We start from the raw sequence: 72,089 nt of genomic DNA, 5'->3' as shown, positions 1-72,089 counted from the left end.
AACACCGTGCTCACGACATATTCCGTTGTGGAAATATAGACCCATAACCTCTCTCAGGGCTCGGGTTGAACCAGAGTGGGCAGATTTTCCAGATGCTCCTTCAACTCCTGGAAAGCTAGTTCACAATCTTCACTCCGTCCGAACCTTTGAGCCCTCCTCAACACCTGAAAGAAGGGATGACTTCGATGGGCAGACCGAGCAATGAAACAAGACAAGGCGGTGATTCTACCGGTCAACCGCTGCACCTCCCTGACGGATGAGGGTGATGAAATCTCTCTTAAGATCTTTACTTTCTCCGGCTTCACCTCTATTCCTCTCTCGGTTACTACAAATCCCAAAAACATCCCACTCTACCCCGAACACACATTTAGCTGGGTTAAGCTTCACCCCATACCTTCGCAAGGTACCAAAAGTTTCTTCCAAGTCAAAGATAAAATTGTCCCGGGTCTGGGACTTACCAAAATATCGTCCACGTATACCTCTACATTCTTGCCCAATTGGCTTTGGAAAACTTTTTCCATCATCCTTTGATATGTGGCTCCTGCATTTTTTAACCCAAAGGCATAACCACATAACAAAACGTCCCTCCAGATGTAACAAAACTGACCTTATCTTGATCCTCCCGAGCTAAAGGGATCTGATGACATCCCTGATAAGAATCCATAAACCAGAGCAGTTCGAACCCAGAAGTAAAATCCACCAATTGATCAATCCGGGGCAGAAGATAGCAGTCCTTGGGGCAGGCCTTGTTCAAGTCTCGGAAGTCAATACACATTCTCCACTTTCCTGTACTTTTGGGTACCAACACCACATTAGATAACCAAGTAGAAAATTGTACCTCTTTGACGTGCCCTGCTTCTAGCAGCTCCCGGACTTGATCGGCAATGACCTTATCCTTCTCTGTCCCGAAGTGTCTTTTCTTTTGCTTAATAGGTCGAGATCTCGGGAGGATATTTAGCTTATGCTCAGCCAAGTGAACCGGGATTCCGGCCAGCTCTTTGGTAGACCAGGAAAACACATCCATGTTCTGGGCTAGACAAGCTTTTAACTGCTCAGCCAAAGCAGACTCCAAGCCCCGAGCAATCCTGGCAATCATCCCCGGCTGTCCGGGAATTAACTCCACCTCCTCATACTCCTCTTTTATCTCTCCCACTGCGCATACCTCCTCCCGCCTAGAGCCGTTTCTTCCCTCCTTTCCCCGGGTCTTCTTATTATCCACTCGGACGGTATCCGCATAACATCGCTGGGAAGAATGCTGATCTCATTTTACTTTGCCAAATTGATTGCCCATTGGGAATTTGATCTTCTGGTGATATGTAGAGGCAACAACCATAAAGGCATTTAGGGGCGGTCTCCCTAAGATAATATTGTAGGAAGATGGGGCTTCCAACACGGTGAAGAGAGCCATGACGGTCTTCTTTATGTCACCCGATCCTAAGGTGATTGGTAACCACACTTCCCCTCTAGGCCGAACGGTATGTCCTGCGAACCCATACAAAGATGTTTTTACAGGATTGATCTCACACCCCTGCAAGTCCATCTGCTCGAATGCCTCCTAGAAGATGACATTCACAGAACTCCCAGAATCTACAAACACCCTTCTTACATCATAGTTAGCGACTCAAGCCCGAATGAGTAAAGCGTCGTTGTGAGGAAAACATACTCCTTATAAATCCCCAGGCCCAAATGTAATGATAGGACAGGGATCTAGCCTCCGGGTCTCTACCCCCAGAATTTCTCTTTTACTCCAAGATTTTCGAGCTCTGTTAGAATCCCCATTCGTGGATCCCCCGAAATCATGTTAATCACCCCTTTGGAAGATCCTTCTCGGGGTTCTTTGTCTGGTCTTCGAGGCGTCACTTCCCGGGCCTTTGGGGGGTCGGGCTTATGGAGCCGTGAGGTGATAGGCCTTGGTACCCAGGGGGCCCCGATTCTTTTTCTCCACATGCCTCGTTTCCTCTGGTACAGGCCGCTCTGGTTCTATTATGAGCCTCCGGCACTCACTGGTGTCGTGGGTGTTTACTCGATGTACCGAGCAATATTTCCCCGATCTTTTCGGAGGTACTGGTTGGGCATTTTCCTCACACAGATGAACCCCTTGATACCGGGTTATCCTGTGAGGAGCGTAAGTGGCAAGCCTCCCCGGTTGATCCTGCATTCTTCTCCCTTGACTACTTTGGCTTCCCTTCTCCCTGTGTCCCTCCTTCCTGTCTTTCCCCCTCTTATGTCGTTGGGCTTCCTCCATATTGATATACTTCTCGGCTCGATCCAAGAGGTCCTCAAAGTATCGGGGAGCCCTCTTGACTAAAGACCAGAATAATTCTCCTTCTCTGAGTCCTTGTATGAAAGCAGTGATTTTGGTTTCCGGAGCACACGCAGGTACTTCCAGGGCTATCTTGTTGAATTTTTTAATATAAGCTCTCGAAGATTCCTTGCCCAGCTGCTTTACCTCAAAAAGGCTGAGAATAGTTTTTTTATACCGCTTGCTACTGCTGAAGTGTTGTAAGAAGACTTCCCGAATTCTTTGAAAGTTTTAACATTACCCTCTTCCAAGTTCTCGAACCACCTTTGAGCGGAGTCCACCAAAGTGGTCAAAAAATACCTTGCACTTGATTTGATCACCATAACAATGTAACATGGCCACATTTTCAAATCGGGTCACATGCTCCTCTGGATCGGTGCTGCCATCGTACTCCTTGATTTTGGCAGATTTGAAATGGACCGGTAATGGCTCCTTGACGATTTCCAGGGAGAAAGGGCAGCCCAAACTTTTGACCTGCGAAGATTCTCGCGGGTCCGTGTTTTCCAGCTTTTGTATCTTTTGTTTCAACATCTCCACTTCTCCTGCCATAGTGATATTTGCAGACCTAGCATGTGAGTTCCCCTCCTCTTCTAGATGTATGCTTTCTTTGTTCTTCTCTCTTTTGGGCCTTGGATCCTATTCTCTTTCTCCTTCTAGCACTTTTTCGTTCTCTTTTCCTTGGCCATCCTTTCCCTCTTCCTGTTATATGGCCAAGATTCTTTGTACGACAGCGTCTACCATAGCGTTCATTTGCTCCTAGATTGTGGTAATTGCCCGATGAGAGCCTTCTGGATCATCAATGATGGTCATATCTACGCTTTGAACTCACTTTCCCACAGACGGCGCCAATGATGTGTTTATCATAAAAAGTGTTCCCAGGGGTGGGTAAAGTCCCGGGCAAGATAGCAGGCGAGTTCCTCATCTTCCTGGAGATAAAGCCTACACGCCAAAAAACAAGGAAACTCCTAAGTGGGTAGCCGGAGGGATTTTCGACCTCGCCACTCCGATGCTTAAGTCATGTTAAGATGTGTGGAGTGGGCTTAGAAAATTAAGAAAGTGAGTATATGCGAAAATAATAGTGATAAATGATAAATTAGATACCTTGGTCAGGCATAGGAGCCTGGTATTTATACTAGTCAACCCGGGTCACTAATGATTATTGGGTATGGAATAACTGACAGCATTTAATGTGATGGGATGGTTACCACATGTGATTTAGACACCCCGTAATCTCAGGAAAAAACTCATACCGCTTGAAACATGATTAGTAATGATTTGGTCTGTGATAAGAGTCTGAGATAATCCAATAGACGTGGTCGCTTCCTGGCCCTGAAAATAGAAAGCTCGGGTCCCACCAGCTTTTCTTCTTTTCCTTACCTTTCGAAAGCTTGTTCTTAGATGTTTGGCTCTCATACTTTTACCCGGGCTCCTCTTGATTTCCCGGGATCCCTAAGCCTCCCTGGGTCCTTGAGATTCGGGTATCCTCCCGGGCTACTTTACCACCCGAGTATCTTTCCGTGCTTCCTTACCACCCGGGTTATCTCACCAGGATATCAAATATATAGCCAAGACACTTTATCCACTAATAAAAAGAGTAATAATTTTTTTTGAGTTAATACTCGGTACTATAAATTCAGATTTCAGGGTCACGAGGACACCATGAGTCCATGACAAAAAGAAAAAAGATGATAATAATAATAATAATAATAATAATAATAATAATAATAATGGATTTATTATAATTATAAATGGGCAGCATGTATGCTTCCTTAAATCTCAATGATATGCTTACCAATTAACAGTTGGGCTGGGTTTAAGTCAACTATAGCAAAAAGAAAATCACGGGCTGGGCTACGGCCCAATATGGCCGAAAGTGAATCCGTCTATTGGCGGCGGCACAAATTAGAAATAAGAAATATTTTGAATATTCATAGTTAATAACCTTAGGTCAAAACAACTACACAAGGATGTGGTTTCATTTTTTTATAGTTACGGACATACGGTTATTTTTTTAATAAAAATAGTGTAGTGTGGTTTGATATGGTTCGTTCGGGTGGGAATTTTGAATCCGCTCTAGTGAAAACACATATAAATTTAATAAATGGGACTATGGGAGGGAGGGATGAACTATGGAGCGTTTAATGTGGCTGATTGAGATTGAAATTTAGATTTAAAAAATAATATATATATATATATATATATATATATATATATATATTATATGAATGACACTTTCAAACATTAGCCATTATGAAAACATTATTATACTTTTAGGATTGGACTTTAACTTTGTGAGGTATTCCTTTATTCTTAGGTCAAAGAAAAGAAATATATTTGTATTGGGTAGGGGTGGCGAAAATTCCCGAAATCCCGACCCTTCTTGAATCTCATCCTATTTTTGTCCCGAAAAAATCTCTACCCGACATTTTCTCAACCCGAACTTTCGAGATTTTTTCCGTCCAGATTAATATCGGGAGAGGGATCAGGAAAAAAATCTTATCCCGACCCGTCCCGAAATAATATAATAATACATTTTATTAAATTTTTTATTAATATATGGAGCTAAATATTATTATGTTTCAACCCATATAACAATTAATTGTGGATATAATTTACATAATTTTTATTGTTGGAACGATCAAATCGTGAAATCACGAAATGACATTTTATTAATTATTGTATATTTTTTTAAAAAAAATAAATTAATAATTTAATTAATTCATACTTATAATTATCTAATTAGAATAAATGCAGAACAAGAGATCAATTTGACTATATATTTAACAAAATTTATTTACTAATTGTATCCGAATATTTTATTAATAATTATCTGATGCACTTCTTTTTCTTACCAAAAACTTGAAGCATTATCCGAAATATATCCGTAATATTTTAATATTATATATTTTAAGTTGAATATTTATTTTTATTTAGAAACAAATAGCATTTTTCTTATAAAATAATCACATTTTTTTGTTTTTGGAACGAAATCTTGAATTTGAAAAAAAAAATTGGATTTTCTCTCCCTACCCGACGGAATCCCGAATATTCGGGTCACGACATGTGTCGGGTATGGGATCGGGAGATAAAAATTTTCTCGATTCTTTTCGAAACGGAGGTTGGATAGGAGAGTTATAGGACAGGTCTCGACCCTATTCTACCTCTAGTATATTGGGAGGTCCATCTTTTTTTAAAAAAATTCAACATGTTATATATATTCAATCATATAAAAAAAAAATAAATATTATTTTAAAATGCACCATAAACTCAATCGTGACAGTTCAATCTTGAGCCACTTTGAAAGCCTAACACAGAAATGTTGAAAGAAATGTAACCGCTGCAATCTATTTTTTATATAACATTTATAAAGTTTATATTAAATTACACAATACAAGTGAGTCTCTGTTAATAAAAATTGTATTGTATTTTTTTCGATTAAAATAATAATTTTATCAAACTTTAATTTACAATATGATTTTAATTTACCGGGAAGAAGAGTTGAAAATGTCATCAATATTGATCAATCAAAGCATCAACATCACTAAATGAGGAACCCCTTCCTCCACCGCCCTCCTACCCTCCGCCGCCATATCCTTAGCTCGCCGCCTCATTTCTTCCACCTCTCTGTCTGAAACGACTACTACTATTACTACTGAATTTTTATTTTTTTATTATTTTTTTACCTGTAACGTGTAAAAAGAATAATTATACATAAATATGTTTATACTCCAGAATAATTTTTCATTAAAATATTCTACTTAAAAATTTTCATAATATTGCATGCCATTAAATATTTTTAAAATAAAAATAAATTCATGCATAAAACATTCAAATCAAAACCCCTTAAAATCCTCCACATAAAATTCATAAATTCATAAATAAATATTAAAAATTGTGCGAAAAATGTATTAATATTCAAATCCACTCAAAACATAAACTTGAGCATAGGTCACGGGCTAGCCGGCTGCAGGGAGGCTCATACGTCTTCACCACCAGTCGGGCAATATACTCTAGATCAATTGTAGGTTCACCTGCATTATTCAAGTCTAGTCACTAGTAGAAAAGTCGCAAAAGACTTCGGTTATTAACTGAAGTCGTAGGTAGATAATTACCGAAGTAGTGTCACGTGAAGTAATTAGGGTACTGTTTTAATTTGCGTTTTAACCGAAGTCGTAGCCCTGAAATTACCGAAATCTTTGGTCGGTTTATGGAGCCAAAACCGGTTCAGGATTGAGCCGATGCCGAAGTAAAAATATATCTTTTACTTCGATAATTTCATTAATTAACGAAGTAAAAGAAAGTCTTTTACTTCGTTAATTTTATAAATTATCGAAGTAAAAGATATGTTTGTACTTCGTCAATTAATGAAATTACCGAAGTAAAAGAAATGTTTGTACTTCGGCAATGACACTATTTGACGAAGTAGAAGAAAGTCTTTTACTTTGATAATTTTACTAATTGACGAAGTAATAGAAGACATGTGACTGCATCCTTTACATTGAATGATGAAGTAGATACTTCGAACGACTTCGTTCCTACGGATTTATGGTGAAGTAAATTATTTATTTAACTTCACCATTTAATTTTAGTGAAGTCAAAACATATGTTTCATTTAAGATAATGCAAAAATATAAATATATTTTTTAAACTTATAATAGACTAATAATATAAATAAATTATTCATCCCAAGACGACAAACATCCATAAATCCACAAGAATATCCACTAAAATAACCCAAAAATATGCAAGTATCCACAAGTATTTCCACAAAACTAAAAAAGTATCAACAGAGACAAAACAAAGTATTATTCCAACGTGCATGGCACATTAAGGCACCTACATAGGAGTAGACGAATTTACTTCATTCACTTCTAACTTCATGAAATTGATCTTGGCTTCAATATTGGTTCTTGATGTATCCTGCAAACTGAAATGTAAAAAAAAGATAGTTCAATGTCAATAGTGAGCCAAATCTTACAAACTAGATTGGATTTGTGAGCATGTGATAGCTCAATTAATCCTTGAAGCATTTTGACAAATATACAAAATTCCTGAATATGTTAATCATGACATAGTGAGGTGCCTTTGTAAAAAAGTGGGGAATGCAATTCACGATATTTTCAATGGAACGAGAGGAAATAAATCACAAAATAGTTTCCTCCTATTTCTAACATGTGCTGCTGCAGGTTTAAGTGTTACACTCTACAAAGGCTTGACACGGTCAAAGAAACAAAGGAACAATTCTTGTAAGGTGTTTAGAAGTGAATAATGAAAGCTGCAATCCAACTCTAAACATACAAGGTACGAATTGACCAAGAGTGAAGTTAAAAAGTAAATTAAATATTCCACAAATATCATGTCCACTGCAATCAACTTCAGAAACCAGCGGAAAGTATGCCAAACCCATAATAAAAGTAGGAAAAATGAACATACCGATTGATTTGTAGCACACCTTTCATAGTACTAGTAGACGTGGCACACGCGTTGCGTGTGTCACACAAAACATGAATATTATATATTTTATGTGCAGTACACATTTTTTTTAAGATATTTGATTTTATTGAAAAAATAAAATCAAATTATTGTTAGTAGTTTATTTTCAAAATTGAAAATTTATAGAAACATACTTCGTACAACATGAAGAAAAATATTGGTGTTTTTTTCCAAAAAACAACATGAAGAAAAATATCGAAAAAACTAAATCTTATTATGTATGGTATGTGAGTAATACTGATACATTTATATTTTAAAACTACACATCAGTACCTTTCTTTATTTTCATTGGATATGTTGTAACAATGAGTAGTATATGATGCCCTTAGCAATAGACTTCTAGCATGATCAAGCTGAAATGGTTAGAAAGCATGTTTAAAATCTTGCGATATCTGGGATAATGATAATCAACAAAATACGTGGGCAAATAAAAAAGTGCAAATTTATAAGGGATACATTTGAGTATCCCTCGTTTTTAAGAGCTAAAAAAACTTTATAAACCATTAACCCCAAGTAGGCTTTTGACGCAGTTCAAATGTACCTAGTCCGAATCTCATAACTGAAAATTAAATCTGGAATTTGGATCAATATCAATATCTATAATCAACATTAAATCCATTTGATAATTATTCCAACATACACTAAAAGTAATATTTACAAACTTTTCTAAATCTAACGTTACCTTACTTCTACTAGTTTTTAATTGGTAATTGAATAAAATAGAAACTAACCTATAGAATTATTAGTCTAAATATTTGGCACTAAAATATGTACGGTATGCTTAAATTAGCTAACCATCCATGAAGCAAATGCACGTGCAGTGCATAAAAATTAGAACAAAAATTCTGAAATTTTGGAATTGACCATTTAAAATCATTCTTGTCCAGACCCAAAATTAAGAATTTATTTAACTGTTAAAACTTGATAATTAAATCAATACAACAACAAATATCACTCAATCATATGATATCCAAACTCCTTGACAGATTAACTAGAGGCTCTAAAGAATAGTTTCTGTAGAGTTTAACATTCAATCTTAAAGAACTAATTATTTCAAACTTGCAACAAAAGACAAACTTCTGTAGAGTCAAAAAATAGTTTTCGAACTTGTAACAAAAATAACCATGAGTCATGACGGAGACACATACTGAATTCAAATAAAGAGCACGCTGCTCCACCTGATTTCTCGCATCTGTTCTTAGAAAGGCCTGAAAATAAAAAAACCAAAGATGCACTTAAGAGGTAAGTTCTAATAGCAGCAAGAAGACAATGGAGCTAACTAGAAGCAGAGCAGAAGAGTGATATTATGAAGTCATCCTCGGTGGCTATATGCAGAGCAGCTCTTCTGCAAATTAAAATCTTCATTTACTTTCATGCTCGTGTCTCTCTCGACATCAGATAGTTTTTGAATCTGTGAGTAGAAATCCTCCCTTGTTGCCTGTTCAACACATATAAAACATTAAATATTCTTTTGAACATTAAAATATCATTCTTGGAGGAAAATCCATTGTTGCGCTAAAATATTCGACAGTTTGGAACTAGCCAAGGAACATACATAAATTCTTAATATATTTTCCAGCAAACAAGTCATGTAAAATGTGACAACTATATATTTGGCATATATATTTGTAGTTTTCTGGATCCAACAACAAGAACGAAAAATCTTTCAAAACACGCCAAACACAAATAAAAAAGGAAAACCCGAATTCATTTAAAAAAAATGGAACCCGAATTCTTGTAAAAAATGAAAACATCTTTCAAAACATGTAAAATCCAAATTGATACCAAAATAGAAGGATTCAGACCTTGGGCTTTCGAATTACGGCGTTGGCGAGCGGTTCTCGGCAATCGTGGATGGCTGGAGATGCAAATCGGCGGTGGTGGATGGCTGAAGAAGAAAGGGGATCGCACATTTGATTTTTTTTAACGAGGGCTTTTCATTAAGTTGGAAAGAAAGGTGTGTGGAAAATTAAGTCAAGGATCTGGTTCATCTTTTTACTTCAGCATTTATAATTAAAAAATTTATTTTTTTTCTTTTTACTTCATCAAAAATAATATACCGAAGTAAAATACAACTTAAAATTCTTAGTAAAGCCCGGGTTTTTAAAATCCGAAGTAAAAGGTTCATTTTTACTTCGCCCGTGTTATTACCGAAGTTGATTGTTACATTTTACTTCGTAATTACTAATTGCCGAAGTAAACAATAGCGAAGTAAAAAGCAGAAATTCTACTAGTGAGTGACCTTAAAGGCTCAACACGTTCTATCTCATAATAACAACATGCTAAAATCCATGCAACATAAAATACTTGCGATATACATAATATATTATATATATGCATGTTCTTAACATTTTTATTTCATGATCTTAACATAAACATATTGTGAGACCCCGTTTCTAATCTACTATTCTCGAATAATTAAACAAAATCAAACACAATGAGCCGCGTAAAAACGAATCAATTTTTTTTTTTTTAAAAGAACTCACGCGCGCCCACGCATGCCCCTCGGCCACCATGTGCGCCCGTACGGTAAAACTCGCGCGGGCGCGCGTATAGCCCTCGGGCAGAAAACCAAAAATCCTGCACAATGAGGCGCGCCCGCTCTTCAAGTTGCGCGCCCGCGCATACTCCTCGGCCAGCCACGCGCACCCGCGCGACATGGACGCGCGCCCGCGCATAGTCCTCGGGTTGCTGAAACCTGGGCAAGAAAATATTGACTCTACAAGCTCAAAATGATAATCTAAACAACCAATGTTCCAATCATAGCTTAAACATGAAATAAGGCGCTCGAAACACCAATAGAACGATGTTTAACAATACAGGTTCGACTGTAGTAATCGTTCGACTAAACAAAATAGAATACAAGTCCAAAAGCAACCCTACGACACACGAAGTCCCACTTCTATCATCTCGCCCCGAGCTAACCCAAACGACTAGGTCCACCTCCTGATGCTCCTGTTGCCAAGTACACATACAAACAAAAACAACAGCCGGATAAACCGGTTAGAAATATAATTTTTAAGTAAAAGAGACAGGCATGCAATATCAAGTAAACACCTCAGATTGAAATGTAATAATCAGTAACAAATCAAAATGAGAATGAATGAATGCATGACTTCAAAACTCGGGACTATCAAATCAGATAATCGAAATATCAATCGTTATTCGGTTGGGATCCCGGGGCCAAGTCCTCACAACAACTCACCGACACACCCATTCGGGGTGGATGTCGTTCAACTCAACCCCTAAACTTCAGAGCAACTATAAGAAGTATTCTGGCAATTGGAAAAACTCGAAATCCAAAGCCACTTCAATATAGCTCCCTAAATCGTCTAATTTCAAAACGAATTGAGAAATCGGCTCAATATGGAATGCAAGTGAAAATAGAATAACAATCAAATTCACTCAAGCAAATAAACATGTAGTATGTGATTTTCGGGAACTCAAGAATAAGTCGACCTCGAATATTCGTTCCCATTCGTTTCATTGTCGACTTTTACCTTTTCTCGAAGCTTCAAAAGATTCCTGTCAACAAGAGATAACTCGATATCATAGTCTATTCGGATAACAAACTCAAAGTCGATACAACAATCAATAATATACCGTCTTCAATTCTTCAATCGATAAACAAGTCTCCAAGTTCGATCAACTCCCGAATCCTCAATCAACTGTCAAAACATCGAATACGGACTCAATATCAACTCGGAATTTAAACTCAATCAAATTCGATATACAACTCAAACCGAACCAAAATCGATAACTCAAACTCAATTTCGACGGCATAGCGGCTATAAACTGGCTATTCGGAAATACAAACCATCAAACAAAAATCCCAATAACTCAATCATCATCACAATCCATCAAAACAACTCAAATCCAACCTCAATCAAAATCATCATTTTCGAATTTCACCTCTAAAATCATATAAAATCCAAACTTCGTTCTTTTTCCAAACCGACTTCGAATACACGATCTATACTAGCTCAAGAACTACATACTCCAATATTATCAAATTCTGACAACTCAACAAAATCGAAGTTCAAGAGATCGTAGCAAAACTTACGTCTAAATGAAGCCCTCGTTGCGGTGATCGTGAATCTCAACTCGGAATAAAAAATCTAACGGTCGGATCGAGCGAATCGGACGGATGAAAAGCTTGAGAAATGCGTCGGCTATGGCTTCGCTTCAGTACGTATGAAGATGGAGAGGAAAGGAGGAGGAGAGAAATGATGTGAAGTGATGGAGGGATGGGTCAACTTGCATAAGATAATATATTAAATCCAATTTTTGCATTTCAGTCCTTTATTTATCCAAAGTTGCAAAGTAACCCCCTGCTAAATATCAAAACGATCCTCAATCACTAAAAATTATGATTATCTCGATTAAACTCAATAATAATAAAATCGGGGCATTACAATTCTCCCCCTCTAAGATCCGATTTCGTCCTCGAAATCTGACAGATCACAGACTGAACAAGAACAAAACAAACTGAAGACGAACTCACCTCAATCGAATAACTCTGGAAATCGCTGCCTCATATCAGATTCGGTCTCCCAGGTTGCTTCTTCAACTCCATGACGACTCCACTGAATCTTCACTAACGGAATCGACTTGTTTCTGAGCTGCTTCTCTTTTCTGTCAAGAATCTGAATCGGTCGTTCGAAGTAACTCAGAGTCTCATCAAGTTCGGCCTTGTCTGGCTGAAGAACATGGGACGGATCCGGATGGTATTTACGAAGCATCGAAACGTGAAACACATCGTGGATGCCTGAAAGAGACGGAGGAAGAGCAATCTTATAGGCAAGATCGCTTATCTTCTTCAGAATTTCATACGGGCCAAGGAATCTCGGCGACAACTTCCCTCTCTTTCCAAATCTGACAGTACCTCGGAACGGAGAAATCTTCAAAAACACACGGTCTCCCTGATCAAAACACAGTGGTCTGCGTCTGACGTTCGCATACTTGGCCTGTCGATCTTGGGCCGTCTTCATTCTGACTCGAATCAACTTCACCTGCTCTGCCATATCCCGAATCATATCTGGACCCAACTCAGGTGACTCTGAAATCTCGTCCCAAAATAACGGAGATCTGCACTTCTTCCCATACAAAGCTTCAAAAGGTGTCATTTCAATACTCGCCTGGAAGCTGTTATTGTACGAAAACTCCAATAGAGGCAAGGAATCTTGCCAACCTGGCCAAAATCAAGCACTACAGCCCGAAGCATATCCTCCAACGTCTGGATCGTACGCTCGGACTGACCATTGGTCTGAGGGTGATACGATGTGCTTAAGTGCAAACGAGTACCCAAAGCCTCCTGAAAACTGTGCCAAAAGTAAGAGGTGAACCTCGGATCTCTATCTGATACTATCGACTTTGGCACACCATGCAATCTCACAACCTCTCTGACATACAACTCGGCCATCTGATCGTGGCGGTATGTCATACGGTAAGGAATGAAACAAGCAGATTTTGTCAACCGATCAATCACTACCCAAATCGCATCATAACCTCTGACTGAACGCAGTAGCTTCGTGACAAAATCCATTGAGATATGATCCCATTTCCATTCCGGGACAGGCAAATTGTGCAATAATCCTTCGGGCTTCTTCCTCTCATCTTTCACCTGTTGACAATTCAGACAACGGGATACAAACCTCGTGACGTCTCCTTTCAACTGCTTCCGCCAGAATTGAGTCTTCAAGTCATTATACATCTTCCGGCCTCCAGGATGAACACTGAACCGACTGCAATGCGCCTCTCGAAGAATACGCTGTCTCAACTCAGAAACATCGGGCACAACAATACGGCTATTCACAAATAACACATCATCCCTGACCTGAAACTCTGACTGGTGACCTTATCTGACCTTTTCTATCGAACTCTGAATGCTCGGATCAGATCTCTGAGCCTCTCTGATCGACTGAAACAACTCTGGCTCGGCCTGAATCGCAAAAACTCTGATGGATCTCCTATCGGTCTCAAACTCCAAATCAGAAGTACAACAATCTTCAGTTAATCGAGAGACACCAATCGTAGAAAGAGACAAAGAACAAAGCTTTCGACTAAGAGAGTTTGCAGCTGCATTCGACTTTCCAGGATAATACTTGATCTCGCAGTCGAAGTCCTTAAGCAAATCCATCCATCTCCTTTGCCTCATATTCAGCTCAGACTGAGAAAACAAGTATTTCAGGCTCTTGTGGTCAGAAAATATCTCAAATGACTCGCCATACAGGTAATGGCGTCAAGTCTTCAAAGCAAACACGATTGCAGCTAGCTCGAGATCATGGATCGGATAGCGAGTCTCGTGAGGATTCAGCTGCCTCGAAGCATAAGCTATGACGTGCTTCCTCTGCATAAGATTACACCCGAGACCACGGTGAGAAGCATCGCAGTACACAGAGAACCTCCAGTACCTGATGGAATAGACAAGATCGGAGTGCTCGTCAATCTCTTCTTCAACTCAATGAAACTGGCCTCACACTGCTCGGACCAAACAAACGGTGCATTCTTCTGGGTCAACTGAGTAATCGGCTTTGAAATGGAAGAGAAACCCTCGATAAATCTGCAATAGTACCCAGCTAAACCCATGAAGCTTCGGATTTCTGGCACTGATGTCGGTCTCTGCCAATTCATAACTGCCTCGATCTTACTGGAGTCTACAGAAATTTCATCTCCTGATACAATGTGGCCTAGAAAAACAACTCGGTCCAACCAGAACTTGCACTTTGATAGCTTAGCATACAACTGTTCGGCTCGCAAAGTCTGCAACACAATCCTCAAATGCTCGGCATGATCAAAACGGTTCTTCGAATAGATCAGAATGTCGTCGATGAAGATGATGACGAACTCATCTAGATATCGCTGAAAGATACGATTCATCAGATCCATAAAAACTGCTGGAGCATTGATCAAACCAAACGGCATGACTATGAATTTGAAATGCCCATATCTGGTTCTGAAAGCTGTCTTCGGCACATCCTCGTCGCGAACTCTCAGCTGATGATACCCTGATCGCAGATCTATCTTCGAATACACTGAAGAACCTTGCAGTTGATCAAAAAGGTCATCAATTCTTGGAAGAGGATACTTATTCTTGACCGTCGCTTGATTCAACTGACGGTAGTCGATGCAAAGTCACATAGAACTGTCTTTCTTCCTCACAAAAAGCACTGGTGCACCCCAAGGCGATACGCTAGGTCGGATGTATCCCTTGACAATCAAATCTTCTAACTGTTCCTTCAACTCTTTCAACTCTAACGGAGCCATACGGTAAGGTGCTTTCAAAATAGGCTGAGTACCTGGTGCAAGTTCAATGCTAAATTCGATGTCTCGAATAGGCGGTAAACCAGGAATCTCGTCTGGAAAAACATCAGGAAACTTGCTAACCACCGGTATCTCAGACAACTCAGGGCTAAACTTCTGAACATCCATTGCATAAATCAAGAATCCCTCTGCTCCTTTCTGTAGCAAACGTGACATGGATAACACAGAAATCAACGGAATTTTGAATCGAGAACCCTTACCAAAAAACTTCCAATCGTCTGCCATCTCAGGTCTGAATCGAACCACTTTCTGAAAGCAATCTATTGTCGCCCTATACTTGGTCAGAGCATCAATCCCGACAATACAGTCAAAATCAGATAATCCAAGTACGATGCAGTCAATCTCAATCGAATTCCCTTCGGATTCTATTGCACAATTTCGGACCATTCTCACCGAAACAATTCCTCCACCCAAAGATGAAGTAATAGAAACAACATCAGATAATGGCTCAGCAAATAAATCATGCATCACGACAAATCTTTCAGAAATAAAATAGTGAGAAGCACCCGTATCAATCAACACAAACGCAGGATAACCAAAAATCGAACAGTTACCTACTATCACGTCATTCGGGGCTGCATTGGCTTGATCCTCTGTCAAGGCAAACACCCTCGCCTGCTGTCGAGGAGGTTGGTTCTGGTTCTGGTTACCCCCCTGACGATTCTGTTGCTGAGGCTGAAAGGAATGGACTGCAGAAGCTGATCTCTCGGGCTGAGCTGGCGGTCGAGAAGAACTGCCGCTCTGAGCTCTATCGGTTCCTCGCTGAGGACAGATTCTAGCAAAGTGACCCGGCTGCTGGCAGATGTTGCAACTACCAAACACGCCTCGACACTGATCACTCGGATGACGTCCACCACACTTGCTGCACGAAGCTCCAGAAAACCCTGAACTCTGCCGAGAATTGAACTGTCTAGAGCCACTGGAACTCGATGAACTGTTACCAGACTTCTTGAAATTCTTCCCCTTCGGCCGATACTGATCTCGCCTGTTTCTGCCACTGTTGTCTCCCTCAAACCTCTGAGGCTGATTCGACTACTGAGAAGGTTGGAACTGATACTGAGACTGTTGAGGCTGAAACTGAACAGGCTGGTTCTGAAAAGATCTCTGCTGCTGCTGAGGAGCTACCTGATTACCTCGTTGCATCAAGAATCCGGCTTCTGCTCCCTTTGCTTGATCCATAGCATCTGCAAAGTTGTTGGGTCTTCCGGTATTGACCAAGGTAAATATCTCAGGGTTCAAGCCATTGATGAAATGGTTGGCCTTGGCTTCTTCATTATCTGCAACGTGAGGTGCAAACCTCAAGAGACTGTTAAATTTACTCACATAGTCCTCAATGCTCAAGTTCCCTTGTTTCAGATTCGCAAATTCGGCACCCTTTTCCTTTCGATACGAGACAGGAAAGAAACGCTTAAAGAACTCAGTCTTGAACAAGCTCCAAGTGATGGCGGTGCCTCGATTCTCATTCGCTCTCTTGGTTGTGGTCCACCAATTCTTAGCAACACCCTGCAACTAATGACTGACTAACCTGATTCTGCGGTCATCGGTATAGTCGAGGGAATCGAAGAGCTCATCCATTTCATCTAGCCAACTTTCACAAGCAACGGAGTTTTCGGTACCCGTTAAAGTAGGCGGTCGAAAAGATCGGAATCTCTTCAAAATAGTCTCCATCGGGGTCACGGTTGCATCAAACTGATCCACTCCTGTACTATCCTGATCGTTCTGAGGAGTTATCACTGGCAGCGGATTCTCAGTAGAAGGAGGAGTCAAAGGTGGTTGATTTCTTCTCAAAGATCATCGAGGTGCCATCTGATATCAAGGGTTAGGACACAATATCTCAAACTTATTCTCAATTTCATAACCTCGGTGTCCAAAACTCTGCTCTGAGTACTCATGAATCTCAATGATATACGAGGACAGATAATAGCACAAGGACAAATATATATCACGTAATTCATGTTTTATAAATCAAATCACTACTCATGTAATTCAATTAATTCAAGAATCAATAAAGCATGCTCGCACGTATTTAAAAATAATCATTTACATAAATTAATCACATGCGAGAGTTCAATTCATGCGGACTCGATCTACCCCGCTCACTCTAGTTCGACTCCAAGAACCTTATCTCTCTGATACCACTTAATGTGAGACCCCGTTTCTAATCTACTATTCTCGAATAATTAAACAAAATCAAACACGATGAGCCGCGTAAAAACGAATCAAATTTTTTTTTTTAAAAAGAACTCACGCGCGCCCGCGCATGCCCCTCGGCCACCATGCGCGCCCGCGCATAGCCCTCGGGCAGAAAACCAAAAATCCTGCACAATGAGGCGCGCCCGCGCATACTCCTCGGCCAGCCACGAGTGCCCGCGCGACATGGACGCGCGCCCGCGCGTAGTCCTCGGATTGCTGAAACCTGGGCAAGAAAATATTGACTCTACAAGCTCAAAATAATAATCTAAACAACCAAGGTTCCAATCATAGCTTAAACATGAAATAAGGTGCTCGAAACACCAACAGAACGATGTTTAACCATACAGGTTCGACGGTAGTAATCGTTCGACTAAACAAAATAGAATACAAGTCCAAAAGCAACCCTACGACACACGAAGTCTCACTTCTATCATCTCGCCCCGAGCTAACCCAAACAATAGGTCCAGCTCCTGATGCTCCTGTTGCCAAGTACACATATAAACAAAAACAACAGCCGGATAAACCGGTTAGAAATATAATTTCTAAGTAAAAGAGACAGGCATGCAATATCAAGTAAACAACTCAGATTGAAATGTAATAATCAGTAACAAATCAAAATGAGAATGAATGAATACATGACTTCAAAACTCGGGACTATCAAATCAGATAATCGAAATATCAATCGTTATTCGGTTGGGATCCCGGGGCCAAGTCCTGACAACAACTCACCGACACACCCATTCGGGGTGGATGTCGTTCAACTCAACCCCTAGACTTCAGAGCAACTATAAGAAGTATTCTGGCAATTGAAAAAACTCGAAATCCAAAGCCACTTAAATATAGCTCCCTAAATCGTCTAATTTTAAAACGAATCGAGAAATCGGCTCAATATGGAATGCAAGTGAAAATAGAATAACAATCAAATTCACTCAAGCAAATAAACATGTAGTATGTGATTTTCGGGAACTCAAGAATAAGTCGATCTCGAGTATTCGTTCCCATTAGTTTCATTGTCGACTTTTACCTTTTCTCGAAGCTTCAAGAGATTCCTGTCAACAAGAGATAACTCGATATCATAGTCTATTCGGATAACAAACTCAAAGTCGATACAACAATCAATAATATACCGTCTTCAATTCTTCAATCGATAAACAAGTCTCCAAGTTCGATCAACTCCCGAATCCTCAATCAACTGTCAAAACATTGAATACGGACTCAATATCAACTCGGAATTTAAACTCAATCAAAATCGATATACAACTCAAACCGAACCAAAATCGATAACTCAAACTCGATTTCGACGGCATAACAGCTATAAACTGGCTATCCGAAAATACAAACGATCAAACAACAATCCCAATAACTCAATCATCATCACAATCCATCAAAACAACTCAAATCCAACCTCAATCAAAATCATCATTTTCGAATTTCACCTCTAAAATCATATAAAATCCAAACTTCGTTCTTTTTCCAAACCGACTTTGAATACACGATCTATACTAGCTCAAGAACGACATACTTCAATATTATCAAATTCTGACAACTCAACAAAATCGAAGTTCAAGAGATCGTAGCAAAACTTACGTCTAAATGAAGCCCTCGTTGCGGTGATCGTGAATCTCAACTCGAAATGAAAATCTAACGGTCGGATCGAGCGAATCGGACGGATGAAAATCTTGAGAAATGCGTCGGCTATGGCTTCGCTTCAGTACGTATGAAGATGGAGAGGAAAGGAGGAGGAGAGAAATGATGTGAAGTGATGGAGGGATGGGTCAACTTGCATAAGATAATATATTAAATCCAATTTTTGCATTTCAGTCCTTTATTTATCCAAAGTTGCAAAGTAACCCCCTGCTAAATATCAAAACGATCCTCAATCACTAAAAATTATGATTATCTCGATTAAACTCAATAATAATAAAATCGGGGCATTACACATATCATACATAATCTTAACATACATATTCATCATGCATAACACTTAGGACATATCATAACTTAAAAATTTACTGAAGGTTATATCCATGTCGTGTGACCGTGAAAGTGATTGATCAATCAAAGAACCAACGTACGTGGCGGTGGGATCTCCACCTCTTGGCCCCTTCACCAGGTTGACCCCGGATCCGTAGTCAAACATAATCATAATCTTATGGAAAGGCAATCGGGCCCCAGTATCCCGACCCACAGTCCCGTAGCATATAAAAAGGTCTCCGGGCATAGGCATCCCATCTCCAATCCCGTAGATTGTCACACACTGACTTCAACTTCCTTAAAATATTTTCTTATGCCCAACATCATACATATATCATCATTCATCATGCACAATCATAAAAAAAATAGCTTCATGATCATATTTTCATAAAATTTTGCCCGTAAATATATATTTAATTATTTTATATAAAAATAATACATTTACATATTTAAAATATTCATGCAATAATTAATTATATATTTACGGACAATGCATAATTTTTCATGGATTGGTTCAGGTTGCTGACTCCTTAGACTTAGGCCCAATAACTTATAGACTGGCCCAATAACTCATCTTAAGCTCATTAGCTTATATTTAAGCCCAAATAAATTATTCAAGCACATTAAGACATGCCTGACCCAATATCGAAGCCCAACCCCATTAATCACCTAGACTGGCCCAATGGGGCTAAACACCCCAAATTGGCCCAATAACTTTCACGGGCCCTAGCCCCGTAAAAATATTGGACTTACATAAATAATTATTTAAGCCCAAAATATTATCCCAAGTGGCCCATTTAAATTCATTAATTCAACTTAGGTCCAATTTAACACTTAATCTAATAATAAATCCTAAAATAAAAATACCCGAGCCCAACTAACACAACCCAGATTCGGACCCAAATAACATGACCCGCAATATTTTAGACCCGGCCCGGTCCCAAGATCCAAGCCCAGCCCGCCTAAAAAACCCAGCAACCCGTCAGCCCCTTCTCCAACCTCTCGGCCGTGAGCAGCAGCTACTTAAAAGCTTCGGCCGCCCTACTCCGGCAATAGTACCACCACCTAAACCTTTCCCACTCCAAGAAGTTTCCATCAAGCCAAAACCCAGCCCAAACCGTGACCTGAGCAGCTCACACGAAGGCTTGCACTCAGACCCTTTCCCAGCTCGCATGCCAGTATGAGCAGCTGTCGTATTTTTGATCGTACGGCCTGCTCCGACCACCAATGACCATGAAACCACTTATCAATATTATCCAACATCTAGATGGTTCCAATTAAACCGATCTTACATCAAACCATGGCCTGAGGAAGGAGAACGAGCTACTCTTCCACAGCACCTTTGCACTGCGTGGCTGGTGCATCAGAAATGATATGTCATGGTTCCAGCCTATTTCACCTTAAAAATCTGACTCAACTCGATCCTAAGGACTCTTAGACAACCCTTAATCATGAGCCAACAGACCTTGAACATTCCAAGCAAGAAAAACGTGAGGAAAACTTGAAGACTTAGGAAAAACGAATCTGCTCAACATAGTAATGCAAATTTCATATCTAAGTCATATCCAACATACATGGTTAAATATTTCATGATGAAAGCAGAATAATATAACTTAAATGGTGAGAAAAAAAAGAGAATTCAAACGTGTTTTTGTGAAGATTTCAATCGAAATACGATATGAATGCGTATATTTTTTTCCAGGACGAACGAAACTTCACCACCTTGATTTTCTTCAATGGAAGCCGTGTAGTGTGTGTTCAGTGATGGAGAGGAGTTGTTGAAAGGTGAAGAAGATGTTTCACGAAGGGGACAAGAGCAAATGGGGTGTGAGTGATTGTAGGAGACAAATGGAGTCTTTAAGGAAGAAAAATGTATGGTGAGTGGCCTCCTCGGAATAAATACACCTAGCTAACCAATCCAACTAATATCTGTATAATAAAATTTATTATTTTCGTAATATATAATTGTGGATTTTTTAAAGTCTAATAAAAGCCTTTAAAATGACTCATTTTGGTGAACATCGGTTTTCTATGCATGTATATTTAATAAAATTCTTATTTTCTGGAAATAAAATCTTAAAATAATAATTTATGGCCCATAAACCACCATAAAATATTTTGGGTAAAAACTCTTCACCTCGTTCGTCCACGATCCCGATTACGCGATCAAATAAAAAATTTTCTCAAAAATCCATAAATTTCATAATTGCGGTTAAGTAACTAAAATAAAATTTAAAACATGTAAATAATTTCACAAAATTCACATAAAATTATTTAACTCATTTTCCTAAATTTTAAATTAATTATTTTCCTAATTATGCATGCGAAATCACGTAGAAAAATTACATACAAAATTTCATACGTTACACCGTCGCCCATCAACCTTCGCACCGCCGCCTCCACCTTCTCCCTCCCCACCTCCACCTTCCTCTCCATGTTCCACAAAGCCCACTCCTCACTACCGACCCTTAGCCCGATCTTCAACACCTCTGTCACCAACTTCTCATCATAGAATTGCTCCACATTTCTTTCCACATTTTTTTATTAGTGTTCGATAAATAAGTGATTAAAGTGATTTTGACATTGACTTTTTTATTATAATCACTTTTGGATATGACTAGTTTTTGGATCTTAATTAACTTAAGCATAAGCTAACACATAATTTGGGTTTAAAAAACACATGCACATAAATAATTTTTTAAAACCAAAATCTAACAATCACTTTTTTTAGTGACTGTAAACACTCCCTTAAGATACTATTTGATATCATGGATGAGATGTATGAGAGATGAATAAAAACATGATAAAAACATGATGAGATGTGGATAAGCAATACATAGATATGAATAATATGTTGTTTTGTATGTTTTTTATTTTGTAGGATTATTGTGCTTAAATCTCTTAATTACTCTTGTCAATTTCACACAATTACACTTGTATAGGGTTTGTTATGGAGAGAGGGGTACATCGGTAAAATTCCACTTATATGACACTCATCCTCCACTAATACCATGGGCTAGGAGATATTTTTCATCCAGCTCACATCCAATATCATACCGGACCATGAGATATCATTGTGTTAATAAAAAAATGAGATAAACATGGGAAGAGTAAAAATGTATGGATCATCCCACTTACATCAACTGCCAAACGATACCTATATGACTGATTGAGATTGAAATTTAGATTTAAAATATATATATATATATATATATTATGAATTACACTTTCAAATATTAGCCATTATGAAAACATTATTATAATTTTAGGTGTTGGAGTTTAAATTCGTGAGGTATTCCTTCATAGGTCAAAGAAAAGAAATACATTTGTATTGGGAGGTTCATTTTTTTAATAAAAAAAAAAAATCAACGTGTTATATTCAATAATTTGAAAATATTACTTTAAATGCACCATAAACTCAATCGTGACAGTTCAATCTTGAGCCACTTTGAAAGTCTAATACAAAAATGTGGAAAGAAATGTAACCACTACAATATTTTTGTTATATAACATTTATAAAATTTATATTAAATTACACAATACACTTCAGTCTCTATTTCAATTAAAATAATAAAATTGTATAAACTTTAATGTACCGTTTGGTACATTTATTACTAATCTCGTTATGATTTATCTTGTTTAATTTCGTCTTCTTCTCGTCATATTATTTATCCATCTATTAATTATTTATTTTACATCAATCATATCATTAATTATTTATCTCACATCAATCAAATAATTAAATTTAAAATTATTATATTATCGCTTATAAAAAAATATTATTCATATTTTATTTATTATTAAAAAAATGATAATTTTTATTTTAATATAAAATTTAATCAATCAAATCAAATAAACTATAATCTATCAATCAAATCAAATCAAATTAAATCAAATCAAATATTATATTAACTATCATTTTTTATTTATTTTTTAATATATTACATTATTTATCTATGTATTATCATGGAAATCAAACTAAATATTATATTTCGTATTATTTTTTATTTATTTTTTATTACGTTGGATTATTTATGCATGTATTATTACGAGAACCAAACGATGCCTCAGATTTTTATCGGAAAGAAGAGTTGAAAATCTAAGAGTTGAAAATCTCATCAATCAAAGCATCAACATCACTAAAGGAGGAACCCCCTACCTCCACCGCCCTCCTACCCTCCGCCGCCAGATCCTTAGCTCGCCGCCTCATTTCTTCCACCTCTCCGTCGCCCATCAACCTCCGCACCGCCGCCTCCACCTTCTCCCTCCCCACCACCACCTTCCTCTCCATGTTCCACGAAGCCCACTCCTCACTCCCAACACTCAGCCCGATCTTCAACACCTCCGTCACCAGCTTCTCATTATAGAACTGCTCCGCCGACAGCGGCCACGTGATCATCGGAACGCCGGCACAGACGCACTCGAGCGTCGAATTCCATCCACAATGCGTCATGAATCCACCCACTGATTCGTGTTCCAAAATCAGCAACTGCGGAGCCCATCCCTTGATGATCAATCCCTGTTTAGAACTCCAAATTCTCTCTTCAAATCCATCTGGGAAACACTTTTTGTTCTCTTCGATTTCAAGAATCTTTCCCACTGCCCATATAAAACTTTTCCCCGATGCTTCGAGTCCGCAAGCAAGCTCATATATCTGCACACTGCTCATTCGAACTAAACTGCCGAAGCTCACGTAGAGAACCGAATTGGGTTTCTGTGAATCAAGCCAATTCAAGCAGCTATGCTTATCAATGGCGGATTTCTGCCCTCTTTCCGCCTTGTCCTCTTGATTCCTGTTGTATAAAGAAACAGGCCCCACGATCCAAGCTTTTTTCCCGGTTACATTTCTGTAATAATCCACATATGCTGGCTCCAAGGCGTAGAAGCTATTGATCACCATTCCGAAACTGTTCTGCTCGGATTTCTTGGATTTTCCGGGGAATTCGATCCCATTTCTGAGAGAAATCGGCAGCTGGGATCTACACAATTCGATCTTATCCGGAAGTCCCGGCAACAAAAAAGGCTCCGAATCAGATTCCACTTTGTTATGCGGCAAATGGGTTTCAAGAATGTGGTGACAACATCTGGAAAAGCAGCAGTTCCCATTGAACACAATTCTTGGAATCCCGGTGGCGTCGATGACCTCAGCAGCCCAACGATGGAACGTGTCGATGATAATGCAGTCGGGGCGGCGGCTGAGGAGGAGGTCGTGGAGTGGTTCTTGAAGGCATGAGGTATCAGTTAACGGCGGCGCCGACATGTCGGTGGTATGGAGCGCGGCGGAATCAGGCGGCGGGTTGAGGGTGTGGAGGTGGATGCGGAGGCCGGATTCTTGGTCTCTTTGGATGGATTTGTGGAACACGGCGGCATCGTTTGGGATGGTGAGGATAACGGAGGCAGCGCCGTGGGAAGCGAAGAGCCTGGAGAGATCGATCATGGGGATCAAATGGCCGCCGCCGACGAATGGAAAGAAGAAGATTTGAACCGGCGGCCGGGATTGGGAAGCCATGGAAAGAGAGCTTGTATTATTTCTTTGTTTGAAACTTGGTACGTCAACTTGATGGCGCCCATAACAAATCCTGTATCAGATTTAAACGTAATCTATCTACCTATTCTATCTATCTATCTATTCTATATTATCATTATTATTATTATATAATATAATATAATATATATAATTTATTTTTATTTTTTAAAAAAATTTATGAATTACAATCGTGAATTTTTTAATTCGTCCTTATCTATTTTGCATTTTTTTTTGTTTTTATGGGTTGTTTTTGCCCTTTCACATTCTTCATTAATGCATTGAATTTTGTTTACTAATAATTTAGCTTAATACCATTTAGTTAATTTTGTCTTAACTATTTCATGGTTCAATTGCAATTTTATTTTCCACCATTTTAACTAATGACAATTATTAATGGTAAATTATAATATTTATACATGTATATATGGACAAAATATTGATAAGTTTATTCAACTTTATTCATATTTATGAAATATTATTGAGATTTCTCTCAACTTTTCAAAGCTTGGCGTTGTTTTACATTTTGTTCATTTTATCAAAAATCAAATTTATCAAAGATTTCAACCTGTCACAGAGTTTCTAGAGCTTGTTTTAAGTGTAGTGAGACTAGCCATATGAAGAGAGATTGTCTGTAGCTAGGAGGAGGATGAGCATCTGGTTCTGGTTCTCAAGCTAAATTCATAACATAGAATAACATTTTCTGTTGCCACCTTTTGAAGTTAGATCCGTCAAATTTTTCCGGTTTATCAGCCTGGCTTAATTGCATACGAGAGGGGTCATGAGCAACCACAGAAGTTGCAGGAGGAGCAGTGATAATTGGGAGAACATTACCACCAGTAAGTGGTAGCATGTCTGATTCGCTCGAAGTAGAAGCCATAACCGAGTAGCAAATATGTTTTAAGATTGTTGGAAAACCTTACGTGAGTGACTTCTTTAAGCTGACGGTAAGAGCTTCGAGAATTGCAAAATTTAAAGTGGAAGACGATGAACACCGATAATAATTTTGAACCAAAATTCAGAAATCTTCTAACTGTGTTTGGTTTCAGGGGGAGATTGATTTTTTAAACTGAGGGGGAGTTAAACTAAAGTTACTTGAGTTATTGGTTTGCTAACCCAGCGGGAGTTGTGCAAAACAACCATTTTTGGAAGTTTTGTCCAAAAAAACAAAAAGGGACCGAAACAGTAAGACAAGAATAATAACTTATGACAATAAGAAAAACTAACTTAGCAAACAAGAATACCCGTGGTTTGGAAAATGGTAATAAGATGATTCTTGAACATGTAGAAAGTTGATTTCAATGTTATTGGTGACAAGCATGAGACATTTGAGAGAGTTGTCATTATTTCAAAATCACACAAGAAACAGATTGAATAGTGAGTCATATGGATAATTCATTTGTCATTATGTGTGCTTCATTTAAGTAATTGTGATTTGAACATTAGAAAAAATACATTATTATATTAAATCATTTTTTAGTATGTTTTCTGTGAGACAGTCTCGTGGATTTATATATATATATATATATATGAGACATGTCGACTTGTTCCGTACATGCAATAAAAATCAATATTTAACATAAAATATAATATTTTTCATGGCTCAAACCGATCGGTTGGAAATATGTCTCACAAAATGAATCTACGATCTCAGATGAATTTTTGTATTTATTTTATTGTTTTCAATATGATTGGTACTAGGATGAAAGCATAAATTCCCTGATTTGAGATAGTCATAATTATGTGTCAAAATCACAAAATAAATATATTGAGAAGTAAGCCGTATGTGAATGAATGTATATATTGTTGAAAATATATATATATATATTATTATTTATTGTTGAATGTTGAAGGTTGAAAGTTGAAAATTGAGTTGTAAAATATTGAAAATTAGTGTGTGATGATGTAATTAATGATGTATTAATTTTTGACTAATCTCCAATTGAGATCTATAAATAGGTCTCTCCATTTGTGTAGAAAAACACAATTGTGAAGAGAGAAAAATTTTATAAAGTGTAGAATTTGATAAATTTTGAGTTTTTGAGTTTTTACTTTTTACCGTAAATTTTTACTTTTTCACAACACGTTATCAGCACGATCGCTCGAAGGTTCTCTATATTTTCCGACGCTCCAAAATACAAGAAGAAGTCAAAAATATTCAACAAGTAAGAATTTTTATTTTACTGTTTATATATTTTTATTGTGTATATATTAATATATAATATCATGTTATGAAAAAATAAGTTTTTTTCAAAACTTGTTATAAATCCTGGGAGGATGTTAAGACGACATCCCACACTCCCGGTAAGGGATACGACAAGTATAAAAGCCTCTAAGGTTTTTAAACAATAACGTGATATATATTTATTATGTATATATATATTAACTATATTAATATATAATTTCATGTTATTATATAAAAGGTTGTCTATGACACTGACCTTATAATAACGTGATATGATATATATTATTGTGTATTTATATACTAACCATATTTGTATAATCTCATGTTATTATATAAAAGGTTGTCTACGACACCGATCTTATAATAATGTGATATGATATACTATACCTGACTTTATACTAACTATATTGGTATAATTTCACAACATTATATAAAAGGCTGTCTACGACACTGACCTTATAATAATGTGATATGATATACATAATTATTTAATTATGATTATCATTATATGCATTACATGATTATCACGAATTTTTATTCAACACATACTCAATTTTTTCTTTACCCCCAACGGTCACAAACGGTAACAAAACGGCTAGTTTTTGCCCTATAAATATGTTCACTCAAACTCATTTTCAATCACACCAAATTCATTCTTTCTCTCAAAATATTTTATCCTCGGTTTTTTCGAAGATGGAGATGATGACATTTATAAGGATATTTTTCATAACGACCATTTATGAAATTAAAGCATGCCCCGGGACTATGATCATCATGCTCACGAGTCTTTTACTCACCAGCGATTTTCCAACACATATTTTTTCTCTATTTGTATACGCACTTGTAATTTACGTTCTTCCATTATTTTGTATTGTCATATTTATGGAAATTAACTAATAAAATGCATTATTATTTTCTAGTACCACCATGTCGAACTTGGCGAAACTCGAATTCATTGCACTTGATATAACCGGAAAGAATTATATGCCATGGACCCTCGATGTAGAAATGCATCTCGAGTCATTGGGTCTTAACGAAACTATCAAAGAAAATAACATATCATCCTCACAAGATAAAGCAAAAGCGATGATATTTTTACGCAGACATCTTGATGAGGGGTTGAAATGTGAATATTTGACCGAAAAAGACCCAATGATTTTGTGGAAAGGGTTAAAAGAACGTTTTGAGCATATACGGGAAGTTATACTTCCGACCGCACGAGATGAATGGAATACTTTAAGATTCCAAGATTTTAAAAAGGTGAGTGATTATAATTCTGCGATGTATCGAATTGTCTCACAGCTGAAATTTTGTGGGCATAATATTACTGAGATGGAAATGCTTGAAAAGACATTTTTCACATTCCACGCATCAAATATAACTCTACAACAGCAATATAGAGTGCGTGGATTTTCAAGATACTCAGAACTCATCGCATGTTTACTCGTGGCGGAAAAGAATAATGAATTGCTCATGAGAAATCATCAGTCCAGACCTACTGGTTCAACGGCATTTCCTGAAGCAAATGTCGTAAGTAAAAATGAAAACCAAAATCAAAGATATAGACAAGATTTTGGTCGAGGTCGTGGACGAGGACGTGGGCGTGGACGTGGGCGTAGAAATGATCGCGGTCGTGGTCGAGGCCGTGGATTTGAAAATAAAAGAGATAGTTATTTCAATAACTCATCTCAAAGGAACGTCACGAACCACCCACAAAAGAGGCAGCATGATAATACGGGTGAAAATGAAAATCATCCAAAAAGAACTGAGAGTGTTTGTTATAGATGTGGCACTCCAGGACATTGGTCAAGAACTTGTCGAGCCCCTGAGCATCTGTGTAAGCTCTATAAAGATTCAATAAAGGGGAAAGAAAAAGAGACCAATTTTACTGAAAACATTGACCATACAAGTGGTTCAATGAATTTAGATGCTGCCTACTTTTTGAATGATTTCGAAGATATTGATTAAATGTACTGGTGGGAAAAGAATGTAACAATGTAATTTTTATATTATAAAACATATTATATTTTGCATGTATTGTTTTATTCTGCAATTAAATTGTAACATATTATAATTTGCATGTATCTTTCTTAATTCATTTTATTGCATATTGTTTTTGAAGATCATTATGGAAAATGCTATGATCAAAGATGGAAATAATGCACTGGAAGTTTGCATACCAGATAGTGGTACAACGCACACTATCCTCAGAAATGAAAAATATTTCTTGGAATTAAAACCAACAAAAACAATGGTGAATACAATATCAGGTCCTGTAGACTTGATTGAAGGATGTGGCAAAGCACAATTTTTGTTACCTAATGGTACAAAATTTTTGATAAATAGTGCTTTATATTCACCACGATCACAAAGAAATTTGTTGAGTTTTAATGATATATATTATCATGGTTATAATACGGAAACAATAACCGAAGGAAATGAGAAATATATGTGTCTTACTACATATAAATCAGGAAAGAAATATGTAGTTGAGAAATTATCAATGCTCCCTACTGGATTGCATTATACACATATAAGTCCAATCGAATCAAATATGGTTATTGGAAATTCTTCAATACTAACAAATTGGCATGATCGATTGGGACATCCTGGTTCAATAATGATGCGAAGGATTATAGAAAATACAAGTGGTCATCCACTGAAAGACCAGAAGATCTTTCAGAATAATAAGTTTCAGTGTAAGGCATGTTCTCTGGGGAAACTTATTATAAGACCATCACCAGCTAAAATCCAAAAGGAATCACCCATATTTCTTGAACGTATTCAAGGTGATATTTGTGGGCCAATTCATCCACCATGTGGCTTATTTCAATACTTTATGGTATTGATCGATGCCTCTAGCAGATGGTCACATGTATGTTTATTGTCCACTCGGAATGTGGCATTTGCAAAATTGATGGCTCAAATAATAAAATTGCGGAATCAATTTCCCGAATATACGATCAAGAAAATAAGACTTGATAATGCTGGAGAATTTACTTCCCAGACTTTTAACGACTATTGTATGTCGATGGGAATTACTGTTGAACATCCTGTAGCTCATGTTCATACACAAAATGGATTAGCTGAATCATTGATTAAACGTCTGCAGTTGATTGCTAGACCAATGATTATGAGAACGAAACTCCCTATTTCTATATGGGGACATGCAATTTTACATGCTGCTGCATTGATTCGCATCAGGCCAAGTGCATATCATAAACACTCCCCATTGCAGCTTGTATTTGGCAAAGAACCAGATATTTCTCATTTGAGAATTTTTGGATGTATGGTATATGTGCCTATTGCACCACCTCAAAGAACAAAAATGGGACCTCAAAGAAAGAATGGTATTTATATCGGCTATGATAGTCCATCAATCATTAGATATCTTGAGGCTCAGACAGGCGATGTGTTTACAGCACGGTTTGCTGATTGTCATTTTGATGAAAATAACTTCCCAATGTTAGGGGAGAAAAGAAACACATCGAAAAAGAAATCACATGGTATGTACCATCATTATTACATTTGGATCCTAGAACTAAACAATGTGATAAAGATGTACAGCAAATTGTGCATTTGCAAAGAATAGCAAATCAAATGCCAGATGCATTTGCAGACACAAAAGGGGTAACAAAATCATATATACCTGCTGTAAATGCCCCTGCTCGAGTTGAAATTCCAAAGAAACAAAATGAAGACATTCATGATGTCATAAAACGCCTGAAGCGTGGAAGGCCAATCGTTTCAAAGGATAAAAATCCTCGAAAAAGAAAATACACAGAGAAAAATGATGATCAGAAAATAGAAAATGGTGTTCCAGAAGAAACACACGATGATGAAAATATTCTGTCAGAACCACAAACTGACGAGAATCATGAAATCTCTATCAATTATATTAATACTGAAAAAATATGGAACCGAAAGAATGTACAAGATATTGATGAGATATTTTCGTACAATGTGGCATGTGACATCGTAAATGAAGATAATGAACCAAAATCTTTTGGTGAATGCAAAACTCGAAAGGATTGGTCAAAATGGAAAGATGCCATCCAGGTTGAATTAAATTCGCTAAATAAACGTAGTGTTTTTGGACCTATAGTCCTTACACCTAAAGGTGTTAAACCTGTTGGGTACAAATGGGTTTTTATTCGAAAGAGAAATGAGAAAAATGAAATAGTGAGATATAAAGCTCGACTTGTTGCACAAGGTTTTTCTCAAAGACCTGGAATTAATTATGAAGAAACATATTCTCCTGTTATGGATGCAATTACGTTTCGGTATTTGATCAGTTTAGCAGTGTCTGAAAACTTGGACATGCGTCTAATGGATGTTGTTACATCTTATTTATACGGATCACTTGATAGTGATATATACATGAAAATCCCTGAAGGATTTAAGATGCTAGAAGCACAAAGTTCAGAACCCAGAAAATTTTATTCTGTGAAATTACAAAGATCATTGTATGGGTTAAAGCAATCCGGCCGAATGTGGTATAATCGGCTAAGTGAACACTTGATGAAAAAGGGATATGTAAATGATCCAATATGCCCTTGTGTTTTCATCAAGAAAACAACATCGGGATGCATGATTATTGCTGTATATGTTGATGATTTAAACATCATTGGAACGAATAAAGAAATTCAAGAAGTGATGTTATACTTGAAGGAAGAATTTGAAATGAAAGACCTTGGAAAAACCAAGTATTGTCTTGGTTTACAAATTGAACAAAAAGAATGTGGAATTTTTGTTCACCAGTCTAATTATACAGAGAAGGTCCTTAAACGTTTCAATATGGATCAATCAAATCCTTTAAGTACTCCAATGGTTGTCAGATCATTGAATATAGAAAAGGATCCATTTCGTCCATGTGAAGATGATGAAGTTGTTCTTGGTCCTGAAGTACCATATCTAAGTGACATTGGTGCCCTTATGTATCTTGCAAATTGCACTAGACCAGACATATCTTTTGCAGTAAATTTATTGGCAAGATTCAGTTCATGTCCAACGAAGAGGCACTGGAACGGAATTAAACATATATTCCGTTATTTACGAGGAACGACGGATTTGGGACTTTTGTATCCAAAAGATACAAATCAGAGAATAATTGGTTATGCTGGATACTTATCTGATCCACATAAGGCACGTTCCCAAACCGGATATGTATTTACTCGTGGAGGCACTGCAATCTCTTGGCGATCACAGAAACAAACACTTGTTACAACTTCATCAAATCATGCCGAGATTATTGCACTACATGAAGCAAGCCGTGAATGTGTCTGGCTTAAATCAATGACTCGGCATATCCAAACTTCTTGCGGATTATCAGTGGACAAGAATCCAATCACACTGTATGAAGATAATGCCGCATGTGTTGCCCAAATGAAAGAATGATACATCAAAAGTGACAGAACTAAACATATTCCTCCTAAATTCTTTGCATACACTCAAGAGCTGGAGAAGAATAAAGATATTGATATCTGTTACATTCAATCAAGTGAGAACTCATCCGATCTCTTCACAAAGGCACTTCCCACGGCGATATTCAGAAAACACATTTATAATATTGGGATGCGCAATCTACGAAATATTTGAAGAATCATTCATGTTGACATCAGGGGGAGTTTACGTGGCTGCACTCTTTTTTCCTTACTATGGTTTTTGTCCCAATGGGTTTTTCCTAGTAAGGTTTTTAACGAGGCAGTATACAACACGTAATGGAGATAGTCATTCTATCATGATCATCATCACAAGGGGGAGTGTTGAAAATATATATATATATATATATTATTATTTATTGTTGAATGTTGAAGGTTGAAAGTTGAAAATTGAGTTGTAAAATATTGAAAATTAGTGTGTGATGATGTAATTAATGATGTATTAATTTTTGACTAATCTCCAATTGAGATCTATAAATAGGTCTCTCCATTTGTGTAGAAAAACACAATTGTGAAGAGAGAAAAATTTTATAAAGTGTAGAATTTGATAAATTTTGAGTTTTTGAGTTTTTACTTTTTACCGTAAATTTTTACTTTTTCACAACATATATATATTTTTTAATTAATTTTTGCGTTGATCTGTTTAAATTGATAAATACTCTAAAATATGATGTTATTCAAATGAATTTAAATATTATCTAAAATTCACGATCTTATTTCAATAGTTGGTCATCCACGTGCAGCGCACGTGCATCTTCCTAGTTACTTCAAAAATATGTCTCATTTTGTAACATTTTGGTTTTGGTTCGTCAAATTTTAAAAGTTTTATTGATATACAATTTTTAATTATCGATTATTTTTGTTCAACAGATGACGTGGTGTCGAACAAGTCAAAATGTCAACACTATGATGAAATAGGATTTAATTCCAAAAAAAAAAAGCAAAAAAAGAAAAAAAAAAAAAAAAACGAAGTTAGTTTACCAAACCAAAGTTTGAAAATATAATAAACCAAAGCCCACTGTTGTTTGTGAAATTTTCTTTATTTTTACTCTGAAAAATTGTTTACGAACAACTATGAAGTATTTTGAGTGGGAAAAGCCGTCCATTTAAACTGAAGATGAGATCACTAGGACAATGCAAAATGTCTCCATGATTTATTCATGGTCACGTTCTCTTCTATCAATTACTCGGTGAGATTGTAGTATAGGACCTGTTAATGTACTTTTTTTGGTCAGCGTGATTACAGACTATCACAGACTATCACGTCAATCCGAAAATTTAATCAATATACCTCAATATATTGACAGGAAGTTCTCACAATAAAAAGAAAAAGAAGCAGAAGTACTCGTTTACTCGTCTGAGCACACCCAATAAATAGCTAACTTCTTATATGATCAAATGTCCACAAAACGTGGTTTTTAAAAATTAAAAATGTCCCTAAAATGTCTACAAATTGAGTCCACATCGTTTATAAATCCGCTTTATTTTTGCATAAAAAAGGATTATGAAGTATTTTGATACAATTTTGATCTAGAGAGCAAACAAAAACAAACAAACAAACAAACCAAAAAGAAAACTATCTGCCAATTGAAAAAAAAAAAAAAAAAAAGAAATTCGTTATCCAAGGTGATACATCCAAAGTATCATCGAATAAAATCTAAATTTTAATATATATATCATAAATTCCACCAAAGTTCAATGAATGTGTTCATTTCAACATAATCAAATTCCCCGAGAACCTCATAATGTGGACAAAGTCTACTACTAATCTCCAATCTCAAACAGGATACTAGATTCTAACTACAGCCCAGAAATATAAAATTTACAGGCAGACGCCAGACGAATCTTGAAGCATCTTCAACATCTTGCTTATCTCCACAATCTGTGATTGCTACAAAGGACCATAAATATAGCTAGTAATCGCTCAAACCCTTCAACCATATGGGGATTATTGCAGACCCAATTCACAATTATAATTCACATACTTATGATGCGCAGAAAAGGAGGGGGAGTCGTCACATTTTCTCGTTAGCCTGCCTAATGTGAAGGGCAGCTTGAACAACATTGCCCCGAGTAATGATTCCAATCTATCATATAGAAAATTGAATGTTATTTTCTCAAAACAAAATGAATATGGTAAGAGTTCTGTTTCTGGTGATATATGTATATTTTGAGGTGTAGAATAGGATGACATTACCAACTTCCCTTCACCGTCTACAACTGGTAGCCGGCGGTACTTTGTTCTGAGCAATAACCTGGCAAGTGCAAAAAATTCCTCGAATTACAATTTAATGCATGAGCAAATAACAATAAAATATGGAAAGCCACTTTTTCTCCAAGCCTCTCTCTTAAAAGACAATGATAAGGAAAAATAAGAGAAGCCGACCAATAATTGACTATTAATAATACAGGCAGTTTCTAAAGGCAAACGTCCTGAATTCAAGTCACACTAGATGCAGGTTGAAAACTGAAAATATTAGAGTCAGTTATTTTCATGTGAGGCTCCATTCTGTGGAGTATCAGAAAGGATATTAAAGGGTACAAACTCAAGATCTTTCTACTTCACTCAAATTTCAACTACTCTTTTCTTTTGTCTCCAACCATCTTTCTTAAGTGAAAAATAATAAATCACATTAATCTTTCCCTTCGAGCCTATATGTGAAGATCCATGTCGAAATCTGAAGGTCTTCTAACATTGCAAGTACTTTTCTTCATAACTACTAGGCATCAGACAATTAGCCTAAAAAATGCCTTGTAATATCAATCTTAAAATGGATGACAGACGCTAAGATATAGTGATTAGTTATATATTTTTTGTTCGATGTTAATAACCTGCAATGACGCTCGGTATTAACGATTGAAGTTCAAATCTTGAAAAATAAAAGATGCAAGAATAAAGGAAAATACCTCGCAGCATCCTCAAGATTGGTGTGTTCACGCACAGCAAGGGGGGTCGAAGTCATAACGTCCCCAACAACCTTCCCCTTAGTCTTACCGAGTAGCCTCTGAATTTCATTGAATGTCTGCATTGATATGAAGTATTAGAAACTGATGAGAATATCCCAATCAGTCAGCAAAGAAGCTCGTGAAACAGTATTAACTGGGACAGCTCAATTTCATTCTCACAGCACATCTAGTTCAGTACGGTAAAAATACACACGAAATATAGAACATGAATTGGCCATAGACGGGCCGAGTGTTAATGAAACATGTGGCCCATATCATCACATGACATTTCAAAAACCTTGAAATCAAGGTGTATGAAGAACAAACAAGTTTATTGACTGCAGTCTTGAGCTCTAATGACAAAAGAACTCTCATCTAATCAACCGTGAAACCATTTGACCAACTAAATAGGATTTACTTGAATATTCTGCTAATTAATTTGTCCTTCAGAGTTTAGAAGTAATTTTTTATTGGCATATCATGTACACCATCAAGTAAAAACTACTGTTCACGTACTACAAAATTCATAAAAATGAAAACCAGGTGGAGATTGTGATAAATACTTATAGCTTCGAGTATAAAGCCCATATTACGTAGGTAACTACAAGACCAGAATGTGGTGCTCAAAAATTATAAAACGTAAAGATCTCAAACAAAGAAATATGAGTTTCACGTACTTTCCAGGTACTGTCGACATCTGGAAACATATTTGTCTCCTGTTGACCACCACCTACTTGCAGAAGAGAATATGACATAATTAGATATCACAGCTTATGTAAGGTACAGAAGTTGTGAAAGACATTCATTTTTGAACTCAATAGAAGAGAAGAGTATAAAGGAATTCTTTATAAGATCTTTAGCATACCAAAAAACTATTGTGCGATGCAGAAGGTATAGTAACCCTCGAGAAACTACTCAAAAACAGTATTTGGTTAAATGTACTGTATTCTTTCTTTTATGTCAATTTGGATTTTGGAACACATTTAGGGGTAGGAAGATGTGAGCCAGTAGCAGCATAGAGAAATTCCTCCTGTTTTCTAAAATTATATATAACTTGGTCATAAAGAAGACCTCCCCATCTGATCAAGCATACCCCTTAGAAGTCTAGATAAATGAGCTAAAACTCATAACTTCAATGGTACCTGAAATGGAGTCAAGTGCCAACAAGTCATAGTCAGAAACAACACCGACCTGCATCAAACACCATGGAATTGGTTAACATGAGTTATAAGAAAATCCAGATTTGAGACTAAATGGAACCACCCTGAAAGAAGTGCAAAAGAATTGACGAACTCTGGGAAGAAATCTCACTGTTAAAACTCGGAAATTAAAACTTTTGCAAAAACCTTCAACCGTGACGTCTAATGTAAACTCCACCCAACCAAGCATTTACAAAGCAAAAGATGACAGTTCCTTGTAGCTCACAGTATCTAATGCACATGACTGATGGAAGTGTTGTTTGCAAAAAATTTATGCACATACATGAAAAACATAGTATTACCAACTTCCAGTCATCGTCAATCACAGGAAATCCAGTAATTCTTTTCTCAACAAGAGTCTCTAGTGCTGTACATCCAAGAAAAACAATATAATCAAAGAAAGAAAAAAATAGCATTCTTAAACCGAAAAGAGGGTTAGCAATACCTTCAGTGACAGTAGTTGTAGGTCTTACAACATGCAAATGCTCTTTAGTTGTCATAAAATCACCAACAGTGTAAATTCCTTCTCGTGTCTGTCAGATGACAAAGATGAGCATTAGGCAAGGATTTAAACTAGAAAAAGAGATCACTTACATGAAAATAACGCTTCACCGAACAACTTTCAAGGGTATAACTACAGGGTTTCATCGATCGGTCCTCTTTTCAATGAATTAATTAGGAAATTGCAATTGGGTTCAAAAGTTACAAAAATTACACCATTTGGAAGCATTATCAAGCAGATGATTACGATTTACAGGTCCATTTGCTAGCTAATCAGATGGTCGTAACCAAATGAATTGCCAAATCAGCTGGTTAAAGATAACGGATTGGTACAACCCAAATGTTAGACTTGGCAGCTCCATGGGGCATGTCAATAGATATTTTAGCTCGCCACAGGCAAACTAGACCATAGATCTGTATCACAAATTGCTAGAGCAAGTAAATTCCCAACAATCAAAAAGCATGAAGAGGCAAGAGGAACATGCAATATCATGGGTTCAGCGTCGAAGCAACAGGTAATGATCCAAACTGATTTGGTAGAAGATCGTGTTCTCTATATTGAGACATCGTCTCTTACTCAGATGGCCATATTCAGGCATAGGAATCGTTCTAATGAGTTTCATATGCTCCAAACAAGAACATAATTCACTTCCTCTGCCTAGATTTCAAAATTTTCCATTTCAAAACCTGATCCCACTAATTTCCCGTCCCAAAACTTCGTCCGAGGGCCGATCCACGTTTATAGGTTTCCATTCAGCTCACCATATAGTCATAAATCGAAAACAACATGCGCAGAACAGCACACCGGTAATAATTCAAACCAACCCGAAACGGTTTTCAACCAGAAGAAAACACAACAGAGTCTTTTTCCTAACAACTTACGGGAACGGAATTTGCGGTACCGGCGGCGGCGTACTGAAGATTCTGGGAGCGCCGAAGCCGAGAATTACGATGCCATCGGACGAAGGTAGAAGAATCAGCAGCAACGGCGGGCTTGGGGAGGCCGGAATTGGCACAGTACATGAGGGTGCAGGGCGAAGAGTGGGAATGGACGGTGGAGATTGGTCCTCGGAGAAAAGCAGGAATGGAGTCCATTGTTAGGAAACGACGGTTCGCAAGAGAGATATTTATATTTAAATTTTAATTTTTAATTTAATGAAAAAACATGCAAAATCTCTTTCTTCTTGCGCTTTGCCTTTGTACTTTCACTTTGTAGAAGGTGAGTCAGCCAAGGGCGTGGTTGGTGTGCATGTATAAAAAGGCATCGGTCACATTTATTTTTTCTTTCTTATTCTTATTATTATTTATTATTGTTTTTCAGTGGTATCATCTATTGAACAAGTTTTATATTACAAACTCGTATTTAGAAGATGCTGGTAAGATAAATCAAACTCTCGACCAGTGATGAACATTCATCTACTCCACTAATTAGTGTGCAAGATGCTCCTTGTTATCATTATTATATGGGGAGGTTGGTTATGCAAATTTACTCATTTTTAACACGTATGCATTTTTTTTTTGTTGAAAAAGAAATGTTGACAATGAAAGGAAGGAAAACAAGTGTAAGCAAGAAAATAATTGGAGTTGAATAGTTTGACAATGGACAACCCGCCGTGAACAACTTCTCCTTTTGGGCAGTTGAGGCCAATTGTTGTGGCGCCAACAACCGGCACTCTCATGTGGGATTCATGAGTAATTCAGATTCAGATAATATTTTAAATTCATCAGGTTTTTAAAATTTATATTAAGTTTTTATTTGGGGACACGGCCACACGGGATAGGTCGACCAATTCTTCTAACGGACTGAGAAATTACCAACTCGGTCTATTTTAGAATTTAGACAACATATTGGGATCAATCTACAACCCATGATTAGGCGAGCCTTGTGACAGGTTGGGTTGGCATATGGGCGGCCCAATTTAGAACTCTTAGGCTGCGCTTGGTAGATGTGATGGGATAAATAAAAAAGATGGTGGGAGGGGGATTATTTATTGGATTGTAATGATAATTATAGATGATGATAAAAATCGAATCTGTTTGGTATGTTGTTTATTTGAGTGATAAAAAGAAGTAAATGTTATTATATGACAAAAATACCATGTCCTTCAAATCCATATTACCATCCGCCCACAACCTAGTTCCAATAACTCGATCCACCCACAACCTAGTTCCTCTTCCTTGGGCAGCTTTAGTTGAAAGCTTCGATCATGGAGAGGTAAAATTATTCCCTGTACCTAATTTCTTTTCATGTAAATTCTAGATCTAATTATTTCTCGAAAAGTTTTGTAATATCTTCATCTACTTTTCAAACCTTCAAATTCGTGAGAAAAGTTTCGTTCAACGTTGCGACGCCAAGTGAAATATCTCTCACAAATTTCTGCACAAAAGGTTTCTCACTGGGTTGACCTCCGAATTCGGCCATGGTGAAGGTTACCCATCTCTTGTTTATGCCTCCAAACATGATATTTGAGCTTTCTGATTTTTACAACTATTTTATTGTTAATCACAGTAATCACTCGTTCGAAAATAGGCTTTTAATTTATGAAGTCAATTTCAAACAAAAAATGGGTACTCTACGATGATGTATATTTTGACTTATCTAATCACCACTTCATTAATCTCCTATTGTAGCCTAGAGCGTATGTTGTTTACGAGGGTAAAAAACCGGGAGTGTACGACCAATGGTCCGAAGCAAGTGCCCAAGTTACTGGCGTCCCGAACTCTTGTCACAAAGGATTCGACAGTAAGAGAGAGGCAGAGGCTGCGTTTGAGTCCTTCCGAAAGCTTTCGTTTGATTCTCCTCCTTCTCAACAGCATCAAGGTTCCACGTCCACTCCATCTGCAGGTTCTAATGATGATGTGCTCCGTAGTAGGACATTTGCTCGACTACTTCAGGAGCAATCTGATCTAGCTCGTGAAATTGCAAGTAGATCATTCAAAATGGAGAAACTATGCGCCGAGATCAGAGCATTATTGCAAGAAATGCGGGGAAATTAGACAAATTAGATTCTTGTACTGCTTGGCTGTTGCGTTTTGAGTAGCTATGACTACATTTTTAGTACTTGTTTCCTAACTTTGTTTATATTGTTCTTATCACTTTCGATATATGCGCAGCCTTATGTGATTTATCCTTTGAAGCTAATATAATGTTTCTGATCTTCTTAAATATTGTGTTTTCCATACACTTTCGATGTATTATGTTCTTAAGTTTGCAGGTATCGATTGCAGCTTCCGTAATATTCTTCTGTAAATTATTTTGAGTGTATGATCATGTCTGATAGTTTGGAAAGGGGATTTAATGGAGAAAGTGCATTTCATAGGTAATGTTTTTTTATGGATTAAGTCTCACTTTCCATACTTTCAATTATTTCTTGGTCACAATGAAGTAGTAACTGTTTGGTATTATTAGATTTCGAGTCATTTAATTCAACTCAACCACCAAGTTTAGTATGCGTCTGTGTCAAAGAAGATTTGTATATCTTAAGAGCATGTTCATCCTCAGAAATTTACTTTTCAACACTGTTGCACAGACATGTATTAAATGCTTGTAGTTAGGCTGTAGAAAAAATATTTATTACATTCTCTTTAAATACTCTGTTGTGCCTCTAATGTCTACTACTATAAATAACATTCCAACAGTCTGCTTCTATTTCGTGTTCTTGTTTCATCTACATGTCTGTGCATATGAAAATGGGTTCCGAGGAGACTGTCACAAGCAACTATCATGTACCAGTGGTTGATCTTTGCTCTGATGATGAAATAGAGGTGATTGAAGTTGTTGGGAACTCTAGCAAACAAAAGAAGTCTGTGATCCTGCTGCAGTCTCCATCAAGCGAACATAAGTGTGTTAAGAAACTTAAGCTCTGTCATCCTAACAATGCTGCATATGAAGAATTTAAGGAGGGTAGTAGCACTTGCAAACGCAAACTTCAATATCATGGCCCGGAACAACAGAAGAAGCTGGATAAAGATGAAGATGCATCAGTAATTGTGATCAAGCTTGACACTACCGAAGAAATTAGTGGCTAAGTTCTATGATGTTTATGCATAAAAATCTCGTGCCCCACCCTTTTGAAATTGTGTCAGTGTGCTAGATATTACACAAACTTTTGGGATGCATTATGTGGGGCAGGAGTTATATTATCGTACTTGTCGTCCGAAAAGATCTGTTGTAGCTTGTTTCTATATGTATGTGCAAGTTGTGTGTTATTGTGTACTACTATTTTCTATGTTATGAAAAGTTGTGTTTGCTTTATAAATATGCTAGGCTTATTGTTTTACAAAAAAATTGATGCACTAGTAACTCTTCATTAATGGTACGAGGGACATGTCGTAATCCCCACTAGAAGTTTAATTGTTAAACCTAATATTATATACATAGCTATTCTGGTAAAAAATTTATGTATATATGCCCGATCGGAGAAAATGATGCATCTTATATTCAGCAAGTGGTAATAAGTATATGTCCATGCACGATTACATGAACTCAAGCATCTTCTAATCTGGAAAAAAATTTATATCCATGCACGATCACATGAACTAAAATTCCCTACTAAATGCCACATGTATGCAAACCACAAGCTACGATTCTATTTATTTTAAACAAAGAAACAAATTCATGTATCAAATGACAGAAACAACTCAAATACTTGAATCAGGAAAGATTGAATTCTGCCAGGGGTAGAACCCAAAGTACATAGTTCAACCATGGTGTCTATAATATATCCAAAACACGACACCAAACAACATAATTATACCAGCGCATAAGTACGGCTACTGAGTACATCAACCAAAAGACATGACAAACATACCCACATATATAAGTCCGCAAAATGTGCAGCACGGTACTGCCATTCACACATCCATCCAAAAAATCTCAGTAGCCTTTTTGCACAACGCTTACTCCTCATCTAACAAGCGTTTGACCAAACACATTCTTCCTTTCTCACCTAGATGCTTGAACAACGCCAAGTCATCATGATTGCGAAACAATAGTCGGGCAGCCCGCATTTGCTCATCCTCTGACAGCTCAATCATCTGTTGGACACCTTGAAAGACTACATCCTGCGCATCGGAGATCTTGTCTTCGGCAGCCATTTGTTTCACCAGATCCCCCATTGTGTCCTTCGTAATGTTAGCCAAGTTGTTAATTGCGGTAACAATAGAGTCGTCCAGTTCCACAACTTTCTTTCGCTTCCTGTTCTTTGTGGATGAATGAGGGCAAGGTTTAGATGATGGAGTCTCCGCTTCGGAGATGGAGTCTGCCGAAGCTTCAAAGTACTGAAAATGTTCATTATCAGCATTCAACGATTCAATGGGTATGCTATTGGTTTCAAGTCGGAGGACATCCTGTAACAGTTGATTGAAATTCTTTGATGTATCCCCTCCTGCCCGGTCATTACCAAATATCTCGCACCAATCGTTGTAATACGTCCATTGCTTGTGCCTCATGGAGCGTATAGATGCATCGTCCTACAACATATGATCATGTCATGTCCACTAAAATTATGTATTGAAAGTACCAAGCATTAAAAAACCAAGTACCTTAATAAGTGCTTCCCAAGTCTCATCGGTTGCATCTATCGTCTTTTCAATATCATTCCATCCTGTACCACTGCGACCCAGAATAGTGAATAAGTACCATAAGCTTTCTTCCACACATGCACTTTGGAGTTGATATGTGGATTCCCGCGCAAATCACAACCTGGAAGTGATTCTTTCATAGCAGATTCCAACACATTCAAATATCCTGCTTTAAACCCATTTTCACTTTTCCATCCCTTAGTCACCACGTCTTTCAAAGACTGGATCAGGACATCCTCTTCACGTGAAGTCCAACTCCTTCTTGTCTTCTCGGTTTTTTTAGATCTCCCAACAAAACTTCCAGAACTTGCACCACTGTCCATGCTCACAATCGTTGGTATCACACCTGCACCCAAAATAAAAAACGACATGTGAGTGATTATATTCATCAGAATTACAAATGTCATTGGATATAAAAAGGATCTTCATATAACAAATGTCATGGTCAACATTACGAATTACAAAAAAAAGACGCAGTAGTAATATTCAAACACAATAACAATGGATAGAATAAGTACAACTCGCAATGTCAGAAGAAAAGATTTGACATAACAAACTCATCACAGTACTAGATTCTCAAACTAAAATACAAAGAAAGCCGCTTTATTGGTTTGTGTTCCACATGTTCAATGCAAATTCGTTTCTCCAAGCTTCCCAATTGTCCGAAGACTGGATACTATTTATGATCTCAATTTCTGGGTTATCAACCGGGCTGCCCACTTCTTGTTCTACTTCTTCAACAGGATCGTCATCCATTTGTGAGCGAATAAAGTTATGAAGTAGGATACAACCTAGTATGATCATGTTCTGAACTGCTATCGGGTAAAAAAAAGGACTTCTAAGGATTGCCCATCTCCTTTTTAACAATCCAAAAGCGCGTTCGATGACGTTACGGGCTCGAGAGTGCCTCCAATTGAACAATTCCTTATAGTTTTCAGGTCTTGAAGCACGGCTGCCCCAAGCATCTCTATGGTACCTAACTCGACGATAAGGTGTCAAAAAGCCTTCGGTGTTTGCATATCCATTATCGCACAAATAATAACAACCTGAAACACAATGACAAAACTGCTGTGGTTGAGAAGCTTTGAACAAGCGAGCAAGGATCTACATGTGATTTAGCATGACACTAACCTTTAGGAACCATGAAAGAGTCGTCTCGAGTCAATGCATCTCTTAAGACACGCGCATCTGCTGCTGAGCCCTCCCAACCAGTTAGAGCGTATACAAAGTTCATGTTCCGGTCGCATACAGCCATCACGTTTACTGCAATAGTACCCTTTCTGGTTCGGTATCTTGGCCTATCCCGAGCAGGTACGTGTACTGAGATATGTGTTTCATCTAACGCCCCAAGGCATCCCTGAAATTACTCGAAAATAAATATCACATCATTATCATATATATAGAATATTTATTAGATTTCAGAAAAATAACATAAATCATACGAAACTCATGTAGTGCATGTGTAATGGAAAGTTTCAATACCTTGAACCATTTCCAGTTCTCATCGGTGCAAGTCTCGTCAACAGGGACAGGCTTAACTAGCAGCAGTGGATGCAACTTCACAAGTGCTCGCATTACTTCATGGAAATGTGCACTAATTGTATGTCCACTACGAATGTAGTCATGTCCAATAACACGGTTCTTTTTATGATGAGCAAGAATTGACAAGAACATAGCTACTTTCTCTTCAACCCGTACATATCTCGACTCCACTAGTCCACCGACATTAATTAGTAAAAAACAAAGGCGTCCAAATGCATTGCGGTTCATTCTTAAGTTCACTACACATTGAATATCTCCTGCTTCGATTGTCCTATGCAAGTGGTTAAGTTGGGCGTTTAATCTCCCGATCATGGTGTACGTTGCAGCTGCTGGACGATTGAATCGCCGCGGCTTCTCCAAATATCTCATGCGTTGTCGGATTAAAAGACTTAACTTTAGAAAATTCCGACATAGCATTTGTAACACCATGACAACGAGAGTAATGTTTCTACGTTTTCTGTCCATCTTTATAATGAGTACATGAGAAAAAGTTTAGAAAGGACTTACCCCATAAAATTAAACACAGTGGTTAAATTTGTTACCTACGAGTACGAGTGACTAATTAAAACGTAGAGGTGAAGCAATACATCTAGCTACTGGGTACCAGTAATTATACGCAAATATGGACATACAATTTCTACTATTTTACGCATTCATACAAGGTGTAACACAACAATGGAAGAATATTTCCAACTTCAACAAAGCACGTATAAAATAATCAATATATAATATACAATATACATGAAGAGCGATGTCTTTCCAAACATGATTTACCTGGTGTTAATCTCCACGAAATAAAAACAATCAATAATGACCCAGTAAAGAACCCCTACAAATATCCGAAGTGGGTGACATGAATGAAACATAAAAATCATGGAAACATGACTCGCCAGAAGAAATATTATTCACATACCCAAAACAAGAGAGTGATGAGGAAATAGTCCCAGATCTATGTTACGAGAACGAACGATAAAGTACACAAGTCCCCCACGACAAATTATTCAATACCTCAAAGAAGAGTGTGAAGAAAGCGTTCCAGATCTACACCTCCTCAGAAAGCCATCGAATTTTCTTTGCACTGCACGAACGAGAGTGAAATTTATTTTTTGAATGGGGTGTTGATGTAGTAGGTGAGGGCTGAAATGGTAATTTGGCCATTCTTTTATTGAGTACTGTTCAATTCGGGAGAAATTATACCTGCTCGCAGATGGGTTATCTTTTCCTGCCATTTCAAGCTGGCACAGTGATTAATGCCGGGCCCCTTGTTATCCTTTTCGTACCCAAAAAACGAGTCAAACGTGTGATGAGTTTATAATCACGCGATTTCCTTCCTACCAAACACAGCCTTAGTTATAAAATTCTCAGTTTTTAAGATTTTAAGCCTCCCCGGTACAATAACAATTTAAACGTCAAATTTCGGCACAATAATTTATGGTTGTCGAGATTCAGATTGACCATTAAACAATTTCTAAGATGTTGCGTCAACTAGACCTGGTCCGGGTCCGGGTCCGTGTCCAACCCGAAAACGGGACCGGTCCCGATTTTCCCTTTGGAAAACCGCCGACCCGGCGGGTTGGCCGGTTCAACCCTCCGGGTTCGCCGGGTTGACCCAGCGGATTTACTTTTTTAAAATAATATTTTAATTTTATTTTAAATAATATATATTTGATATTCATACATGAGATTTGAACCCAAAACCAAATGATTTTAGGTCTTCATTCTTGCCACTAGGCCAAGTGTTAATTTGTTAATATTTTGTGATTGAATATAATTAAATCTAATATTTTTTATACAATATGTTTAAAGTTTAAATGTAATATATTTTTTTTTGAAATAAATAAAGTTTTTAATTGAGATAAATAGAGTTTTTAATATAAGATGTTGAAATATAATATATATTTTTATTGAATAAATATAATAACTTTTTTATTGATATATATAATTTTTAATATAAGTTGTGAAAAGTTAAAATGCAATATATTTTTTATTTAATAAATATATATATATTTTATTGAACTAAATAGAGTTTTTAATATACAAAGTTGAAAGTTGAAATGCTATATATTTTTATTGAATAAATGTAATATTATAAGATGTTAAAAATTGAAATATAATATATTTTTATTTAATATATGTATTAGCTTTTTATTGAGATAATGAAATATTTGATAGAGTTTTTAAAATTCAATTTTACAAGTTCTTTTATTTTTTATTTTTTTTAAAAAAAAAACAAGGGTCGAACCGGACCCGGACCCGCCGGTTAACCGAATCCGGAACGGGACCCGGACCGGCGGTTCCGGGACCCGGACCGGAACCGGCCACGGGCGGGCCGGTTAAGGGTCGGCCTATTGCCTACCCGGACCCGGCCCGTGGCCAGGTCTAGCGTCAACACTGCTCCCCAACTCATGTACGCAACCAAAATTTAATGTGTAACGATAATATATTTTTAGTGCATAATAATGTTCGAGTTAAACAAAAACAGGCAAAGAGGAAAAAAAAATCACCAATTGAAGACCTTGTGGGGATCTGGTTCCCTCGTGAGTGAATCAGCTCAATGGTACCAAAACTTTGAGAAAAAAATCACCACAAATGATCAGTTTGGGGCGTGTTCTTTTCTGTGAAGTGTATGCGAGCCAACCTTTAACATTTTAATCCGAATCTGGATCACCATCAACAATATCTGGTATTGAATCGGCAGATTCATTGTCTGATTCTCTACTTTTTTCTAAACGTGATAGAGAAGCAGATAACTTTTCGATTATTGGACAAACATCATCATTCTTATTCTCCAACACAAGTTGCTCCGACATAGAGGCGTACATCTCATCTTTGGCAGATATCCCAATCCCATCATCAAGATTATTTTCAACTGCTGTTTCTTGGCCGGATGGTTTGAATGTAGCACGTTCTGAAGTAACCGCGTCAGATTGAACACCGATAAGCAGATTTGATGACGTAGCTGGTGCACTATCTCGTCTTTGTTTCTTGGTAGTTTCCGAGATCGGTGATTCAGCTGTAAAATCATTCCCACCAACCTCCATTTTCTCAGTTGGATTGCTAGCTGACGCACCTAAATATTTTTCCTCGGAAACAACTGAAACTGAAGGTACCGGGGTCACAAGAGGTTCTGTGGCATCATTAGCATTCCTCTGTGTTTCAGTTACTTGCATTTCCATTTCATCATTATTGTTGCCAACCCAGTTTTCATACAGGTCATCATCTTCCGATTCAGGCTCAGGTGGGTCCATCCCTTGTATCCCGACTTTGAATGTAGACAACTGGCTGTGTCCAGTGGCATATGGAATATCGGAAAACTTGTGGCCTTGACCATCATGGTCATTAGAGTTCAAACTGGTGCCTACCATAGGATCGGTCCTTGGGGGTATAAGCCCATGCAGGGCACGGTCACAGTAGTCCGCAAGCTTCGTCCCTCTTTCTTTGGTTCCTGAATAAATGCAACTTTCAGAATCTGGAAGCAGAATGAGGAGTTCAAATCATAATAAAGCATAGCAGAACTACATAATCAGCACTGGGGTGATGATTTTGTCAAGCTTATGATCGTGGACATAGAAAAGTCAAAAAGTTCTGCCAGAACAGCTGTGAGAAAGTTTCTATTAAGTCAATTTATCAAAATTTAACAGGAATAACTACTTCAGATATTCCTCCTTATTAGGCCAATTTCAGTATGAACTGGAAATAAGTCTGATGATTATGTCCCTTCTCACTTTTATGGCTTAGAATTTAGAAAATATACAGAATAGATCACCTGAACGGAAAAGTTCCAGACCCGAGGCTAAATGTGATGGGCAAGTACGGCCTGGAGAAATAAGAGATGCATAAACCGCCCGTAACGAAGCTAGTTGAAAGTCAGTCCAGACAAGGCTAGGATCACCAGAGATGGAGACGTTTCTTTCTTCCTTGGACCATCCTCCTTTACAAGCATTTGCGGCTATAGTAATAAGAAGATGATTAACTTTTGGTCTCCACCGATCAAATTTTGAATAACCACCCTGGTAGTGACAATTTCAGTAGTTATTATATATTAAAGAAAAAGAAAGAGAAGGAACGGAAAAGCTGTAATTGATGCCAGTTATTCAAAATTATAAACCCAAACTCAATTGCATTAATTGTAATAAAATCAATATATTTTGAGTGGCTACATCATTATGAAAGGTGCGCTCAAACTATAGCAAATAGCTCATTTAAAAAAAAGTATTAATATTATCAAACCTTGGGAATCATCCAAGCGAGATAATGAAATTTTGTCATAGAGAGGCAGCAAGAACTCAAATAATTAGAAACAGATTCTGATTAAAGACAAAGTTAATCAATGCATTTAGAAAAGGCTAGTTGGATTATGTTTCTTACTGTGATTTTACCCGTGACAGGTATTCTGTAGCTACTTTTTATGGTTGGTATATTGGGGTAAGCTATTAGTTAGTGTTCTGTAATATGGTTATACAAGGAGACAAACATCACATCTGGCATTGCATAAAAAAGCTCTTCAACTTGGAGGTTATTGGAAATTTTTGGGAAGTGTATGCCAGAATCTGGTTTAGGTTCTCAAATAACAAATACATCGAGGAGATTTCAAATTTATCTAGAAGTACTTGTAGGACTGATATAAAGTCGGGTTCTGTCCCAAGACCTAGAATGACATTGATCTAGATTATCGGAGATCCTAGAAATATAAACGAGCCCCTTCTGCAAAAATTAGACCACCCTACAGTTTTGGTAAAACAGAAGTATCATGGAGAAGAAAAGGGTCATTGTTTCTTGCTCCTTTCATCAGAAATTAGGTTCTCTTAGTACACAAGTTAAGATTCGAGTACAGTTCCATCAGTCGTCAGATTCACTTAAACCAAATGATCATAAATGGGACATCATACTCACGAGATTTCCCAACGAAGAAATTGAAGAGAGATAATAACTAATGATATGCTCATCATCATTAGATCGGACACATACCAAAATAAGAAGAGCTTCTAACACCTCCAATGCAGCTATCTTCACAGATATCGGAAACAAAGTCTGTGGCATTTCAACTTCTACATCTTTTACAGGCTGTTCTTGGAATGATTCTGCCGTACTAGAATGCTTCTTTCTCTTCCGACGAGATTTCGTCACCACCTCCGAAGCAGCTTTGGAGCTTGTGCTGTCCTTATACACAAGGGGATCCAAATCAACAAATACAATGTTGATAACATCTGGGATCACATGATTTGCAGTTCCTGCAGTAAAAGTGCTTAAATTAGTCGAGATATAACCCAGTTGTCTGATATAAGTTCCTAGCTCATTACGAATGTCACCTATTCGAAGGGAATTGGAAACAATGATTGATAAAATATTACATTTTGGCACTGCTATCAAGAATAAAAAAAGGACAGAAAGAAGAGTAGTTTGGCTGAGATAACAGGCAAAAGCCTGTGTTAGAACTTGTTCCCATATAATAAGGGCATTTAACCAAGAAAATGATGTAAAAAGGTCCTTGCTTTCTATAGCAAGATTGTTTTTCAACGTGCTCTTTCATTGCACTTGGCCGCAATTCCTGGTTCCTTCCAGCCACCCCAACCCTGCCAATGAGCACATAAAACCTCCGATCACAGCATCTTCTGTCCTCTCAAACAAATTTCAGTCTGTAAAATCCAGTGGCTATATGATCTACAGATCTCAAAATATAATATCTTACCTTTTCTAGTTTCCTAAAGCGCAGAACAAACAAAATTACGACCAATCAAAAGCTAAAACAACGGGATGTGATGGCTATAGTTTCAAGACAAAATTTCACAAATGAATTATTAACTTTTGATGTTACACGTGTTCTATCAAGATGCAAGAACTGACGAGAACTATCAAAGCTTCCATCAAATGGATCCATTTCACAGTTAAATGTGAAGCACTTGTAGCTAGGATACTTAGTGTTTGGGAGAGCTTTTAGGAAGCATTCATAACTTTTACTTAACAAAATTTCACAAAATCTCAAAATTTTGTTAAGGAAAAGCTCAAAAGTGCTTCCTAGAAGCTCTCCCATAGTTGTAAAAAGTGTGCGCCTCGGTCGCTTAAGCGCAAAGCGACTCAAGGCGCACAGGCTGCGCTTCCGAAGCGCAGCAGGTAAACGAAGCGAGCGCCTTCTGCGCCTCATAGAAGCCGCGATATTTCTATTTTTTTTTTCTTTTGCAAACTTAAAATCGCATCTTGAAAGTGCAATTTTAAGTCTGCTCAGCCCTTCCTAAAGCCCAAACTTTTAAACAATAAAATTAAACTCAATAAGCCTCTCAAATCTCACGACCTCACTGCCTCGCTCTTCTACTCTGCGCCTCTGCCTCTGATTTCGCCTCACTGCCGCGTCTCCGCCCTCGCCGCCTCTGCCGTGTTTACGTACCACCCCTTTCTCTTTGCTGCCCAAATAGGTAAACCCTAATTTTATTAATTTTTATAAATTGTGTTCAAGTGTGTTCTGTTTTTTTTAATTAATAATTTGTTATTGTTATTTATTTTCAGTTATTATAACCATGTCACAATCAAACACAACAATTCCATCGAGTCGAAAAGATATTGCTTGGAATTATGCAACTCTTCCGGATCCTAAAAATCCATATAATGTGTGTTGTTCTTTTTGTGGTAAAGTAACAAATGGTGGAATTTATCGGCACAAATTACATTTAGTTGGGGGCAATAGAAATGTGAAAGTGTGTCCAAAAGTACTGGAGCATGTTAAGGAAGAAATCAAAGAATTCATTAAAAAAAAGAGCAGTTTGAAGAATCAAATGAATGATATTCCTCACTTGATGATATTGTTGATTTGGAAGATGATGAAGATGAAGATGAAGATGAAGATGAAGATGAAGATGATCTTCAAACTAAACGGAAAGGGAAGCGACCAATATCCGGTTCAAGTGGGCTTGGGCCTACGGTACAGGGGAAAAAGATTAAACAAACAGGGCCTATTGACCTTTATTTTGCGAAAGATGTAGATGAAATTGTTAGACAAAGGCGTGGGAAAAATAAAGGCCAATATGATGAGAATAAGAAGAAATTAAGAGAAGATGTATGATACTGGAATTCCTTTCAATGCTGTGAAATATTATTCTTTGCACCCTTGTATTGATGCTATTGGGACTTTTGGAGTGGGAATGAAACCTCCATCATATTATGAAGTAAGGGTTAAGTATTTGAAGAATGAGTTGACAAATACGAACCTGTTTGTCAAATCCCACAAAGAAGATCATGCTAAGTATGGGTGCACAATTATGGCAGATAGGTGGACGGATAAAAAAAGTAGAAGGCTAATAAATTTCTTGGTAAATGGTCCTAAGGGAACCGTATCTGTAGAATCGGTTGATGCTTCAAGTTATTCTCTCTCACACTGACAAGATGTATGATTTACTTTCTAGATTTGTGAATCGAATTGGAGAAAAGAATGTGGTTCAAGTTGTAACAGATAATGCAAGCTGCAATGTCAAAGCAGGTAATATTTTAGATTGTAAAAAATTCAGTTTTAATTCTGATTTTTTTATTCTTTTTTAAGTAATTTTACTTTATTTCATCAGGTCGTCTTTTGGAAAACAATTTTCCACACTTGTATTGGACTCCATGTGCAGCACATTGCTTAGATTTGATGCTTGAGTAAATATTCAAAATTCCTCATCTCAAAAAATTGCATGAAAGGGCATTGATGATGAATGGTTATATTTACAATATACCATAGTTATTGAGCATGATGAGGAAGTTTACCGAACAGAGAGACATGATAAGAACCGCAAAGACTCGTTTCGCAACCGCTTTTTGACTTTAAAGCGGTTTCAAGTGCATCAAACAAATCTGAGAAAGATGTTTACATCTGAAAAGTGGGCAACAAGTCGATATTCTAAAGAGGCGACCACTAAATATATTAACAATCTATGAAGCTCCAATACCCGATTAAATCTGAAACCGAAAGCGGAAAAAATTCGTTATGCTTCCCAGTCCAAGTGGATGTCCGGATCTTAATTTTTTCCCACACTTAATATATTTAGGCACAAACTTCCTCTTAGCATTCTTTCATCCTTTAATACTTCGTCTTCTATTAGATTCATATTTAGTGGTGGTTTTAACAACATTGATGACAGAAAACAACAAGAATATCAAAGACCCCATGAAAGTAACAAAAACAGTAATCGCTGCACGAATAGAAAAAGCTCATAGATCCACCCTACATAGCACAACATAGAACAGTTTTTCCAAGAATTTTGCGAACTGGAAATTTAGAGATCCAATTTGTTTTCAAAAGCTTCTCTTATATTTTTCATAGAAAAGCACATGAGCAAGCACCAGAGATACTATACTTGAGTGTGATATAATGATTTAGGTTAAGTGCAGTTAAAACATATAAAGAAACTGCTTTTGCATACCAGACATATAAAAAATAAAAAGAACTACCAAATATGTGGGATGCATACCAAAGCCCCCTATTGATATCAGGATTTTCATTATCGAGTATGCTCTCACTCTCAGCTCTGGAAACGTGCATCTCCTCATGTATTCCATCAGCAGTCGTAAAATATCTGCAGCATGTGGTAATACTTTGCTGCACAAAGAATAGAAATTTCCTGGTTTAAACAACTTATAGTCGACGAAATTGAGATCAAAATGAAGCAGTTAGGACTTAGAAGACATTTTTTTCACAGGAAAAAAAGGAACAGAAAAAGGAACTGTGCCAATTCTAAGATTTTGGCTGCAGCAACAAAACCAGTCTATTTACCTATGAAAATATTTCAATGATCATTAATAATTCAACTCCAAGAAAGGGAAAAGAATAGTTGCACTAGTTGCAAATCAAGAAGGTGAACTGAAGTCACACTACTGCAAACCCAAACTGCTATCACAAATGTTTATAGTAAATCTGCAGTATGATTCTGCAGGGACCAACGCTTACGTTCACCCTTTCAATTGGATTTAATATCAGTTTTCGCATTTTCTTTTACCCACCGAATAACTAGAATACTTCTTGACGAGAATCTTAGGCCTTGACAAGAAGACTCAAATTGTCAGTGATGTTTTATTTCCATAAATTGTGGTCTTTTTTTTTTTTTGGGCTTTGGCAATCCTACACTCGTATCAGACCTGCATAATTTAGATAGTTTGACGGCCCATTTGAGAATTTAGTGGAGAGGAAAACTTCAAGCAAGATTGCATAAACTTAATACCGCTAGAGCCTAGAGAACTAAAACACAAATTTGGCATCTGTAAACATTGAAAGACACTAACAGCATTCACCTTCGTACACCCTTGATAACTGCTGTGATAATCTCGAGAGTATGCAACTGCAACAGTGGAAATTCTGAACATATAAATTCTTGTTTCAGGATAGTCCCGAAAGGAAATTGTCTTTGAGGCATTGAGCCATCAACCAGCAGAACTCTCCAGGCAAGAGCTACTAGAGCACGGATTGGCACAGGAACCTGCCATTCAACACGAATGGTATTTAACAAGCATCAGTTTTGAGATCCTCATCTGCTTCTCTTAATGTAACGACCCACGTCCTTCCACCGCATCCCTCCCCAGCCTATAGCATGGGCTCGGACCGCATGGTTCGACGGGCATCGCACTCATGACCTCCCCACTCCTGGCAGTGGGTTTTTTGCCCACCCCAGGAATCGAACCTTGTACCTCCAGGCTTAAGTACAAAGTTTTATGATTCCTGGTAATGGGGTCGTTACAAAAAGGGCGCCCTTTTATGTAACGACCCACGTCCTTTCACCGCATCCCTCCCCAGCCTATAGCATGGGGTACAAGGTTCGATTCCTGGGGAGGGCAAAAACTCCCCACCAGGGGGAGAAGACCATGAGTGCAAGAATGGCTGGGTCAGCCCAGTCCATTACACTTAATGTAAAAGCATCAGCATAAAAATTATATGCTACCTGAACAGGGTAAAAACTTGTGAGCATCGTGCTACAACAACTCATTAGAGCACAAATTTTAGACCCTAGCAATTGCTCAGGCCTCCTCGTTGAAAGATTAGAAGTCTGATCAGGCACCACTAATCCTCCTAGTGGTGGTGGGGATTCTTTACCTGAAAGAAGTAATACCTTCATGGCCTTACTGCTTCTGGAATCTGGAAGAAAATAAACAAGTTACAATGTGCGAATCAAAATGGACAACCTATTGGGTAACGCTCTCTGGTTAATACCTTCTTCTAGCCCTTGGAAGGCATCACTAAGATGACTTTCAATAAACAGCAAAATTTTTGTCATCATTAAACACCAGCTATCCTTGTCTCCTCTTGATTTCGGAAGCAATGACAAGCCATAACTAAGTTTCTGAAAATGAAAAACACCAAATGAAGCTCACTGGTTTGGCCAATAAAATGCTGTATTGAAACATGGGAAAACTTTCTCACCTTTAGAACGCTAGCACTACATTCTCCAGACATGATTTTGGAGCTGATAGCAGCTTCAACCTGCACAAAAAATATAAAAATAAAAAAACAGTTTATTTTCTAACATCATGAAAATAAAAATCAAGTGTGTCGAAGTTCACCATTGAAAAAAGAAACAGCCGACAATCAAGCAAAAGAATGGAGAACTTACATTATCATAATGTCGGTGGATAGATTGTGGGAAGAAATTCATCAAGGTGCATAAAAGACTGAGTAGTTCTTCCTGCAGAGAGAATATTCCAGTGAGCGAGCGTAAATGAACATGGTAGCAAGGAACCTTTTCCCACAATAGAGATGAAGGCTAAAAAATAAATAAGAATATAGAAAATCATGAAATAAAACATTTACAGACATATGAACCCACACATGTGCAACAGATCTGATTTAATGCACAAAACAATGTAAAGCAGTAATATATATGCACATACAGCACCGGAGCTATCCGCATTTAACATCTTCAAAGTTGGCTCAATAACTTTCAAAGCCAGTGAAGTACCATCCTTCTTTGCTTCAGGGAATCTACTCAATCTAACTCATATTATGAGAAAAGATCAAAACAATTAACCACTCACCTCCAAATCTTAGTATAACAACAGTATAAATTTAAAATTAAGAAGAAAGACAAAACAACCGGAGAAGAAAAAGATTCGCATAAACTTTATTGAAAATATATACAATGTCACTAAATAGAAGCAATCCAGCTACATTAAATTGGTATAAAACAACCTAATGAAAAGGATAACTTTCCTTATGGCCAATCCCAAGTCAGATATATAGCTGACTTTGAACTCTAACAAAAACAGAAAATATAAATGCCAACTAGTCACCTCACAAAGTTGATGTAAGACCCCTTTTGCAAAGATCAGTTTTTTATTTCTCACCTCTGATCCCATGAAAAATGAAGATCATTTAAGAGCAGTAAAGATGAAAATTTAATGATAAAAGATAAAAGCATGAAAGCGTGAAATTTTTCCCAAAAATAGTCCTCACTCCTCATGACTCATATTGATAAATAAGTAACTTTACTATTTAGATTATGCTTAAATTCTCATAAACAAACATGAATGATGACAACTGACAAACAAATTCAAACAAACATCTAACGTTTTTTTTTAAAAAAAAATTCTCTAGACATCTTTTCATGGGTAACTAGAAGAAACATATAAGAAAAATCTAGCATTTCTTTAAAACAGTACTAATGTTCGAACCTGGTAAACAAATCTGATAGAGCCGCAAAAGCAGCCACCTTCACGAAAGGAGAAGCTGCAGGAAGCTACTAACAACGACCAAAAAACGGTGTAAGATTTAAAAACAAACAATATAGAGTGCATATAAACTGCACCATTCACAAAAAAAAAAAGTGCATAACAATTGACACTTTTTGAATGGCAAGTGTTTGTGTGTCTGATCCCTCCACCATAAAAATGTATTACAAAGGAATCTCTACAAACCCCAGGAACTAGTTGTGTTAACATTGAAACTTTGCATATGACATGTAAGCTAATACCATAAAAAGCTGTCAGGAACTTCTGCATAACTTCAATTTCGATTACAAGATCAGAGGGTAAATTAAAAAATCTTCAGCTACCCTTTTTCAGGATGTTGGTACATCTCCATGATTTCAAAGGGTACATTAGCAAATGAAACTGAGTACAAGATCTTAAAAGCCCTATCAATAATTTGAACCTCGGAAGTGATGAGATAAATTTGTCAGGGCAATACGAAGATCAACGCCTGCCGACACAACAAGAAATTCTACCAAAACTTACGGTGTTTAAAAGTAATTATACCTGGATGTGATTGAGTAGCTCAGTAAACCACGAAAAATATGAAGCTAAGAAACGTTGGGAACTGCATTCTTGACATGTCACCGCAAGCAAACTTATCCCAGCCCAACACTTATCTGTAGGCTAAAGCACATTAACAAAATTAAAACATTTCAGTGTCATGCTAGTTTCTCTTTTTACTCTACGTTCAGTAGAAGCAAAAAAAATCCGCTATTCCAAAGTTTAAGAACCAAGCATATCCATCAACAATAAAAAACTAAAAAAGCAATTAACCCAGCATCAATTTTCTACACAGTGGCATAACTAATTCTTTCTTACTATTTCAACCTCCAGCACGAACGCACTCCCTAGCCCATTCTTTTTTCTTACATATACTAATAAAAAACAGAAAGGAAAATTTAAACCTATGTTAAATGCTTGTAAAAAGAAGTACAATTGTTGCTATTTGAAGTAGGAGAAATATACACGCTAATTAAAGAAATCATAAAAATTGCACAATTAAACAAATAGATGCTTCCACCCTTAAATCTTTTCCATACAAATACTCTACTGGACTATGATGAAAAAGCATGATTCATGTTACCATATAGCCAGCCAAAAGAAATTAAATGAAAAAAGAAGTAATATTGGCACTATTTGAAGTAAGAGCTATATAGAGCAAATCAAAGAAATCACACAAATTGAACAATGAGATTAACGGACGCTCCATGCTTCAATATTTTTCATACAAGTCCTCCACTGGAATATGATGAAAAACACAGTTTTGTCTTACCATATGTCCAGCCAAAAGAGAACGCACTCGATTGTCCCAGGAATCCACTGCCTTTTTCCAGCAATCCATCGCCTCTTGTTTGTCTAGACCTCGCTCCAGCAGCAATTTGTGAGTTTTGACAGTCATCACAACGTATGACAGGTCCGAAGGGTTCGGAAAAGGGTGATTGACATCAGGGACATACTTTCTCAACAGAGAGGAGAGAAGCTTTGCTTTACGTTCATCATCAGACAAGCCGCCAATGTCCTCTCCAAATTCCATTCTGCCAAAGGATTTACAATAACTAGAGATGCTCAATAGGGTTTATCAAGGATTTTGATGCGAATTCAGAACAAAAACTGGAACAACAATTCCACTACATTCAAATCACTTTGACACGAAATTGGATCAATTAACACCCATTAAAATCAAAGCAAGAAATCGAAAAGCCATATCCAGCATTTACTTCGTTACCTTGCTTCTTCAAAATCGACCCAAACTGATTGTTGCTGCTTCTTTCTCCACCGGAAGGTTTTAAGGCAAGAATATTGCTTCAGCGTTGAGTAGAAGGTGGGAATTCGAGTTTGAAGCAGCGAGGGTGAAGGGTTTGGATGAGCTCAAGGAAATGGGGTTTATGGGCTAAATATTGAAGGCCCACCGTTCCCTCTTTTTTCAAAAAAAAACATAATTATTGTCTTTTTTTTTAAATAAAAAAAATTTATTGTTATAATTTGTTTTCAAAAATAATAACGAAATATTTATCTTCAAATATGTGTACGTACAACAAGGATTATTCTATGCTACATCTGGAGTACTTTTTTTCCCATGATGTGGTCAAATATCAACCATTGGATCATCAAAACATATGTCAATTTTCATAAAAATATATGGGTCTCACGTGATCTAATGATATTGAAATAGGGGGAGAAGCACTCCCGGTGTAGCATAGACTAACCCGTACAACAGAGCTAAACCAAAAGAAAGATGATCCTCCCAAACAAACTTACATTATAAATTTTATATCACCGCTGATGTGGAAGATTCGAGAATTTGGAACGAAATTGATATTTGATGAAATTTTATTTAACATTTTTATAAAATAAATATGTATTTTTGTGAGATAATATCATGAATTTATATTTGTGATATGATCGAGTCTATCCGATCCATATTTGTGATTCCAAGTCGAAAATTCTTCTGACATATGATATTGAAGTTTTGTGTTATAAAATTTTGATGAGATTTTCATAGGCTTTTGAGCTATATAGATATAGAAAATAAAAAATATTTCTAATATTAAATTTGCATTAATATTGTATATCTATATTTTGAGAAATTTAAGGGAAAAAAATCAAATAAAATATGTTTATACTCGAAAGTTCTAGTGTTATTAAAAACCTTATTTTTAATATTTTAAAAAAATGTCTAATTTATCCGGCTTTGGTAAAAAAAACCTTATGGTGAACATTTGTGTTAATTCATAAAAAAATTTATTTAGAGGATGTTTGGCAGAGCTTAAAAGCTCTTTCAAACAGCTTATAAGCTCTGAAAATATGTTTGGTAAATTTTTTAAAAAACAGCTTATAAGCTGTCAAAATAAGCTGTTTTTAAAAAAGTAAGGGGAGAGGTACTTTTTTCAAAAAGATCTTATTTTAATATTCTATCTCTCTAAAATATCTTTGAATATTTTAATAAATCTCCATCTTATCCTTCACCCATTAAATATTATTAAAAAAAATTACAAATCACATAAATTTTTCTAAAATTAAATATTAAAACAATTTTATTTTTTAATATAGGTTTATTCTAAAATTATTTTCGTATATGTATAATTCTAAATATTATTTTCATACAATTATACCTTTTTGGTAATTTTGACAATAAAAAGATCTTATAATACCAAACACATCAACATCTTTAATTTATTTAAAATAATTTTACACAAACACTTTAACAGCTTATTTTTAAAATAAGTTCTAACCAGTGTTTTTATAATCGGACCGGTGATCGAACCGGTTTACCTGGAAAAAACGGTCCAACCGGTCGGACTGTTTTAACCGGGCGGTCGAACCGGAAAACCGTTTATATAATTTAATATAATAAATAATATATTTTAAATTTTAAAAACTCAAAAATTATATAAATAGACAAAAAAATATATATTTAACATATTTTGAAAACTAAATAAACATTTAAATATATTCAAAATAACAATTATAATTATAAATTATTTAAATAATAAATTATTTAATTTTTAAAAAACAATTTTTTAAATAAAGTAAAAATTCTAAATAATAATGTATATATATATAAATAATAAATTTAAAGTTTTAAAAATAAAAAAAATCTTAAATTTTAAAAAATAAAAAAAAATTCGGAAAACCGGTTCAACCGGTTTTCCGGTTCTTGACCGGTCCAACCGGTTCTTGATCGGTTTTGACCGGTTGGACCGGTTTTTCGGTTTTTGGAGTTGGTCCGGACCGGAGAACCGACCGGTTTCCGGTCGAACCGGTCGAATTGGCCGGTCCGGTCCGGTTCCAAAAACATTGGTTATAACAATTTATAAGCTAGTAAAATAGCTTTTAAGCTCTAAGATCTTATAAGCTCTTTTTAATAAGTTTAGCCAAACACCCTCTTAGTAAAATCTGGTTTTTTCTTGCTACTTTTAAAAATATTTTCTTCTTGTATATCATGATAAACATCACTATACGAATATTTGCATAAATGTTATTAATAAACAAGCTTTTTTTTTTTGAAAAAAAAGAGTGATTTAGAAATATTTTTTTTATCTCAAATAATATTACTTTCAACTGTCAAGTTCAATTCTTAAATAACATTTTAACTATTCAGTCAAACACCATAGCAGAATTCTAAATCCATGGATTTAAAATCCGAACTCCGTTTTTATTCATATCTATTGGTAGTTCATTTCACATTCATGAATCCGAATTCACGAGAGAATTTTTTATTTTTTTTTGTCCCAAATCCGACATAGTAAATATGATACTTTGATGCACTCGATCAATAAAGTTGGAATTAATAAATTGAAGTGATGAGTTTCAAAGACGTGATTCCTCGGCAGCTTCCTTCATGTGGTACAAAGCATCTTCGAAACACTTGGCTAGAAGTTTGGGTTGTGGGATTATATCTTTGGCCACCAGAATTTGCAAGTCAGCCACTCCTGCGTAACTCACCATGTGCAAAGTGATTGCCTGCATTATATATATATAATTAGAGGAAGGTGAGTGATTTCCCCTGACATTATGTCGACGTGACGTTGAACATATCGACGATATTATATAATTAACATCCATCACTATGTTAGTCAGTACCACGATGAAAAATGACAAACATATGAAGAAATCGGAAATGTATGTATGTTACATGAGGTAGGCTGGTGGAAGTGGCTCTTATGTGCTTCACCGGGTTGCCACCTAAAGTGATCTCTTCCTGAGGGCCAACTACGTTCGATATAGTAAATGTGGTGTTACAAATTATCCGGTAATTCAGGATAGCGGCAACCTACAAGAAACAAACAACAATCAGGTCAAATTTTAACTAATATTTTGTAAGAAATAATATATTTTAATGTTTCACATCCTAAGAAAAAAAAATATTATACAGTACAATTGACCTAATTTTTATTTTGATCACTTTAGTAATCAAGATTCTAACTACACTGTATTAGGTTTTTCCCCCATGCATATCGTACGTGCCAACATTTAGGCCATCACATCAACAATTCGATGAAATAGGAATGGATAAATATAACTTGTAGCATGAAAACCAAAATTTGATTATATAAAATACCAAAATAAAAAAAATAGACAAAAGGTGTGATGAATTTGGCTATTTTGCTCACATCTGAATATAAAGAAAATTTAATTTAAATTTAGAAAAACATTTCAAGCACAGAAGCACTCACACTTTCAAATATTCACACACGCACACATATATATATATATATACTACCTGCATCTCAATTATATAAGATATGTTTACTTTTGTTTGTTTCAAATATATAAGTTTTTATTGTATTTAGCAATATTTTTATATAATTTTACTCTTATTAACTACATCTTAAAAAACGTATAATTATTTTTTGAATGAATTAAATAAGGTTAAATAGGAAGTTTGATATATTTTGTTAATCCGTGCGAAAAAATGCATCTATCTAATCGAAATGAATAGAGTATATATTAAGTCCTACTTCTTCACCTTCGGGCCGAAAAGAGACATGATCAAGTTGCCGATGATATAGGAGCAAGGAGCCTCTAACGAGAGCTTTTTCTGGTCGATCATTGCCTTGGCTCTCTTCACAAAGTCGAGAGGATTTGAACTGTCTTTATAATAAAAGACAGGGAGGAGAATTATACCAAATTTGTTACCCCATTGAGGCCTACTTTTTTCGCTCATCATCTCTGTTAGATCCTGTAATCACGGCTAGTTGATTTTATTTCAATCCAATAATATTATTGATATTTGAACTTATAAAGTTTGAACCGCTTATAATATATTATAAGACTATAAAATTGACAACCTGTAATCCAGGCTGTGGTCTGAGGTTCACCATAGCAACACCGGTCATTTTCAGGCCTTCGGGGAGAGCTATCATATCGTTCACATACATGGACAAACATTTGTAAAGTGAGTACTTATATTTTCACCAATTAATCAATAGAGTTGAATATTACCTTTCGGACATGTGCTCGTGTACTGAGAAAGCCCCGATGAGACCACTCCGAAAAGGACATCATTAATGGTCTGCAAATGATTGATAATTGTACTTTTTTTTTTGTTTTTGGTTTTTTTATCCCGTTTTCATATTTTGATATAAAGATGAAACTATATGTAACAAAGTACAATTACATCCATAAAAAAGAATTTATTAGCATGCATTGAATATGCATTATATTATATTATATTATTTCAAATGTTTGTATATTTTTACCGTTTAATTTTAATATTTTATATTTTAATTTCAAAGCCTTAGTATAGGGTGCAATTCCTTTTATTTTTATGTTGTTTTCATTGTTTAATTGAATTTTCATAAAACGGGTGTTAGTTGCATACAAGGGTTTTTTTTTCTTTAAATGTCATACATGATTATATTTATATGTATATATATATGTGTGTGTTATATAATATTCACGCGAAAAATAAACAAAATTTTAAATATAATGAAAACATTATTAGTATTTTTTGAGTGGAAAACATGATTAGTATTACTTATGCTTCAAAAAAATTTATAACACTTCACCTTAATTATCTAATTAGTTACTGTACAAAATTTTAATTCTAATAATCAAAATAACAAAACCAAATACTTAAAATATATATAACATAAATATTTGTTTTAAAACTTTGAAATAATTTTCATATTTAATTTTTTAAATAAATAAAGAGTACATATAAATTAACAAATATGTTTAAAATACTTAATGTGTCAAGTTAAACAAACTAAAATACAAATTTAGATTGTTTCATATTAAAATTATGTATATGTCATGTCAAATTTAATGTATATATTAAATTAAAATAATTAAACAGTCATGTTATCTTACTATTTAATTAAAATATTATTATAATATATGACAAAATTTTATGAAAATTAAATAATTAATATTAAAGGAGGATAAGTCAAAATGAAAATATTTGAAGTGTGAGTAATAAATTACGAAATGCAATTGACAATAGTTTCTCCTAAGTTTCAAAATAGGTTGGGATCCTCTAATGTGGGCATCCCCACAATAGGGGTGCTGGTGTGGGGGTAATTTACCCCGTAACACAAGTTTCTTTCTTATTTTTTAATATATTTTAATTTTTTGTGTTTTTAAGTTTTGTTTCTTTTTGTTTCCCCTTTTTTTATTATACATTCTAATTTTTTTTCTCAAAAAAAATCTCCTTTTTTTATTTTTTCAATCTTTTGTTAATTCAAAATTTTTGGTTTTAGTTTTTTAAAAAATTCGATTAACAAATAATTAAAATTTGATTTTTTTATATTATTATAAAAAAATCGATTAATTCAATTACCGAATGAATTAACCGAATTTAATTCTATTCAATCAGCCTCAAAAAAATTAAACCTTATATTATATATTAAAGTGTACGTTCCCCTTCCTTTCACAATTTATTTTTAAAAATGAACAGAAGGTAAATATCTATATATATATATTAAACTTGTATATTAAAGTTTACGTTCCCCTCCCTTTCACAATTTATTTTTCTGAAATATATATTAAAAAAATAATATTTTGATTTAAAAAACAAGTAAAAGGAATATAAAAACAAAAACCTAAAAATGAAAAAAAAAAAAAAAAAAAAAAAAGGAATTTGAAAAAGTGTGTTGTGGGGTAAATGATATCATCCAAAACTTGAAGGAAGAAAAAACACTCACTGCATCAGCAACTGCTCGCTTCACAGTTTTCATATCATCCAGCCGCAGCCTCGCCGTCGCCAATCCCCGCGGCCAGTCCTCCACTCCGGAACCACCGCTCACGGAGGTGGCCCTATCCCTCAGCCACAAACCTCTCAACACAAACTCCACCACAAAAACCAACGTATACCAAACCACCTTCACAATACTACTCCACCTCATGATCCTCCTCAGCGGCGAGCTCCCGACGCCGCCGATGCTCGGCAGCTGCTCCGGATCATCAACCCTCCGGCAGCACGTCAGCAGCAGCGACATCAGCGAAATCCCGTCCCCGAGCGCATGGTGCACGCGGAAAACCGCCGTCCTGTGAGCCGCCAGTATGTGTATCTCCCACAGCGGCTTATCCTCGGACAGCGGCGACGAGACGGAGAGGTCGGCCATGTAGTCGTTGACAGCATCGTCGTCGGAGACAGAAGGATCATCGGAGACGGGACGCAGCCGAATAACGATGTGGCGATCGATGTCTACTTCCGTCTTTCTCCAGTTTTCGCGGCCCAAGGAATCCCTCACCATGAGGCTACAGAATCTGGGGTGCTTCAGCATGACCGAGCTTTGGACTTGAGCTTTCACGGCGGAGACGTCGATCGGGTGTTTCCCTGCGACGGCGCAGTTGATGATTTGGTTGAGACGGGGCTGGAGGAAGAGGCGGCCGGCGGGGGAAAGTGGCTGCTGGTGATCTCTTTCTACAGAGTACTGCTCCATGTGTTTGTTTAGGTTTACAAATTAAAACCATATATTGTCGCCACTATATATATATATATATTAAGCCTAGCTAGCTTACCATTTGTTTTGATTTTTTTTTCTTTTTGTTTTCTTTTCCATCGTACACTTAGGTATTGTTTGCGGAGCTTCTAAAAAGTATTTCTCAACTTTTTCTTAATAAAAATTTAAACATTTTGAAAATATTGTTAAAAAAAAGCAGCCGAGAAGTTCTTTTTAAAAATTATCTCAAACGCTATCTTAGGTTTAGGTTTGATTATTTGTATATTGGACTTCGTAGACACATGCATAGAGATGGTTGGTCGAACGAGTCGATATGTGGAGATATTATGTTACATCGTAAGAAGTACTCTTGTTTAAAGTTGTATAAGATGTCGAAATATTGACGAGATGAGTGTATGCTACATGGAGATATTAGATGTTTTGATGTCCGCACAAACCTTTTATATATTAAAAAGAGAATTTTCTAAGTGGTTGGCAAAAGCATATATATGTGTGTGTACTATTTTCTTGCATCCCATCATTTACTTCTAAATTTTCGCAAGATCAAATAATGTACTTATATTTTATGCCAACTATTACAATATTGTGCATATGCAAGCACAAAAAATTAGAATCTGGTCAATTGATCATATGCTAGGACGGATCTTCATTGGGGTTCTGGTGGGCTATATAAATATAGTACAACCCAAATTTTTTTTCAAGGGTCCAAAACAATTAAAATTTAACAGTGTTGTAAAATGCTTTGCATATGCGTACGTAGTTTGCCTGGAATAATATATAATTTATTACACTGAGTTTGAACTTTGACCCCATTCACTTAATTTAATTCCGAAACTCATCCTTGCTTATATCCTAGTACAGACATACAACGAGACAATTTATAATATTTATAGCAGATTACGATTACATATGAGACGGTCTCACGAATCCATAAGACAGGTTAATTCAATTCATATTCACAATAAAAAGTAATATGTTTTTTTATATTATAACTCGAATCGAATCAAATATCCATGACACAAAACTGTTTGACCCATATGATCAGATATGATACAACATATAATACACAGGACCGGGGAGTCACGTTATTTATGCAGTGATACTACTGAAATTTATTCGAGAAAGGTAATTGAGGCATTCATATCTAGTAAAAAGCTGCACTGATTACTTACTTTATGTATTTATGGTAAAATTTTGACAAGACAAATCTACTTTTCTTCACAATCAATATGAGTCAACCGATCGAATTTAATTATTTTAGCAAAAAAATTAAATGAATCTGAACTTGCTAATACTCCTAAAATGGAAACTTATCATGTCAGATACTTTTTTTTTTTTTTACCGTGCTCCCTCGAAACCATTCGAAATTAGCTTGCATTAATCAGTGCTAGTTTAGCAAGGTATATAGTGCTACTTGGTTCGCCTTTCGCCCCATATGTAGAATCGAAACAAACCTTTCAGATTTCATAAATTCTTGAATGTCCTTCGCGATGACAGCATCTTGCCCGAGATCCGATCAATTGATTTTGTAACTTCTTGTACCCCAACAGTGAGTCTGAGAAAACACAAATGATGTTTGAAACATCAAGATGTCGACAAAACTCGAAACCAAATCTAATAGCTTCCAATTCCATTCCTTTCACTGAGCCCATCACCTCAGCCTCACCTTTCGATCCCACCACCAAACCATAAGAGTTTCGAACTACGTACTGATCTCAGGCTGCCTTTGTTAGTTTTCATATCCATTCCAGCATCGGCATCAAGTCTCACAAAGTTCTGTTCCGGTGGGAGCCATCTTTGTGTAGTAGAAGTCCTTCTCTGTCCAGCTGAAACCCGACAAGTAACATTAGTTGTTCGGTAGTTATCCAACCAAGCAAGACACCAACTCACATTAATCTGTTATGAATATATTCCGAATTCTGAAGAACTTGACAATCAACAGCAGCAACAAAGAATAAGTCGAGATGAAAGAGTCTCTTTATCCGCAAGACGAAATTGCCCGTTAAAAGTGCTCAACGTTGGCGGCAATCGTCTCTAAGATACAAAGACTTTGCAAACGAGATATATCAGCACAGAAAATATCTCGAACTTCAGCGAACTAAAATATGCAAACAACTTTCTTTTGAGAGAGAGGGAGGAAATCGCAGCGAAAGCAAAAACTCTGATGTTTTACTTTCTCAGATGTTTTGTCTGCGTTTAAGATGTTTTTCTATATCATTATACGTTATAACTGATCATATATATAACCTAAGACTTCAAATAATACGTCTTATGGCCTAAGGATGCAATCCATGACAGAAAAAGCCCAGAAACAGATGCAACTTTTCGGACTGTAGAAGGCGCGCCCGGTCGGTAATTTTTGACCGATCGAGCGCCCCACATTTTACCAACTTTCTGTTTTGCTCAAACGATGCTGCGCTCGATCGGTAAATTTCCACCGATCGGGCGCCCAACTTTTGGACAACCTACTGTTTTGCAGACGAGGTGCTGCGCTCGGTAGTTTCTTACCGATCGGGCGCACTAACAAAAATAATAATGAAACATCCTAGAACTTCTAGTGAATTTTTTTTTTATTTTTAAAATAACTCTCTAACTATAAAATAATAAATATATATATATGCACATACATATATATATCGTACTAAAAAAATATACTTTACTTAATTTAAAATACATATACACAATAAATACAATAAAAGTACTCGCATGCAATTAAATACTTAAAAATAACTTTTCTTAATTTAATATATATCTACACATTAAACATAAATAATAACAAAAGTACATGCATGAAAATAAATACCTAACATTAAATACTAAATAATATTTTATAAGAATTCCATAATAAAACTCCTAAATAATATTTCTTTCACAAAAATTCATGAAAACTTAGAAAATAAATACTTAAATCAAAAATCCATGCATATACTAAATATATATAATAATAAAACTTATGCGGAAATAAATGTTCTAGTCTCAACATAAAATTCATAATTGAGCGATGGTCACGGGTACTAGCCGCCTGGATACTCATACGCCCTCGCCGCCAGTCGGGAACACATTAACTTCATTAATAATCTGCTCACCTGCACCATTTAAATCTAGTGAGCCTAGAGGCTCAGCACGTTCTATCCTTATATAACAAAATGAAACCACACACAAGCACACATCATATAAAATACGTGAATATAATTATATGTGCATGATCTTAAAAATATATGCATATAGACATGAATAAATAATTATAATGCTTCATCATCATGCTAAACATAAACATCATATTTAATAAATCTCATTAAATACTTTTCATCATTTCTTAGTTCTCAACAGGTCGTATCCATGTCGGTGGCATCATACTAAGCGATTGATCAATCTATAAACCAACGTACGCGGCGATGGGATTTCCACCTCTGTGCTGCTACTTCACCAGCCCTCTCAGCTGGATCCATAAGCTCATCATACTTATACATCATTAGGAAGGTCACCGGGCCCAGGTATCCCGGCCTCCAACCACATCACTTTCCACCTTCACTTCAACTTCCATAAAAATATATTTTTCTAAACATGCAATTAAACTTATCATAAAAATTTTTAATGATGCATGAACATAAAAATTCTCATATATTTCTTTATTTTCATGAAAATTCGTCCGTAAATATATATTTAATTTATTTTCTTAAAAATAATACTTATATATCTAATAAAAATGCATGCATGAATTAAATATATATTTACGGACATTTATTTTTCCAAGGACTTGTTCGAGCTGCTGACCACTAGACTTAACTCAAAATTTCCTAGACTGGCTCAAAAACCCAAAAGCCCAACCTGACCTGGCCCATTAAGCTTCATGGGCCCCAGACCCATGAAAAACTAATGGGCTCACTAACAACATAATTTAGGCCCATTAACTAATTAACTTAAAATTAAATTAATAAAATTATTAACTAACCATTAACTTATAAATTAAACGATAAAATTACTAAACCCGACACAACCTGGCCCAATAATTTTCATGGATCACACGGCCCATGACAAATTAGTGGGCTCACTTCATTAATTATTTAATCCCATTAAACTAGTCCAATTAATTAATTAATCAAGCCCAAACCCATTAATTGTTAATTAATCTCTTATTTAATTAAAATAAAAAACACCCGAGCCTAAATAATAAAAATCTAGACCCGAACTAAAATTATTTGACCCATCATTTTAGACCCGAACCGGACCCGGATCCAAGGACCCAAGCCCGGCCCAAGAACAACCCAAACCCACGGCCCACTTATAATTCCCAACAGTACGTACGACATGCACACACCATCACCCATCTTCATTAACCCTCGGCCGTGAGCAGTTCTTGCTGCATGCCTTCGGCCGGCCAGCTCCGGCCACCCTTGGCCGGAGCTCCAACCCCTGAACCTCCCCAGAACCCAGACACGACCTTAGGACTAGGCCAGACTCAAGCCAAAACTCAGCATGAACTGCCCGATCCTCTCATTCCTTGCTTTGATGCGCAGGTCACAACCCTTCCCTTTTTTTGACCGGCTCCGGCCAGCACCGGCCAGAGCTCCGACACCTGGACCACCCCAGGGTCCAGGCGCAACTTTAGGACCAGGCTTGGCTCAATCCAAGACCCTGCCTGAACCCACCGAAGCCCCCCAACTCAAAATCAAGCCGCTGCGGGAAATTCGCCGAACCGAAGAAGAGTTCTCACGCCCAACCCTGGTTCCAGCCTTCTCCATGAACAAACCACCCCACTATACCGACCCTAGGGATTCTAGTTAGGACCCCGAACCCAGGTGCAGCAGACCCGAACATATCATGGACAAAAACATGCAGAAATCGGGACATGCATAAAACGTGAAAACAAGCATGAGCCATGAAGAATGTCATTCAAATTAATCTGAAACACATGCGCATAATCTCATCATTCATCTTTTAAAAAAAATAGTTTAATATAATCTAAATGGTGTTCAAGAATGGAAATCAAACATGCCTTGTGAAGTTTTAAATCCCAAAAACCCGATGTCGATGCGTAGGAGGATCATGTGGATGAACGACCTTCAAAAGCTTGTTTAAATCTTCGGAAAACCTTCTGAGATGTGTGTGTCGTGATGAGGGAAAAGCATAATTATTTGATGGCGGCTAGGAGAGTAAAAACGTGAGGGAAGGTGGGTTTTTAGGTTAGAATAAATTAAATTACACTAATTAAACTAAGTAGATAATATAACATAAATATAAGATTTTTAACTTTTAAAAAATATCTACTAATCTGATATATAATAGTAAATCACGAAATATAGAACTAAAGGATTTTTAAAGATCAATAAAAGTCATTAAAATGACTTATTTTGGCTAAAAATAAATCCTTAAATAAATATATTATTAAATACTAAAATTTTCTTGACAAAATACCTTAAAATAATATTTTAAAGCTCCTAAAAATTCATAAAAGAATTTGGGTGAAAATAACATCTCGTCCGTCCACGGCCCCGCCTACGCGATCATAAAATAAACTTTCTCAAATAAATTCATAAATCACATCATACCGATTTAAATGCCGAACCAATATTTAAAACATGCCAATAAATCACATAATTCACATAATAACATATAAAATTAATTTAACACATTTTCACATTATTTTAAAATTATTAAATCCCCTAGTTATGCATGCGGATTTACGTGCCGAATTTCTAGGCGTTACAAATAAAATATTATTTTTGAACCAAATTTTATCGAAAAAATAATAATAGATCATAAGATCTCGCCTCGCCTCGCCGCGCTGGCCGGCCGCGCACGCGTGTGTGTTTGTTGCATCGATTAGCGTCTTGCCCCTTTACAAAACATCTGGTGCCCTAAGGGCCCAATCCCATAATCCAAAGTTGGATTATATAAGGTTAACAATACATTGAACATGTTCCAATGTGGGACAAACCAAAACAAGTTTTCCCTCCAATTTATTCACCAAATTTCAAATTTGTTTCAACACAATTCAAATAAGTCTTTCAAGCACATTTCAATTATAATTCATTCAATAACTTTTTCAACAATCCCCCACATGAATGAATTTCACGTACATTAGCATTCTCACTAGAAAGTCTTTTTGAGTTATTGTCACATCAGGATAGGTAGCTTGTGGCTTTGAACCTACTTTAGTAAAATACTATCGGATTTACTAGTTGCATAGTGACGCGATGTCTTGAACTAGTCAACCGTTTGTGTAAACCAAGTCAATAGTATTTACATAACAATACTCTAACATATTTTGTTCTCACGTTATGTCCATTTCGGCCCTGGACCGTATCTTAGATTCATAAGTGTTGCAATCAAAGCGGCCAATACTTTGCACTTATATATGTGATCTCCTATCAAGAGTATCCTGCGTTACTCCACCTCATAGGTATAGGAATCATTAAAAAAAAAACTTAACCTCACCACATTTTACAGGTCATTTATATTTGGATATTTCAGGAATGATCAAGTAACAATTCCAAGCACTCAAACTAATATTTATAACTTAGTTGTCCCATTGAACCAAGGTTTTGGGATCTCCAATTCTCAAGGTTGGGTTACCGCTATAAATATTTTAATTAGTGGATTTTAAACTCATTCTTCCAAGTAGTTTGTACATTTGATCTCTATTTATACTTTTTGTAAGCGGATCCGTAAGGTTTTTCTTTGACTTCATATAGTCAACCGAAATAACCCCATTCGAGATCCATTGTCTTATGATATTGTGTCTCCGACGAATATGTCGAGATTTACCATTTTACATACTACTTTGTACTCTTCCTATACCTGACTGAATGTCACAATGAATAGTAATGGAAGACACCGGTTTATTCCAACAAGAAATATCTTCTAGAAAATTTTGAAGCCACTCGGATTCTTCTCCAGCTTTATCTAGAGCAATGAACTCGGACTCCATAGTCGACCGAGCTATACAAGTTTGTTTAGAGGATCTCCATGACACCGCTCCTCCACCGATAGTAAACACATATCCACTCGTAAACTTGGAGTCTTTCGTGTCAGAAATCCAATTTGCATCACAATATCCTTCTAAGACCGCAGGATATTTTGTATACACTATTCCATAACTCGAAGTGTATTTCAAATATCCAAGCACTCTCATTTGTGCTTTCCAATGATCATCACTTGGATTACTTGTGAATCGACTTAGCGTATTTACGGTATATGCAATATTAGGACGGTACAGTTAGTTAAATACATTAAACTTCCTATCACCCTTGCATATTCCACTTGTGAAACAGGTTCTCCTCTATTTTTGGCTAAATGTGTACCCAATTCCATAGGTGTTCTAGCCGGAGGACGATTTGTGGCATTAAATCGTTCAAGAACCTTTTCTACATAATGGTTTTGTGATAAAATAATTCCAGCAGGAATTCTAGAGACTTTAATCCCTAGAATAATATCACACAATCCCAAATCTTTCATGTCAAAATGTTGTTTCAACATTTTCTTGGTTTTCACAATCAATTCATGGTTGCTTCCCATGATTAACATGTCATCTACATAAAGACAAACAATTACATATGCATTTGTAGTACCTTTAATGTAGACACATTTATCACATTTATTTATTGTGAAATCATTTGACAATGTTGCAGTGTCAAACTTGTGATGCCACTGTTTAGGTGCTTGTTTGAGTCCATACAACGACTTGACAAGTTTACATATATTTTCTTCTTTTCCGAGTACAATAAACCCTTCTAGTTGTTTTATATATATTTCTTCTTCCAACTCTC

General features: G+C 36.4%; 5 protein-coding genes and 1 pseudogene across 7 annotated transcripts in view; 1 reads left to right on the top strand and 5 right to left on the bottom strand.

Moving 5' to 3' along the window:
• Positions 1-1,096, bottom strand: part of LOC140861171 (uncharacterized) — a 2,514-nt gene extending 1,418 nt beyond the window's left edge. Inside the window, exons 1-2 of the mRNA XM_073264181.1 lie at positions 669-1,096; positions 246-541 (exon numbers count right to left, since the gene is read on the bottom strand). Coding sequence (XP_073120282.1) covers positions 246-541; positions 669-1,096 — 724 coding nt within the window. The remainder of the gene's footprint in view (positions 1-245; positions 542-668) is intronic.
• A 22,288-nt stretch (positions 1,097-23,384) lies between these two features.
• On the bottom strand, positions 23,385-24,875 carry LOC140861170 (abscisate beta-glucosyltransferase-like). The gene has a single exon (XM_073264180.1). The coding sequence runs from the start codon at positions 24,792-24,794 to the stop codon at positions 23,385-23,387; it is 1,410 nt and encodes a 469-aa protein (XP_073120281.1). The 5' UTR covers positions 24,795-24,875.
• Positions 24,876-34,081: 9,206 nt separating this feature from the next.
• LOC140860173 (CBS domain-containing protein CBSX1, chloroplastic-like) lies at positions 34,082-38,208 on the bottom strand. 3 transcript variants are annotated; one of them, XM_073263024.1, is made up of 9 exons: positions 37,964-38,208; positions 37,026-37,113; positions 36,883-36,947; positions 36,524-36,572; positions 36,059-36,114; positions 35,343-35,458; positions 34,633-34,690; positions 34,421-34,522; positions 34,082-34,326 (listed from the first exon to the last, which is right to left on the bottom strand). In XM_073263024.1, the coding sequence occupies exons 1-8, from the start codon at positions 38,174-38,176 to the stop codon at positions 34,451-34,453; spliced, it is 717 nt and encodes a 238-aa protein (XP_073119125.1). In that variant the 5' UTR covers positions 38,177-38,208; the 3' UTR covers positions 34,082-34,326; positions 34,421-34,450. The 3 variants fall into 3 exon arrangements, with proteins under 3 accessions (XP_073119125.1, XP_073119124.1, XP_073119126.1); XM_073263023.1 differs by having other exon boundaries at positions 34,082-34,522; XM_073263025.1 differs by having other exon boundaries at positions 34,082-34,522; positions 36,059-36,111; positions 37,964-38,205.
• An 8,425-nt stretch (positions 38,209-46,633) lies between these two features.
• On the bottom strand, positions 46,634-57,768 carry LOC140864412 (uncharacterized). Its single transcript, XM_073268584.1, has 14 exons — positions 57,636-57,768; positions 57,183-57,444; positions 56,414-56,533; positions 55,832-55,896; positions 55,052-55,151; positions 54,775-54,846; positions 54,585-54,644; positions 54,375-54,504; positions 54,106-54,299; positions 53,462-53,646; positions 52,645-52,772; positions 49,175-49,437; positions 47,973-48,216; positions 46,634-47,651 (listed from the first exon to the last, which is right to left on the bottom strand). Exons 2-14 carry the CDS (start codon positions 57,441-57,443, stop codon positions 46,855-46,857), a joined length of 2,619 nt encoding a protein of 872 aa, XP_073124685.1. The 5' UTR covers position 57,444; positions 57,636-57,768; the 3' UTR covers positions 46,634-46,854.
• Positions 50,223-51,914, top strand: LOC140867400 (uncharacterized; annotated as a pseudogene).
• A 2,343-nt stretch (positions 57,769-60,111) lies between the features above and the next one.
• Positions 60,112-64,306, bottom strand: LOC140866330 (wax ester synthase/diacylglycerol acyltransferase 5-like). The gene is made up of 6 exons (XM_073271301.1): positions 63,559-64,306; positions 61,856-61,925; positions 61,702-61,769; positions 61,380-61,592; positions 60,546-60,683; positions 60,112-60,373 (listed from the first exon to the last, which is right to left on the bottom strand). The coding sequence occupies exons 1-6, from the start codon at positions 64,297-64,299 to the stop codon at positions 60,221-60,223; spliced, it is 1,383 nt and encodes a 460-aa protein (XP_073127402.1). The 5' UTR covers positions 64,300-64,306; the 3' UTR covers positions 60,112-60,220.
• Positions 64,307-72,089: the final 7,783 nt, after the last annotated feature.

Source organism: Henckelia pumila, chromosome 4 (genome assembly GCF_033568475.1).
Source record: "Henckelia pumila isolate YLH828 chromosome 4, ASM3356847v2, whole genome shotgun sequence".
In the NCBI taxonomy this organism is placed as follows: Eukaryota; Viridiplantae; Streptophyta; class Magnoliopsida; order Lamiales; family Gesneriaceae; genus Henckelia; species Henckelia pumila.
The sequence above is the reverse complement of the archived record's forward strand: the minus strand, read 5'-3'. Positions and strand labels throughout refer to the sequence as shown.

What these genes read in the sequence shown, in the direction of transcription:
- LOC140861170 (XM_073264180.1), bottom strand. Translation starts at nt 24,794, where the DNA reads ATGGCTTCCCAATCCCGGCCGCCGGTTCAAATCTTCTTCTTTCCATTC.
- LOC140860173 (XM_073263023.1), bottom strand. Translation starts at nt 38,176, where the DNA reads ATGGACTCCATTCCTGCTTTTCTCCGAGGACCAATCTCCACCGTCCAT. An exon ending in TACAACTACTGTCACTGAAG is followed by an intron (nt 36,948 to 37,025) that starts GTATTGCTAACC and finishes TTGGATGTACAG; the next exon opens with CACTAGAGACTCTTGTTGAG. An exon ending in ATGTCGACAGTACCTGGAAA is followed by an intron (nt 35,459 to 36,058) that starts GTACGTGAAACT and finishes ATATCAATGCAG; the next exon opens with ACATTCAATGAAATTCAGAG.
- LOC140864412 (XM_073268584.1), bottom strand. Translation starts at nt 57,443, where the DNA reads ATGGAATTTGGAGAGGACATTGGCGGCTTGTCTGATGATGAACGTAAA. An exon ending in ATGCGGATAGCTCCGGTGCT is followed by an intron (nt 54,847 to 55,051) that starts GTATGTGCATAT and finishes TTCTCTCTGCAG; the next exon opens with GAAGAACTACTCAGTCTTTT. An exon ending in TCCACCGACATTATGATAAT is followed by an intron (nt 54,645 to 54,774) that starts GTAAGTTCTCCA and finishes TTTTTTGTGCAG; the next exon opens with GTTGAAGCTGCTATCAGCTC.
- LOC140866330 (XM_073271301.1), bottom strand. Translation starts at nt 64,299, where the DNA reads ATGGAGCAGTACTCTGTAGAAAGAGATCACCAGCAGCCACTTTCCCCC. An exon ending in CACGAGCACATGTCCGAAAG is followed by an intron (nt 61,770 to 61,855) that starts GTAATATTCAAC and finishes ACGATATGATAG; the next exon opens with CTCTCCCCGAAGGCCTGAAA. An exon ending in GACCACAGCCTGGATTACAG is followed by an intron (nt 61,593 to 61,701) that starts GTTGTCAATTTT and finishes CCGTGATTACAG; the next exon opens with GATCTAACAGAGATGATGAG.